The sequence below is a fragment of the Phyllobates terribilis genome, unplaced genomic scaffold, assembly GCF_046119375.1.
Source record: "Phyllobates terribilis strain yellow unplaced genomic scaffold, ASM4611937v1 Scaffold_11__3_contigs__length_659146591, whole genome shotgun sequence".
NCBI classification, from domain to species: Eukaryota; Metazoa; Chordata; class Amphibia; order Anura; family Dendrobatidae; genus Phyllobates; species Phyllobates terribilis.
In genome coordinates, this window is record NW_027362771.1 from 226,143,701 (window position 1) to 226,215,789 (window position 72,089).

A 72,089-nucleotide genomic window follows, 5' to 3' on the forward strand; every position below is an offset into this window, starting at 1 on the left:
CTCCAACATTCTAGCCATTTTCTCCACCAGCACAGCTGCACCCTCTCCATTGAGGTGCAGCCCGTCCCTAGCGTAGAATCTGTAGTCAACTGAGAAGTCGGCCCAGTTCTCCAGGAACCCAAACCCCTCCTTCCTACACCAGTTCCTGAGCCACTTATTTATCTCCCTAATCTCCCATTGCCTCTCTGGCGTGGCACGTGGTACAGGTAGTATTTCAGAGAATACCACCTTGGAGGTCCTTGCATTAAGCTTGCAGTCTAATTCTCTGAATTCATCTTTAGGGACCTTCCACCTACCTCTAACTTTGTCATTTGTGCCAATGTGCACCATGACCGCTGGGTCCTCACCAGCCCCTCCCAGTAATCTATCAACCAGATCAGCGATGTGCCGGACTCGAGCGCCAGGTAGACAGCACACTGTTCGACGATCCCTGTCTTTGTGACAGATTGTCCTATCTGTTCCCCTAATAATTGAGTCCCCCACTACCAGCACCTGCCTGGCCTGCCCTGCTCTCCTATTTCCCCCCTTACTGGAGCTGACACTCCTCCGGCTTTCAGAGGACATGCCTTACTGCAGCAGTGCTACCCCTGTACCGACACCCCCCTCATCTGTCAACTTTGCAAACTTATTGGGGTGTGCCAGATCAGGACTAGCCTCCCTGGCACTCTTCCCTCTACCCCCCCTTCTAACAGTCACCCAGCTAGCTGCCTCACTGTCCTGCAGCTCCCTACTACCACCCTCCCCCACATCTACCCCAGTGAACAGCTGCTCAGTGAGCAGCAAACTTCTTTCCATATTGTCAATGGATCTCAGTGTTGCCAGCTGCTCATTTAGATCCAGTACCTGGGCTTCCAAACGCACAACGTGCACACATCTCGCACAGCAGTATGCACACCCGACCGACTGTTCAAGGATTGCATACATGTGGCAAGATGTACACTGGATAGCATTGCCAATAATGGAGCTCATTTCCTAATGGGGATTGCACTAGACAGAAATGTTAAGTAAAAAGAAATGTAAAGAATTAATAAAATACAGACAGCAATTCAGTCCAAATTCCTCCCTTCCAAACTCCCTGAATCCAAAGTCACTGAAAAACAAGTCACACACTTACTTCCATTTGCACTTACCCTCCAGTCACACAGCTCATTCACACTCGCTAAGGAAGAAGATTTAAAGAGTTTTTTTTTTTTCCCTTTTAGCAGCAATCCAACCTACAGCTCAATGCACTTCCAAAGGACTGGATGCCCCAACCAGCTGCCCTTTATAAACCCTTAATTATGACCCCTCACCCTTACTTAACCCCTTGTGAGTATAGCTACACCTCAGGATTTAAGTGCAATGTAGTTAACCCTTAAATACACAGGTAGTAAAATAAGAGACTGTAAAACTGTAGAGAGAAAATGGGTTTTAAAAAGCCCAATAAAACTAAACAGGTTGAAAAGCACTCAGCAGTTCACAATTCAACAACTCACAGCAATTCACGCAGGTATTTTCTGCAGGATTCCCAAATACCTCTTCACTGAAAAACAAGTCACACACTTACTTCCGTTTGCACTTACGCTCTGGTCACACTCAGCTCGTTCACACTCGCTAAGGAAGAATATTTAAAGAGTTTTTTTTTTTTCCCTTTTAGCAGCAATCCACCCTACAGCTCAATGCACTTCCAAAGGAAGTCGGCATAGAATACACAGGATGATGTGCTGCTGATTATTCTTATGCTGACATACATCATGCAATTGTAGGGATGTGGACTGTCTTACCCTGTTCCTGGCCCTGAAGACAACAGATGCGCTATCTGAATACCATCATGCAAAAGTATTGTGTTTCTAATGTAATGTATTATGGTGATGTACAGTATAGAAAATGTTAATGCACAATGTGAGTATAGCATAAGGATAAACTTAGTACAGCATAGGATATAGAATAGGGATAAGAAGGTTTAGCATGAAAAATAGGAAATGATTAAGAATTGGAATAGCCCAGTGGGTTGGCTCTAGTGCTGGGGACACTTCCTGGTTAGAGGGAGTTCAGTGTCAGCTAGTGAAGTGTATAGTGGAGTTCAAGTTCAGGTGGGGTGCATTGCTAGAGGCAGCGTGGGCCAAACATTCGTGGCAATGGGAGGCCAAATAGAGTTCCCCGATGGACATTACAACAGCCTTGGGCTCTGGCCAGGTACCACGGAATTGGTCTGGTCTTCTGACATCACGAGGTTGGTGGACATGGAATTTCGTGGGTGGCAGGTGGTCGGCCCTGGGTGCCCTGCCAGAGTGGACAATGAATCCCTGAGGCTGATGGAGATAGCGGGATTTGGGGTAGTCCAGAACAAACAGCTGGCAAGATAGAAGAGGAGTTGTACTTATGAGGAAGGAATTGCTGTGCCCTATCCCACTTGTGTCCACCTAATGAAATTGGACTGTTTAGTAAAGGTTTGACTGTAACAAAGAACTTGGTGTCCCATGCATTGTGTGCGGTAGCTCCTGAGGATGAAAGCTTGGAGGCAGCGGAGGCCTGCGACCTACAAGTGAGTGTGATGCACCTCATACCCTACAGCACAACAGCACACTGGGACTGGGATACCCCTTGTCTATAAAATGCCAAAGTGCAACCGGACAGCAGCTTGGTCTCGACTACCGCTCTCGGACACTTTACACAATCATCTGACAAACCAGCATCTTGTCGAAATGTTTGCACATGTCGATTATTAGGAATGAGCATTCATATGAAAGCTCATCAGAACTGCACATTTAATAGTGGATAGTGTGCCAACTCCCCAGCAAACTGGTAAAAACAATATATCACTGGGTGACAGAGAATGAAGATAAAATGATTCCAGGTAAAACGGGTGTGTTGAAATGTCTGTGAAGAAGAGGTAATCTCTATAGGTTCACATAGTCCAAAGAAAAGAAAAATGGAGCCACAACTACTGTTTGTGTAAGGAGACAAGACACTGTGGAACTAGAACAGCATGGAGGCATGGCAGAGGGGAGGAGTTTGATCAGGACTCTGGGGACAGCATTGTCAGGGAAACCAGCTGAGGAGAAAAATGGCAGGTGTGCAAGTTCTGAGGTGATTCTGACTCTGAAGAGAGAGACGGGAGGAGCAACAGCAGCGTCTGGAGCTCCTGTCAGGAAGAAAGGTGCCAAGCCCAGATGTCAAGTCCCGAAGACCTGAGTGACGCCAGTCAAGGTTCCTCACTCGGGTGACGTCAGTCGACAGAACGGGAACAGGTTACAGTGGCGCCGTTCTCAGATGTGTTCACCAGTGACAGGACATCGCAGAAGCTCCAGAGGTGTCAGATCAGAGATTCACGGTCGGATCGGTGACCTGGAAGGATGCGCGAGACGGGCCGTTACCTCTTACAGAGACATATGGGACCAGCAGACGCCAGAGCGGCATCACGAAAGTGGATAGTGATGGGGAAACGGGTAGCGAGTTGTGATAGGAACAGAGTATTGCCAAAACTTTAAAAGACTGCCCCTCGCCCGATATAGTTAATGACAATCTAGTTCACCTTCTCTCCAGTAGATCATTTTAAACTATCAGCCCCTGAATTCTACTGTATTCTGATATTTTATTCTGTTATGTGATTTCCTGCTTATTTTGCTGTCAAACATTGTAAAGAAATTGTTACCATATAATACGTGTTTTACAATTAATATTAGTTGTTAAATAAAAGAAATATACTGTTGTTCGGCATGTGACTCCACTGTTGCATACTGTTTACTTGCATTATACTTGGCAAAGTCGGCAGGATACAACATTCTAATGCGGAAATGGCAGAGCAGGTTGGTGGTGAGCTTGTCAGGGGAAGTATTCCCCTGAGGGCCATGCTCACTAACCTCCCAAAATTCATGGGAAATAATTTACAGTTGTGGGATTGGGTGGAGAGACTGTGGAGCATGGTCAGGATGTACCCTATGACCTCAGCCATGCAGGCAGAGCTAGCCTTACCGACTCTTGATGGGGAAGCACGACAGACTGTTATGTACCGACAACCTAAGGCCCGTGACACAACAGAAAAAGTGATTGGGATTTTGGAAGATATGCACGGGGACACTACTGACCTTGGTAACTTACGCATGCGCTTATTTAAACGAATTTAAGGGGAAGGTGAGACTATTGCCCAGTATGTCAATGCTATGCAGTAGGTGACTGCCCATATCGCCAAGACGACTCAAGAGGAATGTCGAGGGCTGGGATCCTTAGACGAAGTACTGAGGGATCAATTTGCTGTCGGACTAAGGGACCCCTACCTGCCAAAGGCTCTGAAGCAGCGGTTACGGACTAACCCAGACATGACTTTCTTGGAAACTCGGGGCTGAGGAGACAAAACGGGAACAGGTTGCGATGACATGGTTCTCAGTCGTGTGCGCCAGTGACAGGACGTCACAGAAACTCTGAAGGTGTCAGATTGGAGATTCACGGTCGGGTCAGCGACCAGGAAGAACGCGCGAGACGGGTCGTTACCTTTTACATTTGCATGATACCACACACACTTTGCTACACATACTCCATGCTACATATGCACTGTTACACACAAACTTTATGCTACACACACACACCTTCTCCATGCTACACAAACACACTGAATAGTATATTACACAAATTGCACAAATACACCATGCTACACACAAACCATGCTATATACACTGTACAGTATTTTATAGCAACATACCATGCCACACACACTGTATGTTATATACACATACTTTTGAGTGTGTTATACATAGACACATAGCCACGCTTTATTTTACACACACTGTATGTTACTTATATGCTCTATGCTACACAAACATGCTATATATCACACACACTGCATGGTACACAGACAACACTGAGACACTTTATGTTGCACAGATACAAATTGCATGTTACACATATTGTATGTTACACACATACAGATCATTACATACAAACTGTATGTTTCACACACCACACTTACTCTATATTGCACACACCCACATTGTATGTTACACACATACATTGTATGTTACACATTCAGTCCATGCTTCACACGCTATATGTTACACACATTCTATTACATAAAGTCTATATTGCACACACTCACACATATTGTATGTTACATATACAAACACACTATGCTACACACTCCATGCTGCACAATGTACAGTATATTTTCACTCATTCTCTATGCTACATATACACTGTAACACAAACACACCATGCTACACATGCTATAAATTGCACACACACAAGTTGTATGTTACTTACGCACTGTATGTCACACACTCCATGCTACATACACTTTCCTGTATCCACACACTTCATGCTACACACACAAAGCTCCTGATACACACACAGTAGAGTATGTTACACACCCACAATGCTACACACACTGTATGCAACAAATACACACACTCCATGCTATGCAAGCTGTATGTTACACACATTTTCTCCATGCTACATACACATAATGTGCAGTATATTACATACACACTATGCTACATACACTATATATTATGCACATTCCATGAGATACACACTCCATGCTAGAGAAACACTGTACAGTATGCCTCACACACACCCACACACAATGCTACATGTACAGTATTTTACACATATACGCACAAAAATAGTACAGTATTTTACACATGTACCATGCTACAAATTGTATATTATACACTCACAAACCATGCTGCACACTGTATGATACACACTCCACAATTCACACAGTCCAAGCTCCAGAAATACTGTACAATGTGTAACAAAAGCACACATGCACACGCAATGCTAAATGAACAGTATGTTACATACACATACAGAACAATATGTTACACCTGCACCATGCTATAAGATGTATGTTATACATATTTTATGCTACAAACTTTATGATACATACATACTGTACTTTATACACACATAAACATATAATCTATGCTTTATACACACACTGTACAGTATGTTACACATGCACACATAATGACATACTAAGCTACATACACTATGCTATACACACTCCTTGATACCAACATTGTGTTTTACACACACAAACTGTAGGTTACACACATGCTGTATGTTATACACATACACCATGCTACAGGCACACTACATGCTAGAAACACACATACACACTGTACAGTATGTAACACAGTCACACACATACCTTGTGTGGAATATACTGTGCATGTGTGTGTAACATACTATTTAACATACTGTACAGTGTGTATGGCATGGATTATGTGTGTGGCATGTTACACCTGACCATACACATAATGTTACACACACACATTTCATGCTAAAAACTTTTCTACATATACTGGGAAATTGTAGAGTACATGGTAAATGTAGAATGGAGATCTACTGAACAGGCCGTAATATTTACTTCAGAGGGTGAATCTAGTTCTAGCAACTCCATTCTAGTCTCAATTTAGAGGAGATATCATGCTCTCTCTTCTTCAGTTGCTCTAGTCTGTCTCCTCCTCTTCAGTTACCCCAGACTCCACAGATTAAAGGACCTTTGGTCATTTGACCATGATGTTTTCAGAGGTCCTTATACCTTTCTAACCGTAAGTATTCCACTGACAAAGCAGGACTGACAATATCAGTGCATTCTCTGGTTTGTAAAGGGAGTTGGCCCACGAAATCAGAAGCTGAATAGGGTATGGCAGAGGACCACTTTAGGAATGACGGTCCTGGGAAAACCTCTACTAATGCTGGTTTTGCCTGATGGAAGTTATTAAATGAAGTATAGAGTTTTAAATAGATACTACAAAATGTACAAATAATGTTCAATTTAAAGCGACCTAGCAGAGGTCAGCATTTTTCTTTGGGCCTGATTCATCAAGCTTTCATGCCAGAATTCTGGCATAAAAGTTTTGAAAAGTCACAAAATTTAGGTGCAACTCCAAGTTGCTCTTAATTTTGCAACTTTTGTGCATGCCAGTTTCTGCCAGCTCCACCAAAATGGGTGGAGCTGGGGTGTGGCGGAGGTCACAGCTCATCAGCAATTAGACAAGTGAGATTTGTGGTGTAGTGCATGGAGGCACATGCCACTAATCTGGAGCTCCAGATTCATGAATAGGCATGCATCTCGCACCTCTACATAAATCAGGAGCATCTGACTCCAGCACTCAAGAATAGTGCAAACAACACCAGTCTTGATGAATTGGGCATTTTGTGTAGAAACACACATTTTTTTTGGATTAGGTTAGTTTTCTGGTGCAGGCAAACACAATACATTTTACTACCTACTGTCCAGTATCTCCTGAACTTTCTATAACTACAAGAGTCTATATAAGCCCTGGTGACACTAGGCTCGTCACAGTCTAACCTTCAGACAGGCAGAGTAGGGATAGATGCTTGCACTCGAAATGTTGCCTTTTAGGCTCGTGGAGACGGAAGCCTTCCACAGCCTGATGGCGGCGGCCATCCCTCGGTACTCGGTCCCCAGCTGCTACTATTTCTCCCAGTGTGCTGTCCCCGTATTACACAAGCACATGTCCGAGAACATTAGCTGTGCCCTCAACAATGCAGTTACTGGGAAGGTCCACCTAACCACGGACACAGGGACAAGTGCTTGTGGGCCGGGATTGTACATCTCGCTGATGGCACACTGGGTTAATATAGTGGAAGCCAGGACCCAGCCGGACCTTGGGACGGAATACGTCCTTCCGATGCGGGCTCTGGGTCAATCAGGGTTGCCCCACATTCTACAGCTCCTGCACCCCCTCCTCCTCTTCAGCCTTCATCTCTGAAATGCCCACATCAGTCAGAAGCTGGAAGCACTGCAGCACTGCCTGGACCAAGCGGCAACAGGCTGTGCTGAAGCTAATATGCTTATGTGACAAACTGCACACTGCTAAAGAGTTGTGGGCAGCTCTGAAAGAGCAGGCAGATCTGTCGCTGTCACAGCTGAACCTACAGCCAGGCATGGTCGTGTGTGACAATGGCCAGAACCTGGTAGCGGCTCTGAAGCGAGGCGAGCTCACACACGTTCCATGCCTGGCCCATATACTCAACCTCGTGGTTCAACGGTTTCTCAAAACCTACCCATATCTGCCGGATCTGCTTGTCAAAGTTCGCTGTGTGTGTGCCCATTTTAGAAAGTCAGCTACAGCTTTCGCCGCTCTTGCCATGCTTCAGCAGCATTTGCAGCTTCCAGCTCACTGACTGGTGTGTGATGTCTCCACGTGTTGGAACTCAACGTTGCATATGTTGGGAAGGATTTGTGAGAAGCACAGGGCAGCTGTTGAGTACCAGTTTCAAAATGTCCGTTTGTATTCAGGTCAGCCTCCGCACATAAGACCTCAAGAGTGAGCATGAATGTCAGACATCTGTGCCATCCTTAAAAACCTTAAGGACTCCACCAAGATGGTGAGCGGAGATGACACCAGAATTAGCATCAACATTCTGCTTCTCTATCTTCTGAAACGATCGCTGCTCACAATTAAAGAGGAGGCACTGCAGGCGGAACACGATGAAATGGAGCAAGGAACCATACAAGGTGATTCCACACAGCCCAGCCTCATCTCAGCCCAACTCAGATTGGGTGACAATGAGGAGGAGGATGAAGAATAGGAGCTATTTTCCTGCGCTATAGATGGTACTACCCACACAACTGTCTTACCGTCTGTACAGCGTGGATGGCCTGAGGAGAGGGAGGAGGAGGATAAGGAGGAGAGCATGTTCAGTCGTCCTCTTGGTGAGGACACGGAAGTCTTGCCTGTTAGCAGTCTGGCACACATGGCTGAGTTTATGTTACCCTGCCTTTCCCGTGCAGCCCTTGCATTCACTGCACAGGCCAAAAACTCCTTTCTAATGGGAATTTGTCGTTACTGTGGCCCTGCTCTATGTCTCTTTAAATTGTTAGTGGGGTTTTTCCTAAATTTGGTCAGCCGGTGGACTCACTGCATACCCTATAACTGTATAGCAGACCCTCTCCTTTCTAATGGGAACATGCCGTACTTGTTACTGTGGCCCTGCTCTATGTGTCTTTAAATTCTTAGTGGGGTTTTTCCTAAATTTGGTCAGCCGTTAGACTCACTGCATACCCTATAACTGTATAGCAGACTCTCTCCTTTCTAATGGGAATTTGTCGTTACTGTGGCCCTGCTCTATTTCTCTTTAAATTGTTAGTGGGGTTTTGACTAAATTTGGTCAGCCGTTGGACTCACTGCATACCCTATAACTGTATAGCAGACCCTCTCCTTTCTTATGGAAACATGTTGTACTTGTTGTTACTGTGGCCCTGCTTTATGTGTCTTTAAATTCTTAGTGGGGTTTTTCCTAAATTTGGTCAGCCGTTGGACTCAATGCATACCCTATAACTGTATAGAAGACCCTCTCCTTTCTAATGGGAACATGTCGTACTTGTTACTGTGGCCCTGCTCTGTGTGTCTTTAAATTCTTAGTGGGGTTTTTCCTAAATTTGGTAAGCCGTTGGACTCACTGCATACCCTATAACTGTATAGCAGACACTCTCCTTTCTAATGGGAATTTGTCGTTACTGTGGCCCTGCTCTATGTCTCTTTAAATTGTTAGTGGGGTTTTGACTAAATTTGGTCAGCCGTTGGACTCACTGCATACCCTATAACTGTATAGCAGACCCTCTCCTTTCTTATGGAAACATGTCGTACTTGTTGTTACTGTGGCCCTGCTCTATGTGTCTTTAAATTCTTAGTGGGGTTTTTCTTAAATTTGGTCAGCCGTTGGACTCAATGCATACCCTATAAATGAATAGCAGACCCTCTCCTTTCTAATGGGAACATGTCGTACTTGTTACTGTGGCCCTGCTCTGTGTGTCTTTAAATTCTTAGTGGGGTTTTTCCTAAATTTGGTCAGCCGTTGGACTCACTGCATACTCTATAACTGTATAAAAGACTCTCTCCTTCTAATGGGAATTTGTTTTTACTGTGGTCCTGCTCTATTTCTCTTTAAATTGTTAGTGGGGTTTTTCCTACATTTGGTCAGCCGTTAGACTCACTGCATGCCCTATAACTGTATAGCAGACTCTCTCCTTTCTAATGGAAATTTGTTGTTACTGTGGCCCTGCTCTATGTCTCTTTAAATTGTTAGTTGGGTTTTTCCTGAATTTGGTCAGCCGTTGGACTCACTGCATGTAGGCAGGGACGCTGTTCCCCTCACCTCTCTGCTCCGTGCCCGGCGGCTTCCTCCCGCTCTGCCTGTAGCGCCCGCTCTCCCCCGGTCACTGTGCTTAGGGTGCGCGCGCGCGCCCTCCCCCTCTCTTAAAGGGGCCACGCGCGTCGCCCTAAGGAGTCCCCGGCCAATGGCCGGAGGATCCCTCCATATATAAGGCACCTCCTCCAAAATGGAGGTGCCCGAGCAATGTTGTTGCACTGTTCACTACTCTGCTTCAGCCTCAGGTCCCGTTGCCAGTTACCTGCCAGTTACCTGCCAGTCTCCTGCCAGTTTGCTGCCTGATTCCTGCCTGTCATCCGCTTTCCTGCTTGCTAGACTGAGGTCCGACGGTCTGCCTTCCGACACCTGTCAGTCTGTCTATGGACCAGCTTGCCCGCTCACCTGGGAGCGCTCACCTGCTACCTGCCTGATAGCCTACCTGGAGGCTCCACCGTCACGTGCTGTGACCACCTGCCAGTAGAGATGAGCGTTGTTCTACTCGAACTGTTCGCCAATCTCAAATTCGAGCTGTTTTGGGCGGTGTTCGAGCCGTTCGGCGAACACGAACAATTTGAGAAAAATTCGGCTGTTCGAGGTTATGTTCGATAACTGTTTGTGCACCAAAATCATAACTGGATTTTTTCTCAATAATGATGAAAATTAATGTTAATACGCAGTTTGAGTGTACAGCGGGGTGGGGGGAGGGGCAGGGGATGGATCTCTGCAGGAACAATGAAGATCTCCATTTTTTTTTCTCTTTCCCGCATTTGCAGTGGGGAGGTGCAATCTGTCAGCCTATCAGCAGCGCACACACGGAGCGAAGTGCTTTTTTTCACACAAGCAAGGGCATGTGTCATTGGCAGTGTATGTCACATGTCCTTGCCCTATAAGACCAAGCCATTTTCCCCGTCGCCACCATTTTCTCACTGCTGCAGCTGCGTGTTAGACGGCACCGCTGTTGCTGTGTGCGCTATACCTTGTTAATTTCAAGCCAATTTTCGCACAAATATACAGATAGCTTGGGAGTAGGGAATAGTTGTGATTGCAGTCCTTTTAAGGACTAGGTTACAGCATTTCCTACGACTTTTATCAGGGAGGTCTGTGCTCTTAAATAGATAGATTGTGGGAGTAAAGACTAATTGTAATTGGAGTCCTTTTCAGGACTAGGTTACATCAGTTCCTATCAGTTTTTGCCAGGCAGGTCTGTGCCAGTGCTGTGCAAGTTTTTTTCACAGCATTTGGCTGAATCTAGCAAAGCTAATCCTTTTTGGCCTATTGCAGAGTGTGTTAGTCAGTGGAGTAGCCTATCTGTGTTGCAAGATATACCATCTGTGTATAGAATACCAATTTTTTTACTGCACCTAGTGAAGTAAAATCTTTTGGGCATAGCATCATTCTATTAGTCCATCTATACTGACCTCCATCAGGTTGCAAACTGAATATAATTTTTTTTTGCATCTAGCTCTGAAAAAATATTTGGCCTTCTAGCAGTGTGTCGGACTTTCTCTATTAGTCCATCTATACTGACCTCCATCAGGTTGCAAACTGAATATATTTTTTTCTGCATCTACCTCTGAAAAAATATTGGGCTTCTAGCTGTGTGTGGGACTTGTTGTATGAGTCCATCTATACTGACCTCCATCAGGTTGCAAACTGAATATATTTTTTTCTGCATCTACCTCTGAAAAAATATTTGGGCTTCTAGCTGTGTGTGGGACTTGTTGTATTAGTCCATCTATACTGACCTCCATCAGGTTGCAAACTGAATATATTTTTTTCTACATCTACCTCTGAAAAAATATTGGGCTTCTAGCTGTGTGTGGGACTTGTTGTATTAGTCCATCTATACTGACCTCCATCAGGTTGCAAACTGAATATATTTTTTTCTGCATCTACCTCTGAAAAAATATTGGGCTTCTAGCTGTGTGTGGGACTTGTTGTATTAGTCCATCTATACTGACCTCCATCAGGTTGCAAACTGAATATATTTTTTTCTGCATCTACCTCTGAAAAAATATTGGGCTTCTAGCTGTGTGTGGGTCTTGTTCTATTAATCCATCTATACAGACCTCCATCAGGTTGCAAACTGAATATAATTTTTTTCTGCATCTAGCTCTGAAAAAATATTTGGCCTTCTAGCAGTGTGTCGGACTTTCTCTATTAGTCCATCTATACTGACCTCCATCAGGTTGCAAATTAAAAATAATTTTTATCTGCATCTACAGTACCTCTGAAAAAAATATTTGGGCTTCTAGCTGTGTGTGGGACTTGTTGTATTAGTCCATCTATACTGACCTCCATCAGGTTGCAAACTGAATATATTTTTTTCTGCATCTACCTCTGAAAAAATTTTGGGCTTCTAGCTGTGTGTGGGACTTGTTGTATTAGTCCATCTATACTGACCTCCATCAGGTTGCAAACTGAATATATTTTTTTCTGCATCTACCTCTGAAAAAATATTGGGCTTCTAGCTGTGTGTGGGTCTTGTTCTATTAATCCATCTATACAGACCTCCATCGGGTTGCAAACTGAATATAATTTTTTTCTGCATCTAGCTCTGAAAAAATATTTGGCCTTCTAGCAGTGTGTGGGACTTGTTCTATTAGTCCACCTATACTGACCTCCATCAGGTTGCAAATTCAAAATAATTTTTTGTATGCATCTAGCTCTGAAAAAATATTTGGCCTTCTAGCAGTGTGTGGGACTTTCTCTGTTAGTCCATCTATACTGACCTCCATCAGGTTGCAAACTGAATATAATTTTTTTCTGCATCTAGCTCTGAAAAAATATTTGGCCTTCTAGCAGTGTGTCGGACTTTCTCTATTAGTCCATCTATACTGACCTCCATCAGGTTGCAAATTAAAAATAATTTTTATCTGCATCTACAGTACCTCTGAAAAAATATTTGGGCTTCTAGCTGTGTGTGGGACTTGTTGTATTAGTCCATCTATACTGACCTCCATCAGGTTGCAAACTGAATATATTTTTTTCTGCATCTACCTCTGAAAAAATATTGGGCTTCTAGCTGTGTGTGGGACTTGTTGTATTAGTCCATCTATACTGACCTCCATCAGGTTGCAAACTGAATATATTTTTTTCTGCATCTACCTCTGAAAAAATATTGGGCTTCTAGCTGTGTGTGGGTCTTGTTCTATTAATCCATCTATACAGACCTCCATCAGGTTGCAAACTGAATATAATTTTTTTCTGCATCTAGCTCTGAAAAAATATTTGGCCTTCTAGCAGTGTGTGGGACTTTCTCTGTTAGTCCATCTATACTGACCTCCATCAGGTTGCAAACTGAATATATTTTTTTCTGCATCTAGCTCTGAAAAAATATTTGGCCTTCTAGCAGTGTTTCGGACTTTCTCTATTAGTCCATCTATACTGACCTCCATCAGGTTGCAAATTAAAAATAATTTTTATCTGCATCTACAGTACCTCTGAAAAAATATTTGGGCTTCTAGCTGTGTGTGGGACTTGTTGTATTAGTCCATCTATACTGACCTCCATCAGGTTGCAAACTGAATATATTTTTTTCTGCATCTACCTCTGAAAAAATATTGGGCTTCTAGCTGTGTGTGGGACTTGTTGTATTAGTCCATCTATACTGACCTCCATCAGGTTGCAAACTGAATATATTTTTTTCTGCATCTACCTCTGAAAAAATATTGGTCTTCTAGCTGTGTGTGGGTCTTGTTCTATTAATCCATCTATACAGACCTCCATCAGGTTGCAAACTGAATATATTTTTTTCTGCATCTACCTCTGAAAAAATATTTGGCCTTCTAGCAGTGTGTGGGACTTTCTCTGTTAGTCCATCTATACTGACCTCCATCAGGTTGCAAACTGAATATATTTTTTTCTGCATCTACCTCTGAAAAAATATTGGGCTTCTAGCTGTGTGTGGGTCTTGTTCTATTAATCCATCTATACAGACCTCCATCAGGTTGCAAACTGAATATAATTTTTTTCTGCATCTAGCTCTGAAAAAATATTTGGCCTTCTAGCAGTGTGTGGGACTTTCTCTGTTAGTCCATCTATACTGACCTCCATCAGGTTGCAAACTGAATATAATTTTTTTCTGCATCTAGCTCTGAAAAAATATTTGGCCTTCTAGCAGTGTGTCGGACTTTCTCTATTAGTCCATCTATACTGACCTCCATCAGGTTGCAAATTAAAAATAATTTTTATCTGCATCTACAGTACCTCTGAAAAAATATTTGGGCTTCTAGCTGTGTGTGGGACTTGTTGTATTAGTCCATCTATACTGACCTCCATCAGGTTGCAAACTGAATATATTTTTTTCTGCATCTACCTCTGAAAAAATATTGGGCTTCTAGCTGTGTGTGGGACTTGTTGTATTAGTCCATCTATACTGACCTCCATCAGGTTGCAAATTGAATATAATTTTTTTCTGCATCTAACCCAGCCAATAGTTTTGGCCTAATACCACAGTTTGGCCACTCAGCTCTGCTCGGTTACCATCCATTGTTTTTTTGTGCAAACAACTCCAGAGTTGTGAATTAGTTAACCACCAAAATGAGTGGAAAAAGGCCTGCTGCTGGTGGAAAGGGGAATAGGCGAGTTGGGAAGGGGAAAAAAGGTTGTGTTCGTGGGGTAGGTGTTAAAGCAACAGTAACATCTGCAGAAGAAAGACCATCTTCCAGCCAAACTAAAATGTCTACTTCTTTTAGCGGACAATGTGATAAGATCCCTTTCTTACGGCCACGCCAATCGCTACAAATTCCAGATGAGGCACAAAAACAGCAGGTGCTTCAACGGATATCAAGTGCTCCTTTAAGTGGGCTCTCCTCCACATTAACTTCAACATCACAAATACTCCAGTCCTCAAAGGTGTCACCCCAATCGCACTTGCTTCCTCACAGCTCCCAAATCTCCAGCTGCCCGTCTGAGTATGAGGTAGAACAGATGGTTGAGTCTGCAGAGCTGTTTACTCATACTATAGCCTGGGAATCAGAGGTCGACTCCAGCGCTTCTGTGAATCCAGACGAGGAAATGATCTGCACTGATGCCCAGAATCTTTATGAGTCGGATCCAGGACCAGACGCAGAAGGTTCTGACCATAATGTAGACCCTCATTCCCAAACTGTAACTCCTGTTGGTGGAAACAATGAGGAAGACGATGATAAGACTCAAATACCTGATTGGAGCGACAACTTTAGTTTTTTGTCAGGGCAGGAACAGGTTGGCTCTGAGGACGACGGGTGTGATAACGCACAGGGTGATGATGATGAGGTTGGAGATCCCACTTACTGTCAACCCACAGTCAGCCAAGAGATGAGGTCAGCAGAGGAGGTGGAGGAAGATGCTAGTGACGACGAGGTCAGGTTGCGCCTTCCTGGACAGAGACGTATTACTGGAAGCACGTCAACAACTGCATCCTCAAACACAACTCTGCCTCTCACCACAAGTCATGGTGGCTCTTCAGGTCGCATGGGTGCTAAGCCTTGCATAGCCTGGGCATTTTTTCAGATCGATAAAGATGACCCAACTCGTGTTATCTGTAACATTTGTCAGCAAAAGCTAAGTAGAGGCCAAAAAATACATAGTTTGAGTACTTCATGCATGAACCGGCACATGGACATGAAGCATAAGTTGAAGTGGGAAGCTCAGTGTGCTACAATGCGGCCTAGCCCGCCGGGCCAACCACCGTCTGCCATATCTTGTGCATCCGCGGCCTCTTCATCCTCTGTGACTGGGTGGACAGCAGTCACACCTGTTTTGGGGCGCAGACCTGCCACCTCTTTACCCGCAACAGCCAGCGTGATTGGCAGGTCATCATTTTCTTTGGAGGTGGGAACACCAGCTGGTGTTGAGCGCTGTCCGACATCGATAGCACCACCTTTGGATCAAGGCAACCTAACATGTCCGCCTGCATCTTCCTCACAGACCGGCAGTTTGCCGGGGACACCCTTATCAACCCCGTCTAAGCACAATAGCCAGCCCTCGGTCCCTCAGATGTGGACAATTAAAAGACCATTTCCTCCTAGCCATGAGAAAGCTAAGAGGTTGAATTTCACCATCTGCAAGCTCTTGGCTACAGAAATGCTGCCTTTCCACCTGGTAGACACAGAGGATTTTCGAGACCTTATGTCCGTCGCAGTGCCCCAGTACCAGATGCCCAGTCGGCACTACTTCTCAAAGAAAGGTGTGCCTGCGCTCCACCAGCATGTCGCACACAACATCACCGCTTCTTTGAGAAACTCTGTGTGTGACAGGGTGCATTTCACCACAGACACTTGGACGAGTAGGCATGGACAGGGGCGTTACATGTCGCTGACTGGGCACTGGGTAACTATGGTGACAGCAGGACAAGGGGCTGCTGTCCAAGTCTTGCCGTCCCCACGAGTTGTGCGTCAATCCTCTTTATGTCAAAGTTCCTCCACTGCTTCTGCCTCCTCAACCTCCTCTCGGTCTTCCACCTGCACCCAAAGCCTGTCTGGTCATGCCACAAGCTTTCTAACTGCGCAGAAGGGATCCTGCACACCTCCTTACTATGCTGGCAGTAGGGCTCAACGTCATCAGGCGGTTTTTACATTGAAATGTCTGGGAAATGTGAGTCACACAGCTGAGGAGTTGTGGTCAGCTCTGGAGAACCAATTTCATGAATGGTTGTCTCCACTGGACCTGAAACCAGGGAAGGCCGTGTGCGACAATGCTGCAAATCTGGGTGCGGCCCTTCGCCGGGGCAATGTCACACACGTGCCTTGTATGGCTCACGTGTTGAACCTGGTTGTCCAGCAATTTTTAGCCCACTATCCCAGACTAGATGGCCTTCTGCAGAGGGCACGGTCGCTGTGTGCTCACTTCCGCCGTTCGCATCCCGCAGCTCAGCGACTTACATCTCTACAGAAGTCGTTGGGCCTGCCACTTCACCGGCTAAAATGCGATGTGCCTACCCGGTGGAATTCAACTCTGCACATGTTGCAGCGACTGTGGCAGCACCGACAAGCCCTGGTGCAATACGTTCTGACGTATAGCCTGGGCCAACGAGATTCAGAGGTGGGGCAAATCACGCTGGAGGAGTGGTCTCAGATCAGGGACCTATGCACCCTTCTGCACAGTTTTGAAATGGCGACGAAGATGTTTAGTGCTGACGATGCCATTATCAGCATGACGATTCCGGTGATTTACATGCTGGAGCACATGTTAAACAGAATTCGGAGTCAGGTGGTGGCACAAGAGGAGGTGGAGGAAGTAGAGGAAGAGGAGTTGTATGCGGAAGGGCTAACATCTGCAAGGTCCAGACGGTCGGCAGCACCAAGGCGGCAGGCATGTGAGGGTGGGGGAGATGGTTTTACCAGGGCGCATGGTAGCAGCCAAACTAGTGAGGAAGGTGCAGGAGCCCAGGAAGAAGTGGAGGACGAACTGATGGAAGACTCATCAGATGAGGGAGACCTTGATCACATTTCTGTTGTGCGAGGTTGGGGGGAGAGGACAGAGGAAGGAAGCATGATTGTTACCTCGCCACCAACACAACAGGGACTTGGTGCTCCTGGATGCGCAACACACATGAGTGCCTTCTTGCTGCACTACCTGCAACATGACCCTCGAATTGTGAGAATTAGAAATAATCCTGACTACTGGGTTGCCACACTGTTAGATCCCCGGTACAAAAGTAAATTTGCAGAAATTATTCCTGCCATAGAAAGGGATGCACGCATGCAGGAGTATCAGCAGAGACTGTTGCAGAATCTTACATGTGCTTTTCCACAAAATACCAGTGGTGCACGTAGTGAATCTCTCAGTTCCAACTTGCCAACCATGGGACCGTCAAGTGTTCAGCACTCAAACCGTAACAGAACCACAGTATCTGCTGGTAACATCAATTTTGCGGAATCATTTCACCACTTTTTTAGCCCATCCTTTGCAAGGCCACAGGAGACAAGAAGTCTGACACATAGTCAACGCCTAGAGACGATGGTACAGGAGTATCTCCAAGTAAACATTGAAGCCACGACTGTGTCACTGGACCCTTGCTCTTTTTGGGCTTCCAATCTGGATAAATGGCCGGAGCTAGCCACTTACGCCTTGGAGATCTTGTCATGCCCCGCAGTCAGCGTTCTGTCTGAACGTGTGTTCAGCGCTGCTGGTGGTGTGCTGACAGATAAGCGCACGCGGCTCTCCACTGATAATGTAGACAGACTCACGTTCATAAACATGAACAAATCATGGATCCGAAACGACTTTTCTACCCCTGTGTCATCCTGGGGAGAGTAAAAGCTTGATGATTGGTTAAAATCACCCTACCAACCGTTTTAAGCTTTCAAATTACTAATCATGTTTATCTGTATCTTGACTGGAAAATAATTTGGGCTTTGTAGCAGTGTGCAGCACTGATCCTATTAGGCCATCTATACTAAAGCTTCACCAGATTTAAAATTAAAAATAATTTTTAGCTGCATCTAGCCCGGAAAATAATTTTGGGGCTCCGAGATGCGCAAGACACATAAGTGCCTTCTTGCTGCACTACCTGCAGCATGACCCTCATATTGTCAGAATTCGAAGTAATCATGACTACTGGGTTGCCACACTCTTAGATCCCCCAAACTTTTCGATCAACCTTTTCATTTTAATAAAGACCAAAAAAATGGTCATTTTTGAAATTATAAGCATTAGCAGGTTATTAGAAACTGAAATCAAACAGTTTTCAACTCAAAACTTTATTCTAGGTGATGTTACATTTTCACATAGGAGCTTCTGAACTCTCTCGTCCATTGAATTTGTCAGGTTTTGGATGTTTTCTGCTTCAATTGTTTTGCATGAGGACAGAATACCCTCCCAGAGCTGTTGCTTAGATGTGAACTGCCTCCCGCCATCATAGACACTCCTTTTAATGATGCTCCAAAGGTTCTGAATGAGGTAGAGGTCAGGGGAGCATGGGGGTCACACCATAAGTTTGTCCCCTTTTATGCCCATATCAGCCAGAGATGCAGATGTTTTATGTGCAGCATGAGATGGTGCATTATCATGCAGAAAAATGATCTTGCTGTGAAATACACGGTTCTTCTTCTTGAACCATGGCAGGAAGTGCTGTTTGAGAAAATCCACATACATTATGGAGTTCATCTTTAGCGTCTTCAGGGATCCTAAAGGGGCCGACAATCTCTCTCCCCATGATTCCAGCCCAAAACATTACTCCACCTCCTCCTTGTTGGCGCTGTAGCCGTGTTTGCGTGGGGTGTCCATCAACCAGCCATCCTCCACTCCATCCATCTGGACCATCGAGCGCTGCACGGCACTCATCCGTGAACAAAACTGTTTTGAAATCAGTCTTCATGTAATGTTTGGCCCACTGGAGCCGTTTCTGCTTGTGTGAAGTGGATAGAGGAGGTCGACAGGATGGCGTATGCACAGCTGCAAACCTCTGAAGGACCCTGCATCTTGTTGTTCGGGGGACGTTGGAGGCACAAGCAGCTTCAAAAACTTGTCTGCTGCTATGACAAGGCTTTTTTGCCGCTGCTCTTTCAACCTGATGTAATTGCCTGTAGGAAAGAGTCCTCAATTTGCCCTTATCAGCACGCACACGTGTGTACTGTGAATCAGCTACATACTTCTTGATTGCCAAGACACTTCATCCTGATCATCGCACAATGTTGATTGTAGTCATGCCTTGACCTAAACACTCCACAATTTGTTGCTTCTCAGCAGCCGACACATCCTTTTTCTTTCCCATTTTGGCAGAAAATGTAGGCTGCTTAATAATGTGAGAGAGCCTTCTTAAGTAGTCTTGCCTTTCATTGGACACACCTGCCAAACTAATTAGCACAGGTGTCTGCAATTGCTTACAGTGATATAAAGAGCCCTGACACACATCACCATCAATGAGTTTAACTGACAAACAAACAAATTCTTCCCTTATCACTCCTAAACACTTTTTGCATAATAATTTGGAACGCAGTGTACATGTGCTTTTCCACAAAACACCAGCGGTTCACGTAGTGAATCTTACAGTTCTAACTTGCCAACTGTGGTCTGTATGGAGTTGTTCAATAAAGGGTCCAAAATTAAGATAACATAGATGGGAGAGGTCTCTATGAATAGGAATTCCTAAGTATTTGATACCCTGTGAGGGCCAGGCAAAGGGAAAGTTGGACTGGATGGAATCCTATATGGATTTGGGGAGGGAGACATCGAGGGCCTCAGACTTCGCTGCATTGATTTTAAAATTTGACCATGTAACAAAGTGATCTATTTCAGCCATAACAGCATGGATGGATATATGTGATTGAGTGATATATACTAGGACATCAGCAGCAAATAGAGAGCACTTGTACTCGGTGCCTCCCACCTCAATCCACCTAATATTGGGGTTATGGCGAATTGATGAGAGCAGGTGCTCCGTCACTAGGATGTATAAGAGAGGGGACAGAGGACATCCCTGCCTTGTCCCATTGGTGATTGTGAAAGGTGATGAAAATGTTCTGACGCACCCCCTGGGCCTTGGGACACCCGGAGCCGGACCCTTTTTGGTGGATGCTGGTGGTTGTAGTCTTCGTGGCGGCGACCCGGTTCCGTGGCTCAGGGCGGTCAAACCAGTGGCGGAACTATTTATGTGGTTTTGATGTTTAAATGTACGACTACGCCACCCGTGGATTGCGGTCAGAGTGAACCGCCGCTACAGGGCAGACCGCTGAGGCTGGTGTTGTGGGTGCAGCAGAGCGTAGCATAACTCCCCACGGGAGGAGTATAGCCTCAGGGCAGTGTATGCGGAGGATGGGGGTGATGGTGCAGGGCAGCAGCAGTAACGACACGGAGTCAGTGATGCAGTTCAGGGCCTTTACTCACAGTTCTTATTATCCAGACCACGTCTGCAGGTAACGGCTGCCCACATCGTACTGTGCTCACCAGGTGAGGGGCTCAGACAACTCCCAGATAACTTTGGAGCACTTCACAGGACCCCCTTTGTGTGTCCTTTGTCTGGCCTTTCTTACCAACACTTCTGTCCGGCTGCCTCGGGCCTCCTCTTGGTAAACTTGGCGCCAGTTTCCTGCCTCCACTAGTTCGGGGACCGGTCTCCCCCTTTGGCCTCTCCCCTCCACGCAGGTGGATTCGGGCGTGCGGTGGCGACTCGCCCGTCCGCACCCCTGGGATTCCTTCATTCCTCGTTCCTGGAGCCTTCTCCGCTCCTCTTCCTTCCTTCTCCCTCTTCCAGGCCTGGGCCTCTGTTACTAGGCCCGCCTCCGGAGCAGAGCTCATGCAGAGCCCCTGCTCCCTGCCACTTCTGCTCAGACTTCTCTGCACTGAACTAAGATGGTGCCCACCTTTTATACTCCCTTCTCAATGCACCCAGGAACTGCTTCCTCCCTGCTCCTGCACTACAGGGTTCCCCTTCCTCAGTGTTCCCTCCCCCCACTCCAGCCAGGGACAGGGACTGTCGTGCCCATCTCAGGGGCATATTGGTCGCCCTGCCCCACGGCAATGTGGTGTAATGCATGCAGGTGTCGGGTCCTGATCCACACTCCATCCTTACCTGAGAGTGAGATATCACACCTCTGGGTGAGGTGCAATACGTCTGTAGCAACCGAGCCCTCAGGGTGCTACAGTTCCATTTATCTTCAGCCTAGGTGACGTATTGTGATACAGGGCCGTGATTTTGGCTATAAAAGGGTCCCCTAGACCCCTACCCCAAGCTTTTTAAGAGAATCATATATGGCGTGCCAGCAGACTCTATGGAATGCTTTCTCAGCATCCAACGAGAGTATCTAATTACAAAATTTTAACTGCATCTAGCCCAGGAAATACTTTGTGTCTAGTAGCAGTGTCTGCTAGTCAGCAGATTATCCCGGCTGTTAAGCAAGCTACACCACCTGTAGTTTAGACACTTAATTTTTTCAAAGGAAATGCTTCGGGACCGTGGGATACTTAGTGAAGAGCATCAGGAGGCACCCCAAGGCATAGGGGCTGGGACTGGCAGTAGGATGCCTTGCGGTGGACAGCCGAGCTCGATCCTTATAAAAGCTTTTTAACTGCAGCAGCTTTAGTGGACGCTACTGGAGCTGGAATTACGCGGCTGCTGGCATGAGACTTGCCCTCCAATAGATCCTTGTAAATGGATTTAAAGTGTATTCATTCAAATTAGAGAGACAATTTAAATTAAAAAGCTTAGAGCTGCCTCCACCACAGGGGGGCTCGCTCGACCCACCAGCGGACAGGCACCAGTATTGGGAGAGGGGGGCTGGCCATCAGGGTTCACCGCGGCTCTGGCACAAACCCGGCGACACGGAGGTGGCACGGGCAGGAGCGGACTGGCCGTGTCGGCTTCTCACTTTTTGGATTTTAGAAGGGCATGACATGCCTATATCTGTGTCTCCCCCTCCTTTTACTCCTCCACCTCTTTTATTTTCGCATGACTATATGTACTTGTCACTTTTCCATGTGTTAGTTATGTCTTCTGAGCAGTTTGTCAGCTTTTGGACACCTTTGAAGGTGTTTTCTATGTGTTTCTATGTGTTTTTGTTTGCCTGCCATTGGTTTTAACGGTGTTCGAAGGTGTTCGACGAACAGTTCGACGAACAGTTCGGCGAACACACGGGTGTTCGACGAACCGAACCGAACTCGAACACTACGGGGGTGGCTCAACACTACCTGCCAGTCCAGAGACTCTTGCCCGCTCACCTGGGAGCGCTCATCTGCTACCTGCCTGTTAGCCTACCTGGAGGCTCCGCCGTCACATGCTGTGACCACCTGCCAGTCCAGAGACTCTTGCCCGCTCACCTGGGAGCGCTCATCTGCTACCTGCCTGTTAGCCTACCTAGAGGCTCCGCCGTCACGTGCTGTGACCACCTGCCAGTCCAGAGACTCTCGCCTGCTCACCTGGGAGCACTCATCTGCCATCTGCCTGCTAGCCTACCTGGAGGCTCAGCCGTCACAGGTCGTACCTGCCCGTTTACCCAGAGACTGCCCTGGTCACTTGCCGTGACCTCCTGCCCGTTTACCCAGAGACTGTCCCGGTCACTTGCTGTGACCTCCTGCCCGTTTACCCAGAGACTGTCCCGGTCACTTGCTGTGACCTCCTGCCCGCTTACCCAGAGACTGTCCCGGTCACTTGCCGTGACCTCCTGCCCGTTTGCCCAGAGACTGTCCCGGTCACCTGCTGTGACCGCCTGCCTGTCTTCCCTGGTCGCCACCCGCTTCCTTACAAGGACTGCCCCTTGTATAAGTTGCTCAGAGGTTCCGCCTCCCAGACCCGTTACAGTTTGCTCGGGCTATGGAACCCGGTGGCACCCAAGCTCCCTCGCTCTCGGACCTTTGTCATGAACTGTCCCGACAGAGGTCCCAACAGGAGTCCATCCTGGGTCACCTGCGGAATGTCAATACTCTCCTGGACACTTTGACTGCCCCACCAGCAACCACCGCTAGTGTCATGACTCGCAGCCCGGCTGCTCCACTGCCCACCAATACCATAGTATCCTGCTCTGGAATCCGGCTTTCTGCACCTCCTCGCTTCGGAGGCGACTCCGCTCAAGCTCGGGGCTTCATTAACCAGTGCACCCTGCACTTTGAACACCAGTCCCACCAGTTTAATTCCGACCGGGCCAAAGTAGCCTTCATCATGTCCCATCTCACGGGAGAGGCACTGGCTTGGCTAAATCCTCTATGGGAGAGAGGAGACCCTCTGGTGTCCGACCTGCCAGCCTTTCTCACGGCTTTCCGGAAGGTCTTCGACGAACCCGGACGGAAGACCTCATCCGCCTCATCTCTGCTACGCCTCCGTCAAGGGAGTCTCACCGTGGGCCAATATGCCATACGGTTCCGAAGCTGGCCTGGGATAACGACACCCTGGTGTCCGTCTTCTGGGACCGTCTGTCCGGCCGTATTAAAGATGAACTCGCCGGTCGGGACATTCCTACCACTCTCGACGACTTGATTACACTTGCCACCCGGATTGACATCCGGTTCCAGGAGCGCGCTAGGGAGGTCACCCATGAGAGGAGGATTCCACGTCTAGTCCCTACCTTCCAGAGACCCGTCACTCCCCCTGTTACTCCCCAGGCACACTCACCTGAGCCTATGCAGGTCGACCAGACCAAGATGGTCAAGACCCGTCAAGACTTACGTCGTGCCGAGGGGAGCTGTTTCTACTGTGGCAGTAAGGAGCACCGGATCCGTTCCTGCCCTGAGAGGTCGGGAAACGCCTGTGTCTAGGATCGCTCAGAGAGGTCGCCCTAGACAAAAGTAAACCCTTTCCATCCCTGATGCTGTCTGTTTCTATCCTCTGCGGAGAGAACCGCTATTTTGAACTGGCTCAACTTGACTCTGGAGCTGCTGGAAATCTCATCTCTCAATCCCTGGTAGAAAAATACCACATTCCCACCAAACCTCTGGCCGTACCTATATCTGTCGCCGCCGTGGATGGGGGCCTCTTACCACATCCCATCCAACACATCACCGAATCTCTGACTCTACAGGTGGGAATGCTGCATTCCGAGAGCATCCCTTTCATGTTCTGCCTGGACTCTCTCACGCACTATTGCTTGGCCTGCCTTGGCTCCAGAGACATGCACCCGTGCTTGACTGGCAGACCGGAGAGGTCCTTCGCTGGGGACAGGACTGCCATAAGACTTGTCTAGTTCCCGTTCATCCTGCCCGTCCTTCTCCTACCCCAGCCAATCTGCCCGGTCTTCCGGTTCCCTATTGGTCTTATGTGGATGTCTTCAATAAAAAAGAGGCAGAGACTTTACCTCCTCATAGACCATACGACTGCCCAATCGACCTGATGCCCGGCTCTACTCCTCCCCGTGGGCGAATCTACCCTTTGTCCGCTGCTGAAACCCGGTCCATGTCTGAATATATTGAGGAGAACCTGGCCCGGGGATTTATCCGGAAATGTACCTCCCCGGCGGGAGCAGGCTTCTTCTTTGTCAAAAAGAAGGACGGCTCACTCCGTCCATGTATAGACTATAGAGGCCTAAACCAGATTACTGTGAAGAATAAATACCCCCTTCCGCTTATTCCTGAATTATTTGACCGTCTGAGGGGGGCTAGAATCTTCACCAAACTGGATCTCCGTGGGGCATATAACCTGGTCCGTATCCGTCAGGGGGATGAGTGGAAGACGGCATTCAATACCCGGGACGGCCACTATGAGTACCTTGTGATGCCCTTCGGTCTCTGTAACGCTCCTGCCGTCTTTCAAGAGTTGGTCAATGACATCTTCCGTGATCTTCTCTACTCCTGCGTGGTGGTGTACCTGGATGATATCTTGGTCTTCTCTCCGGATCTTCCTACTCACCGGAGGGACGTTCGTCAGGTCCTGCTCAGGCTCAGGCAGAACCACCTCTACGCTAAATATGAGAAGTGCATCTTTGAGCAGACCTCTCTTCCATTTCTGGGCTACATAATCTCTCAGACTGGTCTACAAATGGATCCTGAGAAACTGTCTGCCATCCAGAAGTGGCCCCGACCAGAGGGGTTGAAGGCTATTCAGCGGTTCCTGGGCTTCACCAACTATTACCGCCTGTTCATACCGCACTTCTCTTCCCGGACCGCCCCTATCTCTGCTCTCACCCGTAAAGGTACGAACCCCAGAGAATGGCCGCCCGAAGCAGAGGAGGCATTTCTTTCCTTAAAACAGGCCTTCCTCTCCGCCTCGGTGCTGCATCGTCCGGACGGCAACAAACAATTCTTCCTAGAAGTTGACGCATCCTCCTCCGGAGCTGGGGCGGTACTTACCCAAAAATCTTCTTCCGGAAGAAAGGTAACCTGCGGCTTTTTCTCCAAACTTTTCTCCTCTTCTGAGCGCAATTATTCTATAGGAGACCGAGAATTGTTGGCCATTAAGATGGCACTGGAGGAGTGGCGTTACCTGCTCGAGGGGGCTCTCCACCTGATAATAATTTACACTGACCACAAGAACTTGGCATATCTCCAGAGCGTCCAGAGACTTAACCCGCGCCAAGCCCGGTGGTCTTTGTTTTTTGCCCGCTTTGATTTCATTCTTCATTTTCGTCCGGCTGACAAAAACATCAAAGCTGACGCCCTGTCCCGATCCTTTCTGGTGTCTGATCTTGAGGAGGAGCCTAAACACATCATCGATCCCGCCAGAGTAGTGCAGGTAGCCCCCGTGGGCCTAAATCGTCTCCCTCCCGGTAAGACGTTCGTAACGGAGTCCGATCGGGAGAAGATTCTACACTGGGGTCACTCGTCTAAGCTAGCTGGGCAAGCCGGTCAGAAAAAGACTCTCCAGCTTATTACCCGGCACTACTGGTGGCCTACCCTGCACAAGGATGTAATTGATTTTGTTTCTGCCTGTGTGTCCTGCGCCCGCAACAAAGTTCCGAGACACCTGCCTGCCGGCCGCCTTCTTCCTCTGCCTGTGCCTGCTGCCCCGTGGCAACATATAGCTATGGACTTCATAACAGATCTCCCCGTCTCTGCCGGTTGTACGGTCATTTGGGTGGTCGCTGACCGCTTTTCCAAAATGGCTCATTTTATTCCCCTGCCAGGCCTCCCGTCTGCTCCCGAGCTAGCTAAGGACTTTATCCGCCACATCTTCCGTCTCCATGGTCTGCCTCTCCACATCATGTCGGATCGTGGGGTTCAGTTCACCTCACGCTTCTGGAGAGCCACATGTAAACTGCTCGACGTCACCCTGGACTTCTCCTCCGCTTACCACCCACAGTCCAATGGTCAAGTGGAGCGGATCAATCAGAATTTGACCAGTTACCTCCGGCACTTCGTTAATGCCCACCATTCAGACTGGGTGGATCTCCTACCATGGGCCGAGTTCTCTTACAACAATCACGAGAGCGAATCTTCTTCTAAATCCCCGTTTTTTGTAGTCTTCGGTCAGCATCCTCGGATCCCTTTTCCTGTCTCCACCTCTGTGGACAACCCGGCCGCGGAATCTCTCGTTAGCAAATTTTCCTCCATTTGGGAGAGCACCCGATCCGCACTCCTTCAGTCATCCGAGCGGATGAAGAAACACGCCGACAAAAAACGCCTGGATTCCCCACAATTTCGTCCCGGAGATAAAGTCTGGCTCTCATCCAAATATGTCCGGCTCAAGATTCCTTCCTATAAGTTAGGGCCTCGGTTCATCGGCCCACTGGAGGTTATCAAACAGATCAACCCGGTGGCCTATAAATTGAAACTCCCGGCCAACTTACGGATCCCTAACTCCTTCCATGTATCTCTTCTCAAACCCGTGGTACTTAACTCCTTTTCCAAGTCTACAGGTACGCCTCCTGCTCCGGTTTCTGCTGAAGACGAGTTTGAGGTAGAGAACATTCTGGCCACCAAAAGGGTAAGAGGAAAGACCTTTTTTCTAGTGGATTGGAAGGGGTTTGGTCCTGAGGAGAGAACATGGGAGCCCCGGGAGAACACCCATGCCCCTCTCATCCTTGCTAAATTTCTGTCTGGCCTAAAAAAGGGGGGGCCTAAAGGGGGGGGTACTGTAACGTCGGCGTCCCTGCCTCCTGCTAGGCAGGGACGCTGTTCCCCTCACCTCTCTGCTCCGTGCCCGGCGGCTTCCTCCCGCTCTGCCTGTAGCGCCCGCTCTCCCCCGGTCACTGTGCTTAGGGCGCGCGCGCGCGCCCTCCCCCTCTCTTAAAGGGGCCGCGCGCGTCGCCCTAAGGAGTCCCCGGCCAATGGCCAGAGGATCCCTCCATATATAAGGCACCTCCTCCAAAATGGAGGTGCCCGAGCAATGTTGTTGCACTGTTCACTACTCTGCTTCAGCCCTCAGGTCCCGTTGCCAGTTACCTGCCAGTTACCTGCCAGTCTCCTGCCAGTTTGCTGCCTGATTCCTGCCTGTCATCCGCTTTCCTGCTTGCTAGCCTGAGGTCCGACGGTCTGCCTTCCGACACCTGTCAGTCTGTCTATGGACCAGCTTGCCCGCTCACCTGGGAGCGCTCACCTGCTACCTGCCTGATAGCCTACCTGGAGGCTCCGCCGTCACGTGCTGTGACCACCTGCCAGTCCAGAGACTCTTGCCCGCTCACCTGGGAGCGTTCACCTGCTACCTGCCTGATAGCCTACCTGGAGGCTCCGCCGTCACGTGCTGTGACCACCTGCCAGTCCAGAGACTCTTGCCCGCTCACCTGGGAGCGCTCATCTGCTACCTGCCTGTTAGCCTACCTAGAGGCTCCGCCGTCACGTGCTGTGACCACCTGCCAGTCCAGAGACTCTTGCCCGCTCACCTGGGAGCGCTCATCTGCTACCTGCCTGTTAGCCTACCTGGAGGCTCCGCCGTCACATGCTGTGACCACCTGCTTATCCTGAGACTCTCGCCTGCTCACCTGGGAGCACTCATCTGCCATCTGCCTGCTAGCCTACCTGGAGGCTCAGCCGTCACAGGTCGTACCTGCCCGTTTACCCAGAGACTGCCCCGGCCACTTGCCGTGACCTCCTGCCCGTTTGCCCAGAGACTGTCCCGGTCACCTGCTGTGACCGCCTGCCTGTCTTCCCTGGTCGCCACCCGCTTCCTTACAAGGACTGCCCCTTGTATAAGTTGCTCAGAGGTTCCGCCTCCCAGACCCGTTACACTGCATACCCTATAACTGTATAGCAGACCCTCTCCTTTCTTATGGGAACATGTCGTGCTTGTTACTGTGGGCCTGCTCTATGTGTCTTTAAATTCTTAGTGGGGTTTTTCCTAAATTTGGTCAGCCGTTGGACTCAATGCATACCCTATAACTGTATAGCAGACCCTCTCCTTTCTAATGGGAACATGTCGTACTTGTTACTGTGGCCCTGCTATATGTGTCTTTAAATTCTTAGTGGAGTTTTTCCTAAATTTGGTCAGCCGTTGGACTCACTGCATGCTCTGTAACTGTATAAAAGACTCTCTCCTTTCTAATGGGAATTTGTCGTTACTGTGGCCCTGCTCTATGTGTCTTTAAATTCTTAGTGGGGTTTTTACCTGAATTTGGTCAGCCGTTGGACTCACTGCATACCCTATAACTGTATAGCAGACTCTGTCCTTTCTAATGGGAACATGTCGTACTCGTTACTGTGGCCCTGCTCTATGTGTCTTTCAGAGTCCCTCCATCATCAATAAAACAGGATGTGTCTGATGATGTGTCACACACCACATTGCCAGATAAGGTTGTAAAATGTTAAAATTACATTTCCCAGTGAATGCTTTTGCCTTAAAAAATAACGTAAAAAAAAACAGTAGGATCTTTCTTTAGTATAAAAACAGAGTCGCCAATGTAACCTCACTGTAATCACATTGATTAGCTCCTGCACCTCCTCCTCCAAGCGGCAACAGGCTGTGCTGAAGAAAAGATGCTTAAAGCTTAGGTGACAAACTGCCCAGCGCTGCAGAGTTGTTGAAAGCTGTAACACAGCAGCTTGATCTGTGGCTCTCACCGCTGAACATACAGCCAGACATGGTCGTGTGTGACAATGGGCGGAACCTTGTGACGCAGAAATGACTGCCGGAGTAGATACGATTTCCCTCTATGCCAGTCCTTTCACCGAGCTAAAGAATATGGCTGTGGTGAAATACAACTCCCACTGAGAAGCTGTTTCAGATTGAAAAATATTGTGCCCACCAGAGGATTTGATTCTGAGGGCTCACCTTTCTCCCCCGCTCAAGAGCCCCATAGCAGCTGCAAAGTTAGCGCTATCATGAACTCTCCTGATTTAGAAGCCAGGGCACACCAGAGTATTCTCTGGTGGGACCGTCCAACCCTGCCGAGAAGCAGTCCTGGCTAAGATAAGTGTGTGGGAAGGTTCCCGGACACTCTATGGCTGCTTTTTTTACTGAGGTGGAAACCCATGCAAACATGGGGAGAACATACAAAGTTTTTGCAGATGTTGTCCCTGCTGGGATTTGAACCCAGGATCCCAGCGCTGCAAGGCTTCAGTGCTAACCACTAATCAAATGTGCTGCCGTTCACCCTCTAATATCTAACAGGCTGGAGAAACTTGCACCTACTGCCACTCTATCTTCAGCTCCTTTGTGAGAAACTAATGTATTTGGGCAGCCACTCAGTCTACTAAATAAAATTCCTGAGAAGGAAATTGGGGATGGCTTTGCTACTGTTACTGGGGACCGTGCTAATACCATGGCGTCGTACCATAGTTTACTGGAAATATTCCAGGCTGGTAGGAGGCAAGCAAATTCCCACAGAAAAGTACCAGCAGTAATGTTCATGGACCCGCGCTTGTAGAAGGCGGAGACAACACCGGGAGAAATAGTGACGGCTAGGTACCGAGTATGGACACGAGGCATGAGGCATGAGGTTGTGAAAAGCTTCCTCTTCCATGAGCCTAAAAGGCCACATTTCATGAGCAAGCAGCTGCCCAGAAATCTGGCAGTTTAGTCTTGCAGCCTGTGGGTGGGTGGCTGGCTGCATACTTGCGCTTGCATTCCAAGTAACAGAAAACTAACCAGATGGTGGCCTCTATCATCATCATGGCCTCACCTTGGCACTATGAACTCTCCTGAAGGAGAAGCCAGGGGCCACCGGAGGAGTCTCCGGTTTTCTGGTGGGTCCATCTAATCCTACCGAGAAGCAGGACTGGCTAAGAAAAGTGTGGGGGAAGGTTCCCGGACACTCTATGGCTGTGTTTTTTAATGTGGATCGGATGTGCTTATGCATGTTATTTCTCCAACCGGATTGCAGATCAGGTCATTGCCAAACCCTGTAGTCATGAAATTAAATGCGCAAAGAAAGATGTTTGTGTGTCAGAGCACCACTGAGAAGTGCAAGTTGATGTTGGACGGGTTGCCATTGCTTCTGCAAAAGCTGCTTTAGAGAACTTCCTGGGAGAAATGACACCCAGAGTAGATACGGTTTCCCTCTATGCCAGTCCTTTCACTGAGCTAAAGAATATAGCTGTGGTGAAATACAACTCTCAGCAAAATAAGCTGTGGACTGGCTCCGTACCATCCCTGGCGACATTCACCTGTCCACGTGTTTGTCGTTAGGCGGTCCTTCCCAGTAAGTGCACTGGGGAGGGCACGGGTAATGTTGTGGGACCCGTGCTTGTGGAAGGCGGAGACGATACCGGGAGAAACAGTGGCGGCTGGGGACCGAGTATGGACACGCAGCCGCCACCGGCATGAGGTTATGAAAAGCTTCCGCCTCCACGAGCCTAAAAGGCCACATTTCAAGTGAAAGCAGCTTTAGAGGACTTCCTGGGAGAAATGACAGCTTGGTAGATATGGTTTCCAAGTCCTTTCACCAAGCTAAAGAAGATGGCTGTGGTGAAATACAACTCAGCAAAAAAGCTGTGGACTGGCTCTGTACCGTCCCTGGCCACATTCACATGTCCACGTTTTTGTGGTTAGGCAGTCCTTCCCAGTAAGTGCACTGGGGAGAGCATGGGTAATGTTGTGGGACCCGTGCTTGTGGAAGGCAGAGATAACACCGGGAAAAACAGTGGCGGCTGGGGACCGAGTATGGACACCCGGCCGCCGCCGGCATGAGGTTATGAAAAGCTTCCGCCTCCACGAGCCTAAAAGGCCACATTTCAAGTGAAAGCAGCTTTAGAGGACTTCCTGGGAGAAATGACAGCTGGGTAGATATGGTTTTCCAAGTCCTTTCACCAAGCTAAAGAAGATGACTGTGGTGAAATACAACTCAGCAGAAAAAGCTGTGGACTGGCTCCATACTGTCCCTGGCCACATTCACCCGTCCACGTGTTTGTGGTTAGACGGTCCTTCCCAGTAAGTACACTGGGGAGGGCACGGCTAATGTTGTGGGACCCGTGCTTGTGGAAGGCGGAGACGACACCGGGAAAAACAGTGGCGGCTGGGGACCGAGTATGGACACCCGGCCGCCGCTGCCGGCATGAGGTTATCAAAAGCTTCTGCCTCCATGAGCCTATAAGGCCACATTTCACGTAAAAGCAGCTTTAGAGGACTTCCTGGGAGAAATGACAGCTGGGTAGATATGGTTTCCCAAGTCCTTTCACCAAGCTAAAGAATATGGCTGTGGTGAAATACAACTTAGCAAAAAAAGCTGTGGACTGGCTCTGTACCGTCCCTGGCCACATTCACCTGTCCACGTTTTTGTGGTTAGGCGGTCCTTCCCAGTAAGTGCACTAGGGAGGGCACGGGTAATGTTGTGGGACCCGTGCTTGTGGAAGGCAGAGACGACACCGGAAAAAATAGTGGCAGCTGGGGACCAAGTATGAACACCCGGCCGCCGCTGGCATGAGGTTATGAAAAGCTTCCGCCTCCACGAGCCTTAAAGGCCACATTTCAAGTGAAAGCAGCTTTAGAGGACTTCCTGGGAGAAATGACAGCTGGGTAGATATGGTTTCCAAGTCCTTTCACCAAGCTAAAGAAGATGGCTGTGGTGAAATACAACTCAGCAAAAAAAGCTGTGGACTGGCTCCGTACCGTCCCTGGCCACATTCACCTGTCCACGTTTTTGTGGTTAGGCGGTCCTTCCCAGTAAGTGCACTGGGGAGGGCACGGGTAATGTTGTGGGACCCGTGCTTGTGGAAGGCAGAGACGGCACCGGGAAAAACAGTGGCGGCTGGGGACCGAGTATGGACACCAAGCCGCCGCCGGCATGAGGTTATGAAAAGCTTCCGCCTCCACGAGCCTTAAAGGCCACATTTCAAGTGAAAGCAGCTTTAGAGGACTGCCTGGGAGAAATGACAGCTGGGTAGATATGGTTTCCAAGTCCTTTCACCAAGCTAAAGAAGATGGCTGTGGTGAAATACAACTCAGCAAAAAAAGCTGTGGACTGGCTCCGCCCCATCCCTGTCCACATTCACCTGTCCACGTGTTTGTGGTTAGGCGGTCCTTCCCAGTAAGTGCACTGGGGAGGGCACAGGTAATGTTGTGGGACCCGTGCTTGTGGAAGGCGGAGACGACACCAGGAGAAACAGTGGCGGCTGGGGACCGAGTATGGACACCCGGCCGCCGCCGGCATGAGGTTATGAAAAGCTTCCGCCTCCATGAGCCTTAAAGGCCACATTTCAAGTGAAAGCAACTTTAGAGGACTTCCTGGGAGAAATGACAGCTGGGTAGATATGGTTTCCCAAGTCCTTTCACCAAGCTAAAAAATATGGCTGTGGTGAAATACAACTCAGCAAAAAAGGCTGTGGACTGGCTCCATACCAGCCCTGGCCACATTCACCTGTCCACGTGTTTGTGGTTAGGTGATCCTTCCCAGTAAGTGCACTGGGGAGGGCATGGGTAATGTTGTGGGACCAATGCTTGTGGAAGGCAGAGACGACATCGGGACAACTAGTGGCGGCTGGGGACCAAGTATGAATACCCGGTCGCCGCCGCCATAAGATTGTGGACAGCTTCCACCTCCACGAACCTAAAAGGCCACATTTCAAGCGCAAGCAGCTGTCAAAAATTTGGCAGTATAGTATTGCAGCCTGTGGGTTGGTGGGTGGCAGGCTGCATACTTGCCCTTGCATTCCAAGGAATGGGGTAGGTACAACTAAACGCTGCACTGGGACAAGGATGTGGACGGTGATTGTTTCAAGTCTGCAACGCCAGGTGCATGACGGGAGGCATCTTCGCATGCGCCAAGGATCACTTATGATGGGTACACTTTTATGCAGTGACCTGGGAGTCAGAGATGCTTCCAGAGGTCTTCCCCATGCTGTCCCCATGTCTTTTCAGCACTGTATGCATGTGTCTGATGATGTGTCACACACCACATGGCCAGATAAGGTTGTAAAATGTTAAAATGACATTTCCTGGTGAATGCATTTGTCTTGGTTCAAAGCAATGCAAAAGCGCAAAAACGCATCAAAAACGCTACGTGTGAACATAGCCCAAGATGTGGAGGAATATTTTTGTTTTTGGCTATTTATTTTGCCTTATATACAAGTCATTACCCTGGAAAGGATGTTCCTTAACATATTTCCCAGGAAAATCAATTTTGGTTTCGTTTTTGTATGTTTTATTGTGTGTCCGTAAAAGTGGCATAATACTCTGACAACATTGTTCACAGCAGTGACCTGGGAGTCAGAGATGCTTCCAGGGGTCTTCCCCATGGTGTTCCCATGTCATTTCAGGACTGTTCCCATCGATTTGGGCAATTTTTAGGCGCTCTGCAGACTGCTGGGGGGTGGGGGGGGGGCTGCCAGAAAAATGCTTGAATTTCCCATAGACTTACATTGGGCTCGTTGCTCGGGTCGACCACTCGAGCTTTCTAATTTGCTTGACTCGAGCAACGAGTACCCTAGCATTTTAGTGCTCGCTCATCACTAGTTACAACCTTTTGAGGTAGAAGAGCTGATCTTAAACTCTATTACACAGTTACACTCCTACATTCTGGAGAGGCTATGCCTCTCTGAATAACTTGTCATTGTCACTATAATGTGGTGTATACTGTGATATGCCACTGTCCTGTTGCCCTGCATTATTTAAACTTATGTGATCTATACGGAGAGATGATCATTTGGCTGGGCTTTATTAAAAGTGAGGCAAGTGAGGACTGATAGGGAAAAGTATGAGAACTTCTGGTCTAGTGGAATCAATGTTATTAGCAATTTTTTACTGGAAAGTGGAGAATTATACTTAAATTCTTTGCTTCAATTTAGTGAATTCATGCAGTTTTTATATTTGTCCTGTATTCAATTAAAATTGCCTAGAGCCACATCTAACTGGCGCTTAATATGTCTTCCTGGCAGACTAAAGCTCATAAAATGAGGCTGACAGAATGGAAACATAGCCTAATTTTCTTTTTCATAAACCATATTTTGAAATGGCATTTTACAGGTTTGTAAAGTAAGAATGAATACATTATTTTATAAGCCTAAGGAGAACACAGTAACAATCCCACACAATTACAATTAAACAGTTCAGCATCTTCCAGTGAAGTTAATTCTCTTTGTTCATGGATAAAAAGTAGTAAAAAGTAGTAGTGTTGAGCGAGCATGCTCGACACTGCTCGGTACTCGCCCGAGCATCACGCTACTCGGGATGTTCGGCGAGCACCGAGCATTTCCGGGTTACTCGGGTGGGAGCTCGGGTCTCCGCCCTGCATGTTTGGCGCTCTTTACAGAGCCAATGAACATGCAGGGATTGCCAGCCAGTCACTGTAATGCCGCAGCCATGTTGTTTGTGGGCATTACAGTGATTGGCTGGCCGCTCAGCGTCACCTTGAGTATTTAAAACCGGGCGCCGCCATCTTGGACACAGTCGCTCCGGATCAGACAGTGTAGGGACAGCGCTGCTGATTTAGGGAGAGATATATCCTGCGAAATAGTTAGTGTAGGGTCTGTAAAGGCTGCCAGATCAAACAAACAGTCCTTCTCAGGACTAATATCTATCCCAGATATCAGGCAGGCAGGCTGTATAGGAGACGCAGTGGTTATACCAGCAAACGCTGCATTACAGTCCTGTGTGCTCCTGTTGCTGACATTGCTGGACTTAGCTCCAGGTCTCAGGGGCCAGGAAAAATCCTTTTTTTTTCATCTAAATCCTCTTATACCCGTCTTATTAACCTTTTGGTGCCCCCCCCCCCCCCCCAAAAAAAAAAGTGTGTCTCTGATTTTTCAGACACAAATATATCTGTTGAAAATAGTCTGGTGTAGGCTTGAGAAATAGAAGTGTGGTTTTGCAGTTCCACGGTTCAAACCTCTGTATTATCCAGTTTTGGGCCATTTGTATCTTAAAAAAACTGTTTGAGTGTGTCGCTCACTGGTCAGCCGCAAATATATATATTTAAAAAAGTCTGGTATACACCAGTAAATTATTACTGTGTTTTTGCTGTTCCACGGTAAAAAATCTCTATTATCCTGCTTTTGGCATTTTTTGCCGTAAAAAAATAATAATAGTGTCTCCTGATTGTTCAGACACAAATATATCTGTTGAAAATAGTCTGGTGCAGGCCCGAGAAATACAAGTGTGGTTTTGCAGTTCCACAGCTCAAATCTCGGTATTATCCTGCTTTTTTGCATTTTTTGCTGTAAAGAAAAACAGTAGTGTCTCCTGATTGTTCAGACACAAATATATCTGTTGAAAATAGTCTGGTGTAGGCCCGAGAAATACAAGTGTGGTTTTGCAGTTCCACGGGTCAAATCTCTGTATTATCCTGCTTTTTTGCATTTTTTGCCGTAAAGAAAAACAGTAGTAGTGTCTCCTGATTGTTCAGACACAAATATATCTGTTGAAAATAGTCTGGTATACACCAGTAAATTATAACTGTGGTTTTGCTGTTCCACGGTAAAAAATCTCTATTATCCTGCTTTTGGCATTTTTTGCCGTAAAGAAAAACAATAGTAGTGTTTCCTGATTGTTCAGACACAAATATATCTGTTGAAAATAGTCTGGTATACACCAGTAAATTATAACTGTGGTTTTGTTGTTCCACGGTAAAAAATCTCTATTATCCTGCTTTTGGCATATTTTGCCGTAAAGAGAAACAGTAGTAGTGTCTCCTGATTGTTCAGACACAAATATATCTGTTGAAAGTAGTCTGGTGTAGGCCCGAGAAATACAAGTGTGGTTTTGCAGTTCCACGGGTCAAATCTCTGTATTATCCTGCTTTTTTGCATTTTTTGCTGTAAAGAAAAACAGTAGGGTCTCCTGATTGTTCAGACACAAATATATCTGTTGAAAATAGTCTGGTGTAGGCCCGAGAAATACAAGTGTGGTTTTGCAGTTCCACGGGTCAAATCTCTGTATTATCCTGCTTTTTTGCATTTTTTGCTGTAAATAAAAACAGTAGAGTCTCCTGATTGTTCAGACACAAATATATCTGTTGAAAATAGTCTGGTGTAGGCCCGAGAAATACAAGTGTGGTTTTGCTGTTCCACGGGTCAAATCTCTGTATTATCCACTTTTGGGCCATTTTTACCTAAAAAAAAAACAGTTTGAGTGTGTCGCTCACTGTTCAGCCGCAAATATATCTATTTAAAATTTTCTGGTATACCCCAGTAAACAATAACTGTGGTTTTGCCATTCCACGGTAAAAAATCTCTATTATTCAGCTTTTGGTATATTTTCCGTAAAGAAAAACAGTAATAGTTTCTCCCTGATTGTTCAGATTGTTAAAAAGAGTCGGGTGTAGGCCAGAGAAATAGAACTGTGGTTTTCCTCTTCCATAGTTCTAATCTACTTTTTATTACCCTTTTTCCATTGATAGTGCGAGTGTAAGCTATTTTACTTCCATTACAATGAGCAAGGCGCGTGGCAAGGGATGTGGAACTGGATGTACTGGTGATGGTGCGTGCAGAGGACGGGGCCGTGGCCAAGGTGAAAATGTACCACAACCAACAGCCACATCTTCTCACTCCCACTTCTTGACCGAATTACTAGGGAAGCACAGAACAACACCAGTATTGCGAACTGATCAGTGTGAACAGGCTATTAATTGGATAGCAGATAATACTTCCAGTTACCTGGGCACCACCACCTCCGGTCTGTCTTCCACACGGTCAACTCTTAGTAGCCGTGAGTCTCGACCGCCATGCCGAGTGTCGTCAGACCGCAACTGATCCCACACTTGGACACTCTGAAGAGCTGTTCACTGGTCCATTTCCAGATTTGTGCCCCTCGCCTGCTCCGCTTGAAGTGGTGGAAGAGGAGATCTCATGTAGAGATGCCCAAATATTTGAACAGCCACGGCCACAGGAAGTCGACGCTGGCAATTTGTCACAAGAGGTGGACGATGACGAGACACAATTGGAAGGAAGTCAGGAGGAGGACCAGGGTGCGGAAGTGGAAGACGAGGTGGTGGATGATCTAGTAACTGACCCAACGTGGCAGGAGGACATGCAGAGCGAGGCCAGCAGCACACAGGGTGAGGGAGGCAGAGTACCCCAACAGGCAGGAAGAAGCAGTGTGGTGGCTGCACACAGAAGGTGGGCAACAGTTCCCCGTAACACCAACACGTTGCCAGTACAACCTGTAGGTTTTCCAGAGTCTGGAATTTTTTTAAAGACTCTGCTGATAACCCCAAAAAGGCCATTTGTACCACCTGCCATGCCAGCATCAGCAGGGGTGACAAAACTACCAGCCTGACCACCACCAGCATGATCAGGCACATGGCAGCAAAGCACCTGACTTTGTGGGGCGAACCCCAGGGTCCACGACCAGTGTCAGCGGGTGTCACCGCTGTTGTGCGTGCAATAGAACCCCCTGTTGTGTGTGCAAGGCAATCCCCTGTCCATACTGCATGCAAAGATGCCCCTTCCTCTCAGTCTTCACTTGTTATGGCAGTTTCTCAAGAAACAGCATCAATGTCCACGTCCACGTCCCACCGCAGCGCTCAATTGTCCATATCCCAGACCTTTGAACGAAAGCGGAAATTCGCAGCTAACGCCCCACAGGCCACAGTCCTAAATTCGCACATTTCACGACTGCTTGCGTTGGAAATTCTGCCTTTTAGGCTGATGGAGACGGAATCCTTCTGCAACCTTATGGCGGTGGCCGTCCCTCTGTACTCGGTCCCAAGCCGACACTATTTTGCCCGGTGTGCCATCCTCGCACTACACAAGCACGTGTCCCAAAACATCTGCCGTGCCCTCAACAACGCAGTTACTGGGAGAGTCCACCTGACAACGGACACGTGGACAAGTGCTTGTGGCCAGGGACGGTACATTTCCCTGACGGCACACTGGGTAAACATAGTGGAAGCCGGGACCCAGTCGGACCTTGGGACGGAACACATCCTTCCCACACCGAGGATTGTGGGCCCTATGTCAGTCAGAGTTGCCCCCACAGTGTACAGCTCCTGCGCATCATCCTCCTCCTCCTTCTCATGTTCAGCCTCCATCTCAGATATCACCACATCAGTTACAAGCTGGAAGCACTGCAGTACTGCGTCCGCCAAGCGGCAAGAGGTTGTGCTGAAACTCATAAGCTTAGGTGAGAAACCTCACACTGCTTGTGAGTTGTGGACAGCTGTGGAAGAGCAGGCAGATCTGTGGCTGAGACCGCTGAACCAACATCCAGGCATGGTCGTGTGTCACAATGGCCGTAACCTGGTTGCGGCTCTGAGGCGAGGCGAGATCACACACGTACCATGCCTGGCTCATGTGCTTAACCTCGTGGTTCAGCGGTTTCTTAAATCGTACTCCGAGTTGCCAGATCTGCTTGTCAAAGTACGCCGCCTGTCAGCTCATTTTCGCAAGTCGGCTACAGCTTCCGCCGCCCTTGCTGTGTTGCAGCAGCGTTTGTACCTTCCGGCACACCGACTGGTGTGTGATGTCCCCACACATTGGAACTCTACCCTCCACATGTTGCAAAGGATTTGTGAGCAGAAGAGAGCAGTTGTGGACTACCAGCTGCAACAAGGCCATCGATATTCAGGTCAGACTCCACACATAAGACCTCAGGAGTGGACCTGGATGTCTGACATATGTACCATCTTGACAAACTTTGAGGAGTCCACCAAGATGGTGAGTGGCGATGACGCCATCATTAGCGTCAGCATTCCACTTGTCTGTCTTTTGCAACGCTCTCTGCAGAGAATTAAAGAGGAGGCATTGCAGCCAGAGTATGATGAGATGGATCAAGAAGCCGTAACGATTACACACAGCCCAGCCTCATCTCATCCCAACATGCATTGGGGGACAATGAGGGAGAGGAGGAGGAGGAAGAACAGGAGCTTGTGTCATGCGCTGTAGAAGGTAGTACCTGTACAACTGTCATAGCATCGGTTCATCGTGGGTGGCCTGAGGATAGGGGGGAGGAGGAGGAGAGCATGGTCAGTCATCATCTCAGTGAGGACACGGAAGTCTTGCCCGTTACCAGTCTGGCACGCATGGCTGACTTTATGTTATGCTGCCTTAACCGTGACCCTCACATTGTCAAAATGTTGGGTGACAGTCATTACTGGTTGGTGACACTTTTAGACCCCCGCTACAAGGAGAACTTTCACTCTCTTATTCCTGAGGTGGAGATTTCTACAAAAATGTGGCAGTACCAGAAGGCCCTTGCTGCAGAACTGTTAAAAAAATACCCATCTGAACACGCTAGCGGCAGAGGTCACAGTTCGTTGACCAACCAAGGCGTACAAGCGAGAGAGAGGCAACTCCAATCCAGCAGAGGCAGGGGAACACTGTCAATGTTCTGGGACAGTTTTCTGAGACCCGCCCAGCTTACAGGCCCTGAGGCGCGGAGTACTCTCACAAGGAGTGGAAAGTTTCAAAAGATGGTGAGGGAGTACCTTGCCGACCGTACCAGCGTCCTCCGTGATTCCTCTGTGCCTTTTAATTATTGGGTAGCCAAGCTGGACACTTGGAATGAACTCGCTCTGTACGCCTTGGAGGTCCTGGCCTGCCCTGCCGCTAGCGTGTTATCGGAGCGTGTTTTTAGTGCCGCTGGGGGAATTATAACTGATAAGCGCACTCGCCTGTCAACTGAAAATGCTGGCAAGCTGACCCTTATCAAAATGAACAAGGGCTGGATTGGGCCAGACTTCTCATCACCACCAAATGACAGCAGAGTAACATAAAGTCAAATCCACTGTGTTATTTCAGGTGGTGTATTCACATGCACCACTTCACACCCACACATGGGTATATGCTTCCTCATTTCGGCTGTTTTATGTTCTTCTCCTTATCCTCAGCCTCCCCCACCACTATACCACAAGGGTGACCGTGGTCCGTATTGCCATTATTAAAAGTTCCTCCGTCCTTATTTTTGTCAGCTTTTGCTTGGAAGGCATAAGCAAAGATTGTGGGAGACCAACTCCCCAATAATCGGAATAATATTTTTAAGATGCTGTACTGTATGGCTCTTGTAAGGGGCATTAAAAGCATCTTGTTAAGCTACTGCGACCTCCACCACTTTTCCGAGGGGCATGAAAAGCGTCTTGTTAAGCTACTGGGACCTCCACCACTTTTCCGAGGGGCATTAAAACCGTCTTGTTAAGCTACTGGGACCTCCACGTCTCTTCTGAGGGGCATTAAAAGCATCTTGTTAAGCTACTGTGACCTCCACCACTTTTCGGAGGGGCATTAAAAGCGTCTTATTAAGCTACTGGGACCTCCACCACTTTTCCGAGTGGCATTAAAACCATCTTGTTAAGCTACTGGGACCTCCACGTCTGTTCCGAGGGGCATTAAAAGCGTCTTGTTAAACCACTCTGAACTCCACAGCTCTTCCAAGGGACATTGAAATGTTGTTTTTAATTAACTCTAACCTCCACGACTCTTTGAACGGGCATTGCATTTCCTCCTAATTTTTGGTAGCTTTTGCTTGGAAGGCATAAGCAAAGACTATGGGAGACACACTCCCCAATAATGGGAATAATGTTTGTAATATGCTGTACTGCATGGCTCTTGTAAGGGGCATTGCAAGTTCCTCCGTCCTAATTTTTGGCAGCTTTTGCTTGGAAGACATAAGCAAATACTATGGGAGACACACTCCCCAATAATGGGAATAATGTTTGTAATATGCTGTACTGCATGGCTTTTGTAAGGGGCATTGCAAGTTCCTCCGTCCTAATTTTTGGCAGCTTTTGCTTGGAAGGCATAAGCAAAGACTATGGGAGACACACTCCCCAATAATGGGAATAATGTTTGTAATATGCTGTACTGCATGGCTCTTGTAAGGGGCATTGCAAGTTCCTCCGTCCTAATTTTTGGCAGCTTTTGCTTGGAATGCATAAGCAAAGACTATGGGAGACACACTCCCCAATAATGGAAATAATGTTTGTAATATGCTGTACTGCATGGCTCTTGTAAGGGGCATTGCAAGTTCCTCCATCCTAATTTTTGGCAGCTTTTGCTTGGAAGGCATGAGCAAAGTCTATGGGAGACCAACTCCCCAATAATGGGAATAATGTTTGTAATATGCTGTACTGCATGGCTCTTGTAAGGGGCATTGCAAGTTCCTCTGTCCTAATTTTTGGCAGCTTTTGCTTGGAAGGCATAAGCAAAGACTATGGGAGACACACTCCCCAATAATGGGAATAATGTTTTTAAGATGCGCTACTGTATGGCTCTTGTAAGGGGCATTAAAACCGTCTTGTTAAGCTACTGCGACCTCCACCACTTTTCCTAGGGGCATTAAAACCGTCTTGTTAAGCTACTGTGACCTTCACGTCTCTTCAAAGGGGCATTAAAAGCGTCTTCTTAAGCCACTCTGAACTCCACAGCTCTTCCAAGGGGCATTGAAATGTTGTTTTTAATTACCTCTAACCTCCACGACTCTTCCAACGGGCATTGCATTTCCTCTTAATTTTAGTCAGCTTTTGCTTTTCAATACAAAGGCGAAAACTAAGGGAGACCCACTCCCCAATAATGGGTAGAAGGTTTTTAGTACGCTGTAATCCACATCTGTTTCAAGGGGCATTGCAGTTCCTCTTAATTTTTGGAAAGCCTTCCATTCACTGCTTAGGCCAACAGTGTACAGGAGACCCAGTTGCTATAAATGGAAAAAACGGTTTAGTTAAGGCCCTCTGACCTCCATGTCATTTCCAAGGGGCATTGGAGTGCCTCAAAATTTTTGGTAGGCATTGCACTCACTGTATTCCCTATAACTGTGTAGCCGAACCGCTCCTTTTGTTACAGAAACATATTCTACAAGACATATGTGGTTGACTGGCCTGATATTGATGTGAATGGTCCCTGTTCTTCCTGCTCTTTCTCCTTTGCCACTGCCTCATCCATCATTTATCACCTGAAGCTTTGTTTTAACGGGAGTCATAGAACTGGGATAGTAGCAGGAAAACATCCAGCAATCCTCGGAGGAGGTAGGATATGCGCCAAAATGCTGACCACCTCAGGCCTAGTCGCTACTACATACATGCGCTTGCATTCCAAGAAAACAAAACAGATGCTAACTTCTATCATCATCATCATGCTCCTCACCTTGGCACTCTCAGCTCCCCTGATGGAGAAGCCAGGGGCCACCGGAGGAGTCTGGTTCTCTGGTGGGCTCGTCCAATGCTGCCCTAAAGCAGGCCGGGCTAAGAAAAGTGTGTGGAGGGATGTTCCAAGGAGAAATAGGGTCGGCTGGGGACCTTTTATGGACACCCGGCTGCCCCCAGGCGGCTGGAGACCGTGTGTGGACACCCGGCCGCGGGGCGGCTGGGGACCGAGTATGGACACCCGGCCGCCGGGCGGCTGGGGACTGAGTATGGATTCCAGGCCGCCAACGCAGCCATGACGTGGTGGCCAGATTCTGCCACCACATGCCTAAAAGGCCCAATTTCAAGTGCAAGCAAGCAAGCAGTATGGTATTGCAGCCTGGGGGTGGGTGGGTGGGTGGCAAGCTGCATACTTGCGCTTGCATTGCAAGGAATGGGAGAGGTACAATTGAACACTGCCCTGGGACAAGGACTTGAATGGGGATAGTTGCAAGTCTGCAACGACAGGTGCAGGGTGGGAGGCATCTTCGCATGTACCATGAACAGGGGTTTGACATGCACACACTACAGCGGAATAGGCTGTCCTTCCCACTAAATGCACTGGGGAGGGCACAGGTAATGTTTTGGTATCCGCACTTAATCTTATGTATAAGGCACACTGGGACAAATAGGGACGGCTGGGGACTGAGTATGGATACCTCGCTGCCGAAGCAGCCATGAGGTAGTGGCCAGCTTCGGCCTCCTCCAAACTAAAAGGCCCCATTTCAAGTGCAAGCTAGCAGTATGGCATTGCAGCCTCGGGGTGGGTGGGTGGGAGGCTGCACACTTACGCTTGCATTAAAAGAAAACAAAGCAGATGCTAACTTGTATCATCATCATCATGGTCCTCACCTTGGCACTCTCAACTCCCCTGATGGAAAAGCCAGGGCCCACTGGAGGAGTCTGGTTCTCGGGTGGGCTCGTCCAATGCTGCCCTAAAGCAGGCCGGGCTAAGAAAAGTGTGTGGGGGGATGTTCCAAGGAGAAATAGGGGCGGCTGGGGACCGTTTATGGACACCCGGCTGCCCCCAGGTGGCTGGGGACCGTGTGTGGACACCCGGCCGCGGGGTGGCTGGGGACCGAGTATGGACACCCGGCCGCCCCCTGGTGACTGGGGACCGAGTGTGGACACCCGGCCGCCGGGCGGCTGGGGATTGAGTATGGATTCCAGGCCGCCAACGCAGCCATGAAGTGGTGGCCAGATTCCGCCTCCACATGCCTAAAATGCCCAATTTCAAGTGCAAGCAAGCAAGCAGTATGGTATTGCAGCCTGGGGGTGGGTGGGTGGCAGGCTGCACACTTACGCTTGCATTCCAAGGAAACAAAGCTGATGCTAACTTGCATCATCATCATCATGGTCCTCACCTTGGCACTCTCAACTCCCCTGATGGAGAAGCCAGGGCCCACCGGAGGAGTCTGGTTCTCTGGTGGGCTCGTCCAATGCTGCCCTAAAGCAGGCCGGGCTAAGAAAAGTGTGTGAGGGGGATGTTCCAAGGAGAAATATGGGCGGCTGGGGACCGTTTATGGACACCCGGCTGCCCCCGGGCGGCTGGGGACTGAGTATGGATACCAGGCCGCCAACGCTGCCATGACGTGGTGGCCAGATTCCACCTCCACATGCCTAAAAGGCCCAATTTCAAGTGCAAGCAAGCAGTATGGTATTGCAGCCTGGGGGTGGGTGGGTGGCTGGTCTTCCCCATGCTGTTCCCATGTCTTTTCAGCACTATATGCATGTGTCACACAGCACATGGCCAGATAAGGTTGTAAAATGTTAAAATGACATTTCCCGGTGAATGCATTTGTCACAGTTGAAAGCAATACAAAAGTGTAAAAACGCATAAAAAATGCTACTTGTGAACATAGCCCAAGGTGTGGAGGAGTATTTTTTTGTTTTTGGTTATTTATTTTACCTTATACACAAGTATTTACCCTGGAAAGGAACTTCCTTAACATATTTCACAGGAAAGCCGTTTCAGTTTCGTTTTTGAACGTTTTATTTAAAAGTTGCTTAATACCTCTGACCACGTTGTTGACAGCAGTGACCTGGGGGTCAGAAATGCTTCCTGGGGCAATCCCCATGCTGTCCCCATGTCATTTGAGCACTGTCACTATCGTTTTGGGCACTTGTTAGGCTCTTAAAAGACAGCCGGGGGTGCCGCCGCAAAAATGCTCGGGTCTCCCATAGACTAACATTGGGCTCGTTGCTCGGGTCGAGCACCCGAGTATCACGGCGAGCTCGGACCGAGATTCGAGCACCCGAGCATTTTAGTGCTCGCTCAACACAAATAAAAAGTACTAAATCCAGTTCCATATGTCCCCTTAAAATGTTCATAAAAAGAGCCAAGAACTACAAATAAAAATCGTTTCTTTAACAATTTCCTCCTAAAATAATCTATTAACGCTATAAAGCATTAATGCATCAATTAATGGTGGCAACAAACAACAATTGCATGAAATGATACAAAAAGGGGTTTTCCACTATCCTGATATTGATGAGCTATCCTTATGACAGGTCATCAATGTCAGATTGGTGGACGTCTAACACCTGTGACACTTACCGATCAGCTGGTTGATGTTCCCGAGACAGCTACCGTATAGTCACGCAGTGTACAAAGCAGGAACACCCTAGCTCAATTCACTGTGTAGTGTCCTTTTCCGAGTACTGTAGATCAGCTCCTAATAAGATGAACTACAGCTGAGCTGTAGTACCCTGCAGTAGCCCTTAAACAGTGTAAAAAGCTCTGCTGTTCTAGCCCCATATACCCTTTATGTTTGCCATTGGCTAAGCTGGTAACTGCAGATTAATGGGAGCGCTGGGTGTCAGGGTAGGGCACGTGGGGCTAGAACACCCAGTGATCTTACATTGATGACTCTCCTAGAGATAGGCCATCATTGTCAAAGTAGTAGACAACCCCGTTAATAATATTATGATGTTAATGACAAACGTGATCAAGTTAATCGCTGTAGGCCAATAAAAACTATTACTACTACTATTAGTAACTATTATTACTATTACTACTATTAACTATTAGTATAATAAGGCGCTATTAAGATATATTTTAATGTATGAAAACGATAAAAACTAATGTATGACAATATAAAATATATTTTATTACAATATGGAAGGCAGTTATCTAAAATGTTAAATTATCTTATTTCTGGTTTCAGTCTTCTCTCTTTAAAGTGAAACTTCAGTTACAATACATTTTGATATGCAGGTACTTACTCCTACAAGCCTCAAGTTGACTGTGCCTTCCATTGGTAATAATTCACACCTTACACTTCCATTCATGACAACATTAATGTGAAAAAATGCATTTTAACAACTAAGTTTGTACCTGGCAGCATAATGGCAGAGGCCCACAAATGCATACATATGCATTCACATGTACCGAAGACATATATCCACATGTACCTATTAAAACCTATGGTATTCCGGCAGCACGAATGACAAAGGCATCCATGTGACATCCATGTGACATGAACCGGAATAGAATGCATTCAAGAAATGACTGATTTTTGTGTTAAACATGTGCATGGATAGATAGATAGATAGATAGATAGATAGATAGATAGATAGATAGATAGATAGATAGATAGATAGATAGATAGATAAATAGGACTTTTTTTTCCTTTTTTAATAAAGTGGTGAAACACAGAATGTGTCGGGGAGTGTTTATTTCAATAAAGTATTTTTTGTTTGTCTTTTCTTTTTATTACTGGGTTAGTATTGAGGTTGTCTAACAGACACCTCTCCATTACTAAAACCAGGGCTTGATGTCAGCTGTGTTATTGGACACTTCACAGCTGACATCAACCCCAAGCACCATTACCTCGATTGCCAAAGCACCGGAGCAATGGGAACAGCCAAGGCGAAGCACCTAAATGGGGGCATCTCATGCTGCTCAACTTCTGGGGCGGCTGTGGTCTGGTATTTTTAGGCTGGAAAGGGCTCAATAACCATCGAACTTCCCCGCCTGATAATATCAGCTCACAGCTGTCTCCTTTACCTTTGATGGTTACTAGTGATGAGCGAGTATGCTCGTTAACCCTTTCGGTCACTCCGTGCTCATGATTTGCGACTGTTTGACAGCTTTAATACATGTCAGGAGTGCCTAATAAACAGGCATTCCTCACATGTATTAAAGCTGTCAAACAGTCGCAAATCATGAGCACGGAGTGACTGAAACATAACACACAAGCACGCTGAAGATGCTCGGAAAACACCCGAGCATGCTCGTAAATCTCGAGTAACGAGCATGCTCGCTCCTCACTAATGGTTAAAAAAAATAGGGGGGTCCCCACGTCGTTTTTTTCATTCATTTATTTATTTATTAGGTTAATAGAAAGCTGAACAATAAGCTCCACGTGAAAGGCACTAAAGGGTGCAATTTTATAATGTGTCGTGGGGTTGTGAAATAATATATCTGTTGGATATCTATCTATCTATAAAGTGGAAAATACCGTATTTTTCGGACCATAAGACACACTTTTTTCCCCCCAAATTTGGGAGGAAAATGGGGGGTGCGTCTTATGGTCCGAACATTGCGCACCTGCGGTGGTGGTGGAGCGGGATCTCACTGCTTTAAGGTGGCGGCAGCAAAGGAGGAGGAGGTGAGATGCTGCGGGTGTCTGGCTGGGGGCTGCGGGTGTCTGGCTGGAGGTCAGCGCGGGTTGGACTGAATGCGAGCAGTGTCTGGCTGCGGGCCGGGGCGGTGAGCGGCGCAGGTTTCCGGTGTGCGCGGTCACTTCCTGAAGCTGTGATCCACAGGAAAATGGCCGCCCGAGCCGGCGCATGCGCTGACTTGTAGCTCGGGCGGCCATTTTCCTATAGACCACAGCTTCAGGAAGATGGCCGTGCACACCGGAAACCTGCGCCACTCACCGCCACGACCTGCAGTCTAACCCCAGCCAGACACTCACGGCCCCCAGCCAGTCACCCGCAGCACCTCACCTCCTCCTCCTTTGCTGTTGCCGCTGCCGCCACCACTACCACCACCGGTCCCGGTCCCCAGGCAGGCCTCGGCGGCACGCAGCCAGACCCCGGTCCTTGCCCTCAGGCAGGCCCCTATCGGCAAACACTGGCCCCGGCCCTCCGCCAAGTCCAGGGCCCGGCCCCCAGCCATGCACTGGGCCCTAGCCAGGCCACCAGCCATGCACTGGGCCTCAGCCAGGCTCCCAGCCATGCACTGGGCCTCAGCCAGGCCCCCGGCCATGCACTGGGCCTCAGCCAGGCCCCCAGCCATGCATTGGGCCTCAGCCAGGCCCCCAGCCATGCACTGGGCCTCAGCCAGGCCCCCAGCCATGCACCGGGCCTCAGCCAGGCCCCGGCCCCCAGCCAGGCCCCAGCCTGGCATCGGGCCCCAGCCATCTCTTCTGCTGCAGCTGCCAGGTTCCTGAGGGAGGGACCAGAGGGCCCTGCAATCCTGCTCCACTGCGACTCCCCACTGCTGGAGCACTGGATTCCTAAAGGACCCTGCCTCCTGTGACCCTCGCTCCACCGACCCCCAGGTAAGATACTATACCTAATAAGACTATAAGACGGACCCCATCTAATAAAAATATATTTTTTTTCTATATTCCACCCCAAAATTTGGGGTGCGTCTTATGGTCTGGTGCGTCTTATAGTCCGAAAAATACGGTAAGTATTTGATACACTGCCGATTTTGCACATTTTCCCATCTACAAAGAATGGAGATTTCTGTAATTTTTATCATAGGTACACTTCACCTGTGAGAGACAGAATCTAAAAAGAAATCCAGAAAATCAAATTGTATGATTTTTACATAATTAATTAGCATTTTATTGTATGAAAAAAAGTATTTGATACAATAGAAAAACAGAAATTAATATTTGGTACAGAAACCTTTGTTTGCAATTACAGAGGTCAGACGTTTCCTGTAGTTCTTGACCAAGTTTGCACACACTGCAGCAGGGATTTTGGCCCACTCCTCCATACAGATCTTCTCCAGATCTTTCAGGTTTCGGGGCTGTCGCTGGGCAACATTGAGTTTCAGCTCTCTCCAAAGGTTTTCTATTGTGTTCAGGTCTGGAGACTAGTTAGGCCACTCCAGGACCTTGAAATACTTCTTAAGGAGCCACTCCTTAGTTGCCCTGGCTATGTGTTTCGGGTCACTGTCATGCTGAAAGACCCAGCCACGACCCATTTTCAATGCTCTTACTGAGAGAAGGAGGTTGCTGGCCAAAATCTCGCGATACATGATGCCATCCATCCTCCCTTCAATATGTTGCAGTTGTCCTTTCACTTTTTCAGAAAAGCACCCCCAAAGTATGATGTTTCCCCCATCATGCTTCATGGTTGGGAAGGTGTTTTTGGGGTTTTACTCATCGTTTTTGTTTCACCAAACATGGCGATTGGAGTTGATACTAAATAGTTCTATTTTGGTCTCATCTGACCACATGCCCAACTCCCATAGCTCCTCTGGATCATCATCAGATGGTCACTGGTGAACTTCAAACGGGCCTTTACATGTGCTGGCATGACCAGGGGGACCTTGTGTGCCCTGCAAGATTTTAATCCATGACTGCGTAGTTTGTTACTAGCCGTAATGTTTGAGACTGTGGTCCCAGCTCTCTTCAGGTCATTGACGAGGTCCTCCCATGTAGTTCTGGGATGATTCCTGACCTTTCTCAGAATCATCCTTACCCCATGAAGCGAGATCGAGAAAGATTGACAGTCATCTTGTGTTTCTTCCATTTTCTAATAATTGCGTCGACAGTTGTTGCCTTCTCAACAAGCTGCTTGCCTGTTGTCCTGTAGCCCATCCCAGCCTTGTGTAAGTCTACAATTTTGTCCCTGGTGTCCTTAGACAGCTCTTTGTTCTTGGCCATGGTGGAGAGGTTGGAGTATGATTGATTGAGTGTGTGGACAGGTATCTTTTATACAGGTAACAAGTTCAAACAGGTGCAATTAATACAGGAAATGAGAGCAGATTAGGAGTGCCTCTTAAAGAAAAGCTAACAGGCCTGTGAGAGACAGAGTTCTAGCTGAATGGTAGGTAATGAAATACTTATTTCATGCAATAAAATGCAATTTATTTATTTAAAAATCATACCACAGTCGAAACCAGAAGTTTACATACACTATATAAAAAGACCCATATGCATGTTTTTCTCAATATCTGACATGAAATCAGAATAAACCATTTCCATTTTAGGTCAATTAGGATTGCCATAATTTTTGTATTTGCCAAATACCAGAATAATGAGAGAGAGAGAATGTTTTAAGGCATTTTTATTACTTATTGCAAAGTCAAAAGTTTACATACACTAAGATTACTATGCCTTTAAATAATTCTGGACTGCTCATATGATGATGTCATGGGTTTGGAAGCTTCTGATAGGTTTTTTGGCAACATCTGAGTTAATTAGAGACACACCTGTGGATTTATTTTAATGCACACCTGAAACATACTGCTTCTTTGTGTAGCATCATGGGAAAGTCTAAAGAAATCAGCCAAGATATCAGGAAGAGAATTGTGGACTTGCACAAGTCTCACTCATCCTTGGGTACAATTTCAAGATAACTGAAGGTACCTCGTTCATCTGTACAAACAATTATACGCAAGTACAAACAAGATGGGAATGTCTAGCCATCATACCGCTCAGGAAGGAGACGGGTTCTGTGTCCCAGAGATGACCGTGCTTTGGTCCGACATGTGCATATGAACCCAAGGACAAAAGCAAAAGACCTTGTGAAGATAATGGCGGAAGCTGGTAAGATTGTGTCAAATCCACAGTGAAACGAGTACTGTATCAACATGGACTGAAAGGCTACTATGCCAGGAAGAAGTCATTACTCCAAAAGAAACATAAAAAAGCCAGATTAATGTTTGCAAATGCACACAGGAACAAAGACCCTAATTTTTGGAGTCATGTCCTGTGGTCTGATGAAACTAAAGTTTAACTTTTTGAGTATAATGACCGTCGTTACATTTGGAGGAAAAAGGGAGAAACTTGAAAGCCTAAAAACACCATTCCAACTGTGAAACACGGGGGTGGCAGCATCATGTTGTGGGGTTGTTTTGCTGCAGGAGGGACTGGTGCACTTCACAAAATAGATGGCATCATGAGAAAAGAAGATTATGCGGCAATACTGAAGCAACATCTCAAGACATCAGCCAGGAAGTTAAAGCTTGGGCGGAAATGGGTCTTCCAAATGGACAATGACCTGAAGCATACTATTAAAATGGTAACAAAGTGGATTAAGGATAACAAAGTCAATTTTTGGAGTGGCCATCACAAAGCTCTTGTCTCAATCCTATTGAAAATTTATGGGCAAAGCTGAAAAGGCAAGTGTGAGCAAGGCGACCTACAAACCTGGATCAATTACACCAGTTTTGTCAGGAGGAATGGGCCCAAATTCCGACCAACTATTGTGAGAAGCTTGTGGAAGGATATCCCAAACGTTTGACCCAAGTCATTCAGTTTAAGGGCAATGGTACCAAATACTAATGAAATGTATGTAAACTTTTGACTGTGCAGTAAGTAATAAAAATGCCTTAAAACATTCTCTCTCTCTCTCATTATTCTGGCATATGGCAAATATTAAAAATGATAGTAATCCTAATTGACCTAAAAGGGGAAAGGTTTATTCTGATTTCATGTCAGATATTGAGAAAAACATGCACATGTGTCTATTTATATAGTGTATGTAAACTTCTGGTTCCAACTGTATGTGATTTTCTGATTTTTATTTTTACATTCCGTCTCTCACAGTTGAAACGTACCTACGATATAAATTACAGACCTCTTCATTCTTTGTAGGTGAGAAAACTTTCAAAATCGGCAGTGTATTAAAGACTTATCCCCCCCTCTACCTATCAATCATCTATCTATTCATCTATCTATCTAGACGAGCAGCAAAAATTGAAGGCAGCTCTCCAAAGATTGTGGCAAAAAAGACTGGTTTATTTAGCTCATAGTAGCGATGTTTCGGTTCAGATGCGTGAACCTTCTTCAAGCAATAGCAAAGTGCATATGCCATATACTCATAGGCAAAGTGATTAACAACATGATTGTTCATCATTAGCAAAAATACACATAAAGTATAATTAAAAGATTAAAGTAAAACATGTGCAAATAGAGGCAAGAGAAAATGCATATAATTGTATATAAGTGAAAGAGATGCAAATATGCATATAAAGTGCAAAAGTATTTAATTATACAATTGATTACCAGGTGTGAATAACGTTAATTGGATTAGATCAGATATACTCACCCTATAGCGTAAGGAAACATAAACCAGTAACTATAATCAAAAAACGCCAATCTCTGCTACCTAGTTAGCCCACTATGCATGACTGAGAATCAGATGTATGAGGTCACTGGCGCCATGTTGGAAAAGGTAGAGAGTGCTACGCACATGTCCGCTATCACATGGCAGCAAAAGTGTCATCATAGTGTCCAAAATTAGGCTGATGGAAGTGTGGAACCCCAGGGGTCTGGTTACCACAGTAATAGCAATATTACGTCTGTGAGCAGGTGGGAGGTCTCCTGGTCAGGAATCCTAAGCATGCCACACCTCCTGCCCAGTCCTGGGAGGGGAAGAACTTCCCCTATATAAACTGGGGCTGAGGTGGGGTTAGAAGAGAACACAGACAGAGACAGAGACACAGTCTGGTCTGGTGTGGATCAGTTACAGGGAAAATAAGAACAGGAGCTCTGTGGGAGCAGTGATAAAAGGAGTCCGGGACTGGAAGCTGTAGAGCTCGTCCGGACTGGAGAGATCTCACCGGACACGGAGTCCGAGGCTGTGGGGACTGTTCCATACCCAGCAGCAGAAACCGACCGGCAGGGGATTTCAGGTCCTCTGGCCAAGAAACCCGAAGGCACGGTCACACGCAAGGGACCAGCACCGCCGTCGTGGAGCGGAGGCTACCAGAAGGCCCCGAGTCACCGGCCATACGGGTGAGCACCACACGGTACACTCAGGGACGTGGGCTACTTTTACCCGCTTCTAGCAAGGTAGCCAAGAAGAGTACAGTTAGTTGGGGAGGCCTACAACTCCGCCTGGCCAGGGGAGATCCTGTCTGCTCACGGACTGACCAGACCCCGACCGCTAGCCAGTACTCCCGGGAGGGTCTATCTTTGTCACCAGTAAAGACCCTGAACTACACCGCACCGTCTCTGAGTGGTTCCTGGTGCCTGCGTGCAATTCTACCATCCCCATCATCCACGTCCGCTGCCCTGAGGCCATACCCCTCCCGTTGGGGGTTATACTACCCACGCTGCACAACTGTACCACCGGCCTCAGCGGTCTGCCCTGCAGCGGCGGTTTCGTAACCGCATTCAACGGGTGGCGTAGTCGAACAATATAACAACTTATACTAAAATCCGCCACTGAGTTTGACACCCTGGGCACGGACCGGGTCACCGCCACGAGGACTACTACCCCCAACAGATCCGGCTCCGGGTAGTCCTCAAACATGGCCCAGGGGGCGTCAACTTTTGGCGTAGTCGGCAGGATTTCGTGCCCGCAACCACCGGGTACTGCGTGCCTGAAAAAGACTGTTAAACTTACCTGTGGTGAAGATTCCCGCCATCCGACGCCATCTTTTGCCTTCTTCCCGCCATCCGTGGAGTTTTCCCGCCATCCGACGCCATCTTTTGCCTTCTTCCCGCCATCCGTGGAGTCTTCCCGCCATTGGACGCCATCTTGAGGACGCCGCGCGGGAAGAAGAGGGGCGTGGACTCCGAAAGCGCGCGAGAACTGAAGCCCCGCCTCACGTCCGGACGTTGCGAAAGGTCCTGGAAGGAGCCCAGCAGACGCCGATGTCACAGGAGCGCGACGGAAGGTCCTCAACCCTGACGATCCACTGCGGAGCCGCGGCCTACGGAAGAGGATCATCGCAAGGTAGGCCACGGTCCACTAGGGGGGAGGAGGATGTCGGATATGGAGGAGAGCTTCACTGCCACAGCCACCGCCAGCGCCACCGCTGCTGCGGTCATGCCTTTCACCATGCCCTACATCCCGGGGGCAGCCTGGCTACCCCAGTACTCAGGGGAGTCACATACCCTAAATGACTTCAGAGAAAGGCTGGATAGCCTCTTCCAGGTGTACCCCCTCACAGAAGAGCAAAAAGTGAGCATCCTGGTGGCTCAATTAACAGGGGCAGCCCAAAGGGAGGTAAAGTCCTGGCCACTTGGGAGGAGGAGGACTGTCGCAGAGATACTAGCCCGGCTAAAGGACACCTTTGATACCCGTACCTCAGCCGAGATCAAGCTTAGATTCTACGGGTGCAAGCAGCGAGCACATGAGAATATAAGGGACTATGCACTAAACCTACAAGAGGCCCTGAGAGTCATTAAGCAGGCCGACCCTGACGGCGTGGGAAACGAAGACAAGCTGTTGACTGAACAATTTATAGAGGGTCTACATTGTAATGCCCACCGAACCCAGTTGCGGGCCATGGCCTTACAGGACCCTCATCTGGACTTTGCACAGTTCAAGGACAGAGCCATCCGGGTGCTCCGAGAACCGGCACCAGGTGGCGCTGTGACCCACAAACGCCCTGCTACCATTTACCACCAGGAGACGGCGCCCTTGTCGGCAGGGCCTGTGGGAGCTGATGCGCAGGCTTTAAACAATGACCCGGCTACAGACCTGCACCATCAGGTCCAAGAGATAACTAAAAGCGTTGCCGCGCTAACCCGAACTGTGCAGTCTTTACAGGTTTCTACTCCAGGGAAGATCCAGCTGGCATCCGGACCGGAGGATATCCCGTGGCGCTGACCAAGGAGGACCCCACCGGCCAGAGGAAGACCTAGCGACCGGTACAACGAGGACTGACAACCCATCTGCCGCCGCTGCAATCAACCCGGACATATGGCAAGGTACTGTCCTTTAAAACTGGCACAACCTGGGGTAGAGGGCCAACCCCTAGGAATAAGATCACCAGGCCCATCGAACTGGCGTGACAAATACGTGGGAGGACGTCCAGTCTTGCCTGTGGTACTGGATGGCATTCCTATGAGTGCCCTACTTGACACCGGGTCACAGGTCACCACCATCCCGTACGTGCTCTTCAAGCAGTACTGGAATGACTCGGATATAACCCGCTACCCAGACGACGACTTGAGTATCATCGCCAGCAATGGTCAGCCCGTGCCACAGATCGGATTTAAAGAGATGACCATTAAAATCGGTAAAGTCGAACTGGCAGCACAGGTACTGATCATTGTAGACATTGACAAGCGCGAGAGTCACCCAAAGATAACTCTAGGAACTAATGTGATTGAAAATTGTCTTGCAGAGGTGATTCTTATTTTACAGCAGGTTGCCAAGAACGCCAGCTCCGGCCAGCAGCGAGTGCTCCAAAAAGAGATCCGGGCACTGATGCGACGGCAACAGGTGGAACTCTCCGGTGGTGAGATTGGTAGCGTGAGAATGTGTGACCCTTTCCCTATTGCCATGCCCCCGAAAAGTGAAATGATGATTTGGTGCCGGGCAGCTATTGGTCTGAGAGGTAGAGATTACCAGGCAATGGTAGAACCAGTCTACTCAGATAGTAGGCCCACCATTTTGACGGCACGGGGGGTGGTTGATGTACGCCATGGGAGGGTGCCCGTTCGCATAATAAATATCGGGAAGAGGGAAGTGTACCTGCCCCGGTATGCTACGCTAGCCAAATTGTATACCATCAACCAAAATTCTGTACAGTCCGTGGAACCCTTGCCTCCATCTCATCCAGAGGAAGGTAACGGCTCTAAGCAACAAATGGAGGACTGGTGTCAGCAACTGCATTTGGGTACTGACTCCACACCCGCTCACCAAAAGCAGGGAGTCTACCGGGTGATCCAGGAATACGAGAGAGTGTTCAGTAAACACCCGCTAGACTTCGGGCGAGTGAAGGGAGTGGAACATCACATCCTCACGGGAGACCATCCTCCCATAAAAGAGAGGTATCGTCCCGTACCCCCTGCACATTACCAACACGCCAAGGGGATGCTTAGAGACATGAAGGAGGCTGGGGTAATCAGGGATAGCTGTAGCCCCTGGGCAGCTCCACTAGTCTTGGTTAAAAAGAAAGACAACACCATGAGAATGTGTGTAGATTACCGGAAAATCAACCGTATCACACACAAAGATGCGTACCCCTTACCAAGGATAGAGGAGTCTTTGGCTGCTTTAAAATCTGCTAACTTCTTCTCCACTTTGGATCTTACTAGCGGGTACTGGCAGGTTCCTGTAGCAGAGGCGGACCGGGAGAAGACCGCATTCACCACCCCGATGGGACTTAGCGAGTTTACCTGCATGCCGTTCGGACTCTGCAACGCACCAGGAACCTTCCAACGATTGATGGAATGCTGTCTGGGACACCGGAACTTTGAGACGGTCCTGCTGTACCTGGACGATGTTATAGTTTATTCCAAAACCTACGAGGATCACCTGAAACACCTGGTGGAAGTGTTTGAAGCCCTGGCAAACTACGGTCTGAAGGTGAAACCGTCGAAGTGTCACCTGCTAAAACCAAAGGTGCAGTACTTGGGACACGTGGTGAGTGCTGACGGAGTGGCTCCCGACCCTGATAAGATCACCGCGATTAAGGAATGGCCAAGACCCTCCAGCGTAAAGGAAGTGCGGCAGTTCCTCGGGTTGGTAGGCTACTACCGAAGATTCATTCCCAGTTTCACCAAAAAGGCAGCTCCTATGCAGGACCTCCTGATAGGCCAGTCCAGGAAGGCCAAGAACCAGAAGCCGCCCTTCAGATGGGAGAAGCTGGAAGAAGAGTCCTTCCGCCAGCTGAAGATGGCCCTCACGGGGGATGAAATCCTGGCGTACCCTGATTACAGCCAGCCCTTTATCCTCTACACCGACGCAAGTAACATCGGGCTGGGAGCCGTACTGTCCCAGATCCAGCAGGGGAGAGAACGGGTAATTGCTTACGCCAGTCGAAAACTGCGACCCACCGAAAGAAACCCTGAGAATTACAGCTCATTCAAGCTAGAGTTCCTGGCAGTGGTGTGGGCAGTCACCGAACGCTTTAAGCACTACCTCGCCTCTTCCCGGTTCACCGTGTACACGGATAACAACCCGTTGACACACCTGGACACTGCAAGACTCGGTGCCCTGGAGCAGAGATGGATGGCCCGCCTGTCCAACTATGAGTTCACGATCAAATACCGGGCAGGACGCTCCAATACCAACGCGGATGCCTTGTCCAGAATGCCAAACCTACCGGACGTAGGGGAAGATCCAGGGGAACTGTAAGAGGTTGAACTCCCCGCGTTCCACCGTCATGGGACTACCCAGTATTCCCACCGTGTAAGGGGTAAGCAATCCACTACGTTCAACCCCTTACCTCATTACAACTGGGCGGAAACGCAAGACAGTGACCCCGCCGTCCGACGGGTGAAGGAGATGCTGACTCAGCCAGATGCCCGCCTTGACCCAGACGCTCCGGAGGAGACCAAGCAACTGTGGGCTGAGAAGAGTCGACTGTTCCTTTACAAGGGGAAGTTGTGCCGCAGAATGGTTAACTCCCGGACGCATGAACTGATCTGGCAAGTAGTGGTGCCAAGAAGAGACGCGGCTATGGTACTGGAGGCATACCACGACGGAGCTGGGCACTTCGGATGGAAGAAGCTGGAGTTCCTGCTGCGCGGGCGGTTCCACTGGGTAGGCATGAGAGGAACCATCGAGAGGTGGTGCAGAGACTGTGGCCCATGCAACCTAAGAAAGAAGGACCGTGCCAGCCAGAAGACCCCCCTGCAGTCCATCGTCACCAGGCAGCCGTTGGAACTGGTAGCCTTGGACCATGTAAAACTGACCCCCAGCAGAAGTGGCTACGTCTATGCGTTAACCATCGTGGATCACTACTCCCGGTTCTTGGTTGTAGTCCCCGTCAAGGACTTAACAGCTCAAACAGCAGCTAGAGCCTTCCAGCAGCACTTCTGCCGTCCACACGGATACCCAGAGCAGGTGCTGACAGACCAAGGACCTGCCTTTGAAGCGGAAGTCTTCCAGGAGTTCTGCGCTCTGTATGGCTGCCGGAAGATAAGAACAACACCCTATCATCCGCAAACCAATGGACTCTGCGAGAAGATGAACCAGGTGGTGATAGACCTTCTGAAAACATTGCCCCTGGAAGAACGCAGTCTGTGGCCTGAGAAACTGCCTGATCTGGTGGACCTATACAACCACATCCCAGTAGGTTCTACCAACTGTACCCCGGCTTACCTAATGAGAGCAAGACCTGGTAAGCTGCCTGTTGATCTGGATATGGGAGTCCTGACACCCGAGGACACTTCACCAGAAGCAGACTGGGACACAGAGAGGCAGCAGCAGTACCGGAAAGTACAGGAGAGCATTGAGCGAAGTCTCTGTCAAGCAAGAGAAAGACAGGAGAAGACTTACAACCAGCATGCTCCCGCTGTTCCCCTGGTACCTGGAGAGCAGGTCTTGAAGAGGAAAAGACGGCTCCACAAGTTGGACGACCAGTGGGAAAAGGACCCGTACACCGTACTGCCATCAAGCCATGAAAACCCGAAAGTCTGCACAATCAGTAAGGATGGAGGAGAAACCACAGCCATTGTCTCCCGAGATCACCTGAAGAAGTGTCCCGAGCAGCTACGAAACCCTGAAGAAGATCAAGAAAACCCTCGACCCGCAGAGAAAAGGGAAGAGATGGTCAGTACTGTACTCGGAGACTTCCCTCGGTCTTGGACACAGGTAAATGGCGCTGTTGTGGTACCCGTCCTCACCTTCCTCCAGCCAGCATCCCAAGTGCCTACGGAAAAACAGGTAGAGCTGGAAGAGCAGCCGGTCCAGGAGGCAGAAGACCCCACACAAGCAGACCAGGAGAATCGACCCTCTGCTTATAGTGAGCCTGCCGTGCCCCTAGTGAGCCAAAGAGTCCGTAGACAGCTGCCCAGCTTACCTTTAACAGCTCCTACACCCTGTAGCTCAGGACCGGTCAGTCAGCTTCGTAGGTCCACTAGAGCCACTAGAGGCCAGTTGCCCGTACGTTGGAGGATCTAAAGTGTTTAGACTGTTTTATTGGTATTTACCTGTTTACTGCTGCTTGTAAATAATTTTGTTTTTCCAGTTATTTTATAGGTATCTTTTGTGGATTTACTAGAACTCTATTGTATATATTTTGGAGCGTAACCCAGGAACGGACTAAAGACTGTTAAAGACTCGGGGCAGGACAGACCCCTACCTGGTTACGGCTCCCTGTTCTTTGGTGAAATGGACACCCTTTTGCTTCAAAAATTGCACCCGGTTGCGGACACGCCGTGACCACTTTAACATGTTTTTCCTTATTGTATTGTTCCTGTTTATACCCTGTTATGTTTTCAAAAAAAATATGTTTAGTCCCGGAGTACTAAATTTTACTAGGGGAGAATGTGGAACCCCAGGGGTCTGGTTACCACAGTAATAGCAATATTACGTCTGTGAGCAGGTGGGAGGTCTCCTGGTCAGGAATCCTAAGCATGCCACACCTCCTGCCCAGTCCTGGGAGGGGAAGAACTTCCCCTATATAAACTGGGGCTGAGGTGGGGTTAGAAGAGAACACAGACAGAGACAGAGACACAGTCTGGTCTGGTGTGGATCAGTTACAGGGAAAATAAGAACAGGAGCTCTGTGGGAGCAGTGATAAAAGGAGTCCGGGACTGGAAGCTGTAGAGCTCGTCCGGACTGGAGAGATCTCACCGGACACGGAGTCCGAGGCTGTGGGGACTGTTCCATACCCAGCAGCAGAAACCGACCGGCAGGGGATTTCAGGTCCTCTGGCCAAGAAACCCGAAGGCACGGTCACACGCAAGGGACCAGCACCGCCGTCATGGAGCGGAGGCTACCAGAAGGCCCCGAGTCACCGGCCATACGGGTGAGCACCACACGGTACACTCAGGGACGTGGGCTACTTTTACCCGCTTCTAGCAAGGTAGCCAAGAAGAGTACAGTTAGTTGGGGAGGCCTACAACTCCGCCTGGCCAGGGGAGATCCTGTCTGCTCACGGACTGACCAGACCCCGACCGCTAGCCAGTACTCCCGGGAGGGTCTATCTTTGTCACCAGTAAAGACCCTGAACTACACCGCACCATCTCTGAGTGGTTCCTGGTGCCTGCGTGCAATTCTACCATCCCCATCATCCACGTCCGCTGCCCTGAGGCCATACCCCTCCCGTTGGGGGTTATACTACCCACGCTGCACAACTGTACCACCGGCCTCAGCGGTCTGCCCTGCAGCGGCGGTTTCGTAACCGCATTCAACGGGTGGCGTAGTCGAACAATATAACAACTTATACTAAAATCCGCCACTGAGTTTGACACCCTGGGCACGGACCGGGTCACCGCCACGAGGACTACTACCCCCAACAGATCCGGCTCCGGGTATTCCTCAAACATGGCCCAGGGGGCGCGTCAGAAGTAGAAGATGCCATCTTATAAGAGGGCAATGTTGATGGCATATATATTAGCCAAAAAAGTGACATAACAGAGACAGAGAAACACCATCTTATGAAAGAGAGATAGTGCTGGAAATTTAATATAGCATATATAGAAACAAACGCCAGGCCCCAATAACCCAAATAAATCCCAGAGGTCCCCCCAGTAGTTAGGGCTGGTACAATCGGGATATAATGATATCAGAGAAGAAGTGCATCTAATTAAAGATGCAGTACTCAAAACTGTATCCAAATTGGGTATTACAATATCAATAAGGGAGCAAAGAAAAAAAAGCCACAATTCATACATGAAGGAAGCGAGGTGGCACACCGATGTAATAAAATCTTCTTTTATTCCATTTCCATTAAAAATGCAGGGAAGCCCTTTTGCTCTGTTTAGTGTAGAGACAGGACGCAGCTGGGGTGAGGGAAAGTGTTAGGTTGGGCACTGTGTGTCGCTGTGTGTACTCTGGATGTGTCTCAGTGGGAGAACTGTGCCAAAAAGCCGCTGTGTGTACTCTGCATGTGTCTCAGTGGGAGAACTGTGCAAAAAAGCCGTTGTGTGTACTCTACGCCCATATCTGTGGGAGTACTGTTCCAAAAAGCCTCTGTGTACTCTGCAGCTGTCTCTTTGCCATTTGTAGGCAAAAAAAAATATTTACCTGTACCGCTGTGTCTATACAAGTAGTGTGGCAAAAAAATCATTCTACTCTACAGTCGTGTCTTTGCAATTTTTGGTACAAAAAAGTTATTCTACTGTACTGATCTGAGCCTCCTCTTGCTCCCTCTTCTGCTGCGGTCTCGGCCTCTTCCTCCTGGTCATGATCAACTGGGCCACCTGCCCCCCCGCAAAGAGAGGATGTGACAGCACCACGACCACCACTACCATTACTAGTGTCACCGAGCACCTCCACACTGTCCCATGGAAGTGTTCAGCTTTCCATCCCCTAAACCCTCAAGAGAAAGAGGAGATAACCCCTACCCAACCACCCAACCTACCTAACCACAAACCATGGTCAAATTACTGGCCTTTGAAATGCTTCCATTCCAGCTGGTGGAGATGGATAGTTTAAAAAAACTGATGGCGGTGGCTGTCCCACAGTACGTTCTGCCCAGGCGCCACTACTTTTCCAGGTGTGTCATCCCTGCCCTGCACACATGTGATGCGGACAAAATAAGGTGTGCATTGCGCAATGCCATCAGTGGTAAGGTCCATATAACCACCGATACATGGACCAGTAAGCAGAGGCAGGGAGTGGCTGGGACAGAGGCGGAAGGAATTCTAGCCTATGTCCTACCACCACCTAGGATTGCTGGAAATTTCTCTGTCCAGGTTGCCTCCTACTCCTACTCCGCTTCCTCAACCGCCTCCTCATCCGGTCATAGTCAGACCTGCACTGCTCATCTTCAGCACAGCCAGGGGGAAACGACAGCAGGCTGTTCTTAAATTCCTCTATTTGGGTGGGGGACAGGGATCAAACAGGAGACAGATGAGTGGTTGGTGCTGATGAAACTCAAACTCAAACTATGCCTGGTGGTGTGCAATAATGGGCGAAATCTCGTAGCAGCTCTGAGCCTTGCTAGTTTTACGCACACCCCTTGCCTGGCACATGTGCTGAACTTGGTGTTGTTGGTGGAGCTTCCTGAAAAACTACCCACATATGTCAGGGCTGCTGCTGAAAGTGCTAGCAGTGTGTGCCTGTTTTCGACATTCTCATCCTGCTGCTTGCCTGTCTGCAATGCAGCATCATTTCAGCTTTTCCGCTAACCGGAACTCCACCTTGCATATGCTGGAGAGACTGTGCAGGCAATAGAGGAGTTTCAGCTGCAGCACGGACAGGTGAGTCGCTCTGCAGAACAACACGACTTCACCACCAATGTGTGGGCCTCCATGCAGGACGTGTGTGCCGTGTTGCACTGCTTTGAATACTCCACCAATATGGCCAGCGCTGATGACGCCTTTATCAGAGTTACTATTCCACTTATATGCCTGCTGGAAAAAACAATTCAGGTGATGATGGATGAGGTGGTGGCACAGGAGAAAGAGGAGCTGGAAGAGCAGTTATCACAAGAAGAAGGGAGACACTAAACCAAGAAAAGCGACGCCCCTCGGACCGTAGCACCCTGCAAGTGAGTATAATAAAACATATTTTTCTTGTCTTACAGGCTGGGTTGGGGGCATATATGCAACATTATACAATGCTGTATATCAGGGCTTAAAGGTGCTGGTTTTATCTCACGTGGGACAAACCAGGTGACAGGTTCCCTTTAAGTCAGTTCCATAAAAAAAACTATAAAAAAAACTGAAAAATAGAGAAAAAAAAGTACAAAAAAAAACAGTGTTGGATTACTCCTCCCTTGCCTCTTCCACCTATATCACAAATATCACCACATCCAACTCTTCCTCCCTTTGGACCTACACCTCCTGGTCCATTGTCATGTGTGACAATGGGCGGAACCTTGTGGTGGAGAAATGACAGCCAGAGTAAATATGGTTTCCCTCTATGCCAGTCCTTTCACCGAGCTAAAGAATATGGCTGTGGTGAAATACAGCTCTCACTAAGAAGCAGTGTCAGACTGAAAAACATTGGGCCCACCAGAAGATTTGATTCTGAGGGCCCACTTTTCTCCCCGGCTCAAGAGCCCCATAGTAGCTGCAAAGAGTGCACTATCATGAACTCTCCTGATGGAGAAGCCAGGGCCCACCCGATGATTCTCTGGTGGGACCGTCCAACCATGCCAAGAAGCAGTCCTGGCTAAGAAAAGTGTGTGGAAGGTTCCTGGACACTCTATGGCTGCTTTTTTACTGAGGGAGAGACCCACGCAAACACGGGGAGAACATACAAAATCCTTGCAGATGTTGTCCATGCTGGGATTTGAATTCAGGATCCCAGTGCTGCAGGGCTTCAGTGCTAACCACTGAGCCACTGTGCTGCCTTTCACCCTCTGATATCTAACAGGCTGGAAAAACTTGCACCTACTGCCACTCTGTATCTTCAGCTCCTTTGTGAGAAACTAATGTATTTGGGCAGCCACTCAGTCTACCAAATAAAATTACTGGGAAGGAAATTGGGGATTGCTTCGCTACTGGTACTGGGGGCCGTACTAATACCATGGCGTCATACCATAGTTCACTGGAAATATTCCAGGCTGGTAGGAGGCAAGCAGATTCCCGCAGAAAAGTACCAGCAGTAATGTTCTGGGACCCGTGCGTGTGGAAGGCGGGGACGACTCCGGGGGAAATAGTGGCGGCTGTGGACCAAGTGTGGAGAGCCGGTCACCACCATGAGGTTGTGGACAGCTTCCTCCTCCACGAGCCTAAAAAGCAACATTTCAAGTGCAAGCAAGCAGTCCATAAATGTGGCAGTTTAGTATTGCAGCCTGTGGGTGGGTGGCTAGCTGCATACTTGCGTTTGCATTCCAAGTAACAGAAAACTAAGCAGATGGTGGCCTCTATCATCATCACGACCTCACCTCAGCACTATGAACTCTCCTGAAGGAGAAGCATGGGCCCACCGGAGGATTCTCTGGTTCTCTGGTGGGCCCGTCCAACCCTGCAAAGAAGCAGCCCTGGCTATGAAAATTGTGTGGGAAGGTTCCCGGACACTTTATGGCTGCTTTTTTTTACTGTGGACTTGGCTCTAGTGAGATGTACTGTCCCTGGCCACATTCACCTGGCCACATTCACCTGGCCACATTCACCTGTCCACGTGTTTGTGGTTAGGCGGTCCTTCCCACTTAAGTCCACTGAGAAGGGCACGGGTAATGTTTGTGGGACCCATGCTTGTGGAAGGCGGAGATGACACCGGAAGAAATAGTGGTGGCTGGGGACCGAGTATGGACACCCGGCCGCCGCCATGAGGTTGTTGACAGCTTCCGCCCCCACGAGCCTAAAAGGCCACATTTCAAGTGCAAGAATCAGCACAGAAATCTGGCAGTTTACTATTGCGGCCTGTGGGTGAGTGTTTGGCTGCATACTTGTGCTTGCATTCCAAGGAATGGGGTAGGTACAACTGAACGCTGCGCTGGGACAAGGACGTGGAAGGTGATTGTTGCCAGTCTGCAATGATAGGTGCATGGCGGGAGGCATCTTAGCATGCGCCAAGGATTACTTATGATGGGCACACTTTTAGGCAGTGACCTGGGAGTCAGAGATGCTTCCAGGGGTCTTCCCCATGCTGTTCCCATGTCTTTTCAGCACTGTATGCATGTGTCTGACCATGTCTCACACACCACATGGCCAGATAAGGTTGTAAAATGTTAAAAAGACATTTCCTGGTGAATGCATTTGTCTTAGTTGAAAGCAATGCAAAAGTGCATAAACGCATCAAAAACGCTATGTGTGAACATAGCCCAAGGTGTGGAGGAGCATTTTTGTTTCTGTATATTTTGCCTTATATACAGTACAGACCAAAAGTTTGGACACACCTTCTCATTTAAAGATTTTTCTGTATTTTCATGACTATGAAAATTGTACATTCACACTGAAGGCATCAAAACTATGAATTAACACATGTGGAATTATATACTTAACAAAAAAGTGTGAAACAACTGAAAATATGTCTTATATTCTAGGTTCTTCAAAGTAGCCACCTTTTGCTTTGATGACTGCTTTGCACACTCTTGGCATTCTCTTGATGAGCTTCAAGAGGTAGTCACAAGAAATGGTCTTCCAACAATCTTGAAGGAGTTCCCAAAGATGCTTAGCACTTGTTGGCTCTTTTGCCTTCACTCTGTGGTCCAGCTCACCCCAAACTATCTCGATTGGGTTCAGGTCTGGTGACTGTGGAGGCCAGGTCATCTGGCGTAGCACCCCATCACTCTCCTGCTTGGTCAAATAGCCCTTACACAGCCTGGAGGTGTGTTTAGGGTCATTGTCCTGTTGAAAATAAATGACGGTCCAACTAAACGCAAACCGGATGGAATAGCATGCTGCTGCAAGATGCTGTGGTAGCCATGCTGGTTCAGTATGCCTTCAATTTTGAATAAATCCCCACATAGTGTCACCAGCAAAGCACCCCCACACCATCACACCTCCTCCTCCATGCTTCACGGTGGCAACCAGGCATGTAGAGTCCACCCGTTCACCTTTTCTGCGTCGCACAAAGACACGGTGGTTGGAACCAAAGATCTCAAATTTGGACTCATCAGACCAAAGCACAGATTTCCACTGGTCTAATGTCCATTCCTTGTGTTCTTTAGCCCAAACAAGTCTCTTCTGCTTGTTGCCTGTCCTTAGCAGTGGTTTCCTAGCAGCTATTTTACCATGAAGGCCTGCTGCACAAAGTCACCTCTTAACAGTTGTTGAAGAGATGTATCTGCTGCTAGAACTCTGTGTGGCATTGACCTGGTCTCTAATCTGAGCTGCTGTTAACCTGCGATTTCTGAGGCTGATGACTTGGATAAACTTATCCTCAGAAGCAGAGGTGACTCTTTGTCTTCCTTTCCTGGGGCGGTCCTCATGTGAGCCAGTTTCTTTGTAGCGCTTGATGGTTTTTGCAACTGCACTTGGGGACACTTTCAAAGTTTGCCCAATTTTTCGGACTGACTGACCTTCATTTCTTAAAGTAATGATGGCCACTCGTTTTTCTTTACTTAGCTGCTTTTTTCTTGCCATAATACAAATTCTAACAGTCTATTCAGTAGGACTATCAGCTGTGTATCCACCAGACTTCTGCACAACACAACTGATGGTCCCAAACCCATTTATAAGGCAAGAAATCCCACTTATTAAACCTGACAGGGCACACCTGTGAAGTGAAAACCATCTCCGGTGACTACCTCTTGAAGCTCATCAAGAGAATGTCAAGAGTGTGCAAAGCAGTCATCAAAGCAAAAGGTGGCTACTTTGAAGAACCTAGAATATAAGACATATTTTCAGTTGTTTCACACTTTTTTGTTAAGTATATAATTCTACATGTGTTAATTAAATACAGAAAATCTTTAAATGAGAAGGTGTGTCCAAACTTTTGGTCCGTACTGTACAAGTCATTACCCTGGAAAGGATGTTCCTTAAAATATTTCCCAGGAAAATCCATTTTGGTTTCGTTTTTGCGTGTTTTATTGTGAGTTCGTAAAAGTAGCGTAATACCTCTGACAACATTGTTGACAGCAGTGACCAGGGAGTCAGAAATGCTTCCAGGGGTCTTCCCCATGCTGTTCCCATGCCATTTGAGCACTGTTCCCTTCGATTTAGGCAATTTTTAGGCCCTCTGCAGACTGCCAGGGGGGAGCCGCCAGAAAAATGCTCGAGTTTCCCATAGACTTACATTGGGGTCGTTACTCGGACCGAGCACTCGAGCATTCCAATTTGCTCGAGTCGAACAACGAATACCCGAGCATTTTAGTGCTCGCTCATCACTAATAGTAATTTGAAGTATAATATGCCTTGTGTGTACAGTATAAGGATAGTAACTGTACTTAGCTAAAGGTGTAGGATAAGATACAGTTAAAGGGATGAGCCCACAGTGGGAGGGGGTTAGTGATAGTGAAAAGCAGTCACTTCCTGGTGGTGACTCAGTTAGGAAAGTACAGTAACAAGGTCAAGTTCAAGTGCAGTTGGCGCTAGGGCCAGCATGTACCTACCGTTCTTGGCAGTGGGAGGCCATACTAGAATCCTGTGTGGGCATTCCGGCAACGTCAGGAGCTCAAGGTCTGACATAAGGGCTAAAGGGTGCCTCATATCCTCTGGCGCACAGATGAAGAGGGAAACATGTGAAAGGAAAGTGCCCTATCCCACATGTTACCATCTGATAAACTTGAACTGTCCAGTAAACTTCTGTTTGTTGAAATGAACTTGGCACCACCTGAGTTATGTGCATCAGATCCTGAGGATGGAGTCATGGAGACAGTGCAAGCCTGCGACCTACAAGTGAGTGTGATGCAGCACACACCTAACAGCACACTGGGAAAGGGACACCGTTTTCCTGTTAAATGCCAGAGCATAACGGAAGAGCAGCTTGGTCATGACTTCCGCTCTCTGCCAGTTTACACTCCAATGGTAGTTAATATAAAAGGAAGAAAAGGAGCAGCACAGTGAGGATATGGGTGCAAAGCCTACCTGGCAAGGACCAAACCATAGAGATGAGCAGAAAAAATTAAAGGCAGCTCTCCAAAGGTGGTGGCAAAAAAGAATGGTTTAAATGATGACTCATCTTATATAAGGAACAACATTCTTTGTAGACTCACTGCTTCTGATATGAATAACTGTGTTATGTCATAAGTAGTGTTGAGCGATACCTTCCGATATCGGGAAATATCGGATCGGATTGGATCGGACCGATACCGAAAAAGTATCGGATATCGCCGATTCCGATACCGGAAACCAATGCAAGTCAATGGGACAGAAATATCGGAATGAAAATAAACCCTTTCTTTCCTTGTAGGTTAATTCTACATGAAGGAAAACAACTAAGAATAATGTAGAATGTATTGGGGGAGGTGGGGGAGACAATAAAGGCATAGAGGTTTAGCCCAATCAAATGGAATAGCAGGAATTAATATTTTTTTTAAGATGTTCTGAGTTACGGAAATATTGACTATGTTAAGTATTTTTATATTTTGTCAGATATTTATGTTTCACTACTTCCATGCTCTTCACCTTCTTTTTTACTTCTCCCACACTTTCTCCTTCATCATCCTCAGCATCTTTTTCATCCTCTTCTTCTTCACCTTCTTCATCTTCTTCTTCTTCACCTTCTTCGTATTATTCTTTTTTTTTACATTCTTCATATTCTACTTCTTCATCTTCTTCATATTCTTCTTCTTCATCATATTCTTATTTGTGACAGGCATTCCTGTAGTTGTTATCTATAAAAGGTTGGACATTACACCTTTCGTTCTGCCCGTCACAAAAGATTTACAACAGGATTTGTCCGCGTTCAGTTTGGCCTGCAGCAGCAGGTCTTTTCCAGGGGCACCACGAGGAGGAACGGACTCACCCCCATACACTGCTTAGTCATCTTCTGCTTATAATTTAGATATTATCTTTTGCTCTGATTTTTAGTCTTATGCTTAATGTTCTTCCGCTTTTTGTTCTGCAGCTTCTTGTATTTCTGCTTCTTGGTTTTCTGTCTCTTGTTCTTCTGTATCTTGGTGCTTGTCTTCTCTTCTTTGTCCTCTTGGTCAACTTCTTCAGGGTCATCTTCTTGGTCTTCTTCGGGGTGGTCTTCAGGGTCGTCGTCTTCGGGGGTCCTCGTCTTCGGGGTCCTCGTCTTCTTCGGGTTGGTCTTCTGGGTCCTCGTCTTCGGGGTCCTCGTCTTCTTCGGGGTGGTCTTCAGGGTCCTCGTCTTCTTCGGGGTGGTCTTCAGGGTCCTCGTCTTCTTCGGGGTGGTCTTCAGGGTCCTCGTCTTCTTCGGGGTGGTCTTCAGGGTCCTCGTCTTCAGGGTCGTTGTCTTCGGGGTCCTCGTCTTCTTAGGGTTGGTCTTCAGGGTCCTCGTCTTCAGGGTCCTCGTCAGGGAGATCCAGAGTGATTACCAAGAACCATTTCAAAAAGCTTGAACTTGGAAATGTAGCAGAAGGTACAAGAAAGCTGAGGAACTACCGAGAACCAGCTGACGGTACTGGAACCCGGATGGGTAGCAGAAGGTACAAGAGCCAATGGAACTGCCGAAGACCAGCTGACAGTACTGGAACTCGGTTACTAAGCAGGAGGTACCTGTGCCAGAAAGCACTACCAAGGACCAGCAGACGTTGGTGGAACTTGGATACCGAGAAGGAGGCACCTAATACAAAGGCACTGCCGAGAACCAGCTGACGGTACTGGAACCCGGATGGGTAGCAGAAGGTACCCATGTAAAAAAAAGTTCAAGGCCGCGAGCCGGCCGCAGTTACCAAAACCCACAGTCCTACAGGGGGCGCTTGTCCTATTGGCACTATGGAACCAGCCTTCATTGCCAGATCCTGCAGCCCACATAGGAGTCACCTAAACTGTAGGCACCATAGAGTCGGCTAACCCGACCGCAACACGACAGGACAACGCATTGGAGGCAAAGTGACGTTGACACTACCCGGAAACAGCTGGCGTGCTGGAACCAGGCTGGGCAGGAGGGAGTACCCGTGCCAAAGTCACTGCCGAGAACCAGCTGACGGTACTGGAACCCGGATGGGTAGTAGAAGGTACAAGAGCAAATGGAATTACCGAGGACCAGCTGACGGTTCTGGAACCCGGATGGGTAGCAGAAGGTACAAGAGCCAATGGAACTGCCGAAGACCAGCTGACGGTACTGGAACTCGGTTACTAAGCAGGAGGTACCTGTGCCAGAAAGCACTACCAAGGACCAGCAGACGTTGGTGGAACTTGGATACCGATAAGGAGGCACCTAATCCAAAGGCACTGCCGAGAACCAGCTGACGGTACTGGACCCCGGATGGGTAGCAGAAGGTACCCATGTAAAAAAAAGTTCAAGGCCGCGAGCTGGCCGCAGTTACCAAAACCCACAGTCCTACAGGGGGTGCTTGTCCTATAGGCACTATGGAACCAGCCTTCATTGCCAGATCCCGCAGCCCACATAGGAGTCACCTAAACTGCAGGCACCATAGAGTCGGCTAACCCGACCGCAACACGACAGGACAACGCATTGGAGGCAAAGTGACGTTGACACTACCCGGAAACAGCTGGCGTGCTGGAACCAGGCTGGGCAGGAGGGAGTACCCGTGCCAAAGACACTGCCGAGAACCAGCTGACGGTACTGGAACCCGGATGGGTAGTAGAAGGTATAAGAGCCAATGGAACTGCCCAAGACCAGCTGACGGTACTGGAACTCGGTTACTAAGCAGGAGGTACCTGTGCCAGAAAGCACTACCAAGAACCAGCAGACGTTGGTGGAACTTGGATACCGAGAAGGAGGCACCTAATCCAAAGGCACTGCCGAGAACCAGCTGACGGTACTGGAACCCGGATGGGTAGCAGAAGGTACTCATGTAAAAAAAAGTTCAAGGCCGCGAGCCGGCCGCAGTTACCAAAACCCACAGTCCTACAGGGGGTGCTTGTCCTATTGGCACTATGGAACCAGCCTTCATTGCCTGATCCCGCAGCCCACATAGGAGTCACCTAAACTGCAGGCACCATAGAGTCGGCTAACCCGACCGCAACACGACAGGACAACGCATTGGAGGCAAAGTGACGTTGACACTACACGGAAACAGCTGGCGTGCTGGAACCAGGCTGGGCAGCAGGGAGTACTCGTGCCAAAGACACTGCCGAGAACCAGCTGACGGTACTGGAACACAGATGGGTAGTAGAAGGTACAAGAGCCAATGGAACTGCCGAAGACCAGCTGACGGTACTGGAACTTGATTACTAAGCAGGAGGTACCTGTGCCAGAAAGCACTACCAAGGACCAGCAGACGTTGGTGGAACTTGGATACCGAGAAGGAGGCACCTAATCCAAAGGCACTGCCGAGAACCAGCTGACGGTACTGGAACCCGGATGGGTAGCAGAAGGTACCCATGTAAAAAAAAGTTCAAGGCCGCGAGCCGGCCGCAGTTACCAAAACCTACAGTCCTACAGGGGGTGCTTGTCCTATTGGCACTATGGAACCAGCCTTCATTGCCAGATCCCGCAGCCCACATAGGAGTCACCTAAACTGCAGGCACCATAGAGTTGGCTAACCCGACCGCAACACGACAGGACAACGCATTGGAGGCAAAGTGACGTTGACACTACCCGGAAACAGCTGGCGTGCTGGAACCAGGCTGGGCAGGAGGGAGTACCCGTGCCAAAGTCACTGCCGAGAACCAGCTGACGGTACTGGAACCCGGATGGGTAGTAGAAGGTACAAGAGCAAATTGAACTACCGAGGACCAGCTGACGGTACTGGAACCCGGATGGGTAGCAGAAGGTACAAGAGCCAATGGAACTGCCGAAGACCAGCTGACGGTACTGGAACTCGGTTACTAAGCAGGAGGTACCTGTGCCAGAAAGCACTACCAAGAACCAGCAGACGTTGGTGGAACTTGGATACCGAGAAGGAGGCACCTAATCCAAAGGCACTGCCGAGAACCAGCTGACGGTACTGGAACCCGGATGGGTAGTAGAAGGTACAAGAGCAAATGGAACTACCGATAACCAGCTGGCGGTGCTGGAACCTAGGGTAAATACTAAAAACAGAGTGGAGCCAGAGGTGTAATTGGAGCAAGTTTTAAATCAGTAGTACAGTGGATGTGGACAAAGCAGGAGAATTTGCCGGACACACAGCAGGGGAACAGCTGACGTTACTGAACCCCAATAACACTGGAGCAAGCGTTGACTGTGCAGACGGCACTTCTGAGCAGCAACTAGCGGTATTGGAGCCCAGGGTAAATACTAAAAACAGAGGAGCCAGAGGTGTATTTGGAGGAGGTTTTAAATCAGTAGTACAGTGGATGTGGACAAAGCAGGAGAAATTGCCGTCCGCACAGCAGGGGAACAGCTGACGTTACCGAACCCCAATAACACGGCAGCAAGTGTTGACTGTGCACACGGCACTTCCGAGCGCCAACTGGCGGTGTTGGAGCTCAGGGATAATACTGAAAACAGAGGAGCCAGAGTTGTATTTGGAGGAGGTTTTAAATCAGTAGTACAGTGGATGTGGACAGAGCAGGAGAAATTGCCGTCCGCACAGCAGGGGAACAGCTGACGTTACTGAACCCCAATAACACGGCAGCAAGTGTTGACTGTGCAGACGGCACTTCCAAGCGCCAACTGGTGGTGTTGGAGCTCAGGGATAATACTGAAAACAGAGGAGCCAGAGGTGTAATTGGAGCAACTTTAAAATCTGTAGTAGTGAGAATGTGGACAGAGCAGGAGAAATTGCCGTCCGCACAGCAGGGG